This window comes from Poecilia reticulata, chromosome 20 (assembly GCF_904066995.2).
Source record: "Poecilia reticulata chromosome 20, P_reticulata-male-v2, whole genome shotgun sequence".
Lineage (NCBI taxonomy): Eukaryota > Metazoa > Chordata > Actinopteri > Cyprinodontiformes > Poeciliidae > Poecilia > Poecilia reticulata.
Window position 1 is genome coordinate 4,083,856 of NC_088849.1, and position 72,089 is coordinate 4,155,944.

At 38.7% G+C, this 72,089-nt stretch overlaps 1 protein-coding gene and 1 long non-coding RNA gene across 2 annotated transcripts; both read right to left on the bottom strand.

Moving 5' to 3' along the window:
- Positions 1-3,110: 3,110 nt before the first annotated feature.
- Positions 3,111-8,291, bottom strand: LOC103482368 (uncharacterized). Its single transcript, XR_014085438.1, has 3 exons — positions 8,095-8,291; positions 3,330-3,458; positions 3,111-3,243 (listed from the first exon to the last, which is right to left on the bottom strand). It is a non-coding gene; the product is annotated as an uncharacterized LOC103482368 (long non-coding RNA).
- A 37,510-nt stretch (positions 8,292-45,801) lies between these two features.
- Positions 45,802-56,391, bottom strand: LOC103482369 (serine/threonine-protein kinase pim-2-like). Its single transcript, XM_008438494.3, has 9 exons — positions 54,570-56,391; positions 53,219-53,461; positions 52,265-52,372; positions 52,043-52,137; positions 51,256-51,303; positions 50,953-51,162; positions 48,413-48,590; positions 48,142-48,312; positions 45,802-48,034 (listed from the first exon to the last, which is right to left on the bottom strand). The coding sequence occupies exons 1-9, from the start codon at positions 54,622-54,624 to the stop codon at positions 47,943-47,945; spliced, it is 1,200 nt and encodes a 399-aa protein (XP_008436716.1). The 5' UTR covers positions 54,625-56,391; the 3' UTR covers positions 45,802-47,942.
- Positions 56,392-72,089: the final 15,698 nt, after the last annotated feature.

A 72,089-nucleotide genomic window follows, 5' to 3' on the forward strand; every position in this document is an offset into this window, starting at 1 on the left:
ATTGTAGTGTAAAACAGAACTATGTGCCACTGTCATTATAAATCAATTAATCACATGATAAGTTAAAACAATCTCAATAATTTTCATTTGATTGATTTATTGTTTTTCTCTCTCTTTCTATCAAACTTCTGTTTGGTGCTCTGGTCTCAACTTTCCTTTTTTTGAGGACAACTTTGCTTACAGAATCTTCATAATTGATTTTATTTGTTGTTTCTGTTTTGTTTATTTATTTTGAATATGTAAAATATCTTCCAGTTCCAGTGTTTAAATGTTCATAAAAATTTAAAGTTTATTGATACTTGAGAATGTGTTCTTACATTATTATTATTATTATTATTATTATTATTATTATTATTATTATTATTATTATTATTATTATTTATTATTTTTTTTTTTTTTATTATTATTATTATTATTATTGTTATGCCATTACCGTTATGTTACTTGAAAATTGTCTCAAAACAACAATATTCTAATTTTTGGGACAATTTATCATCCAGCAAAAATTTGCAATGGTGACAAGCCTGAGTATCGCCCTTTTAAATATCTGATTTTATCTTGCCGTACCTGCCTTACATGCAGACCCTGGAAAGGTCAAAGGTCATCACCACTACGCAGCCAGCAGATCTTACTCTGGGACTCTGGGAGGAAACCAACTAGTGCAGAAGGAGAACATGCCAACTCCACACAGGAAGTTGCACACTACTCAGATTCAAAGGAACAACAGTTTTCTACTGTGAGTCAGTGGTGAATAATGTTATCCACAGCGAAGCCTTGGGAAACCTTCATGTGTTTGAATTCACCCTGATCAGCCTCAGAATCACAGCGGAGCCACAGCGGAGCCACTGCCCATACAACGAGGCCCTGCTGCGGGTTCGCCTCACCATAATGAAACAGCAAAATTAGCCAGCAGAAAGAAGAAAATACAAAATCAAGCTTTATTATGAGCTGTATTTATGAGGTTAAACAGTAAGCATATGCCAGTGCTCTGAATCCTTCCCCCAGGAAAAATCAAGCAGCTTGTTGCCAACAGTTTCACACCAGGAAGTCAATCCTGAGAGCTGTAATCTAAATTGTTGACTATTTGCGTAGTTTGGAGAATTATCCCAGCTGGCATCAGTGAAGTATTATTTCTGCATAGAAACCTCCAGATATCCTCCCTTCTCTGATCAATACCTACTGTGCATTCAATCATGAGCTCGCATCCATTCCACTCAGGGCACAAAGCAATTACCAAAGACTGCAAGTTATTTGAAATGGGGAAGCACTGTTGTGGCAGCTTGTTGCAAACAGATTCACTTTTAAGCTCAAATTAATGGACCCTCGGCTCGACAGAAATTATATTCGGTTGTGTATTTTCATAACAACCTCCCCTGAGCTGAATCCAAAGACATCTTATTTGGCAAACATCTCTGGCTGCCTGCAGCCATCGGTGACAGGAGGGATGATACAAAGGAGGGAAAGAACAGAGTTAGCAATCACTGCAGTCCTAAGTGAAAGGAAGGGTTGGAATGAGTTCAGCTGGAGACAAAAGGAGGACTGCCATTGTTAGTGGCAAAACTTTTAAAAGGTTGGATTGAAAAAATATCAAGTTAAAGCTGGAAGTTTAACACACAGCCTGCCTGATTCACTTTCAGTTTATGATGAAATTGGTAACGTTTGGCATAACTGATGTTATTTTAATGTTATATTTATTTATCTGACTGCAGGTGTTTGGCTTGCAAGTCTGTTTTGCTAAATTGCTGACTGTTCAATGTGTACGCAGTTGCATGTGTATTTTGTGAAAATATACTTTGAAATATTATTTGATATATACAATGTTGGGCTGATTGTTTGCTTTACTTGGAATATTGTATTTATTGTCATATTATTGGATGCCTGTGGTTGGTGTGGTGCATAGATGTTGCATTGTCCTGCACATCATGTGTAGTGTTGTGTTGTTCAGGTATAGTTGACGTCTGTTGAATCCCCTGACTGAAGCCCCACGGCCTCAGTCAGGGGTTACGCTGCTGCAGAAAACTGAAAGAAAGAGAAACATGAAACCCTGTGGTACACCACAAGTAACCCAACATTTACAGAAACCTCAAACAGGTAAATAAGAAGTCAACAATAAAATCAATTGGAACATTTCTGGTCATGTCTGCTGTAGCAGCTGAATTCAGTTATGCTGTCATTTCTGGCAGCAGATTTAAAACATCACCAGGAAACGTCTCCACTTCCTGTTCCCACTGACAGGCTTCTGCTCACTTTGCTGACAAAATGACCACAAATGGTATCAACATCAAGACAGTCCCACAAGAATTAAAGAGGGTTTTTTCCATAAAGTTTTGCTTACTAATTTAGAAAAGTGCAGAGGTTTTTCATATCACTATTATTATTTTCTTGGAAACTTGCTAAGGAATCCTTCAGGAGTGTGGCACACACATCAGGACTGGAAGTGAGCTGGAATAGAGCGCTAACTGTAGCTCAGCTGTAGCTCAGCATAGACATGTGCCAAGTCACAACTCGGATGATCAGCGCTTGTGAATGGAGGTCACAGGGATACAGCTGCTGGTGTAATGGATGATGACAGAGTTCCAGCCAACTCCGCTGCTAATTTCCTCTGAGAAGGAACAGATGCAGAAAGCATGGATACACAAGAAAGGAAAAATAGCAATTATCAGAACAAAGAACTGTGGCAGCGTGGAGCTGCCAGCCAGGAAACAGGGAAGAAAATGGCTCCATATTATATTATAAAGTTATAACTTTAATGTTCCAACAACATACTGCTCATGTTTGTTCAGAATACTGTTACATTATCGCCAAATACTGTAAATCAAGCTAAAGCACAATTTTCACATTCTTAAAAAAATCCTGTTTTCTATGAAGGTGATTTTTTTAAATTAATTTTCTTGTTAGAACATAAAACATTTAATATTCAGAAACACAAATAAATATTATTTTTTGTCTTTGCTCAACTCTTTATGGGTTCAGATCCATCTGTAGATGTCTCATGCTGCTGTGTGAGATTTCCAGTCTAAACATCAACTACAGCCATCATCACCTCCATGAAGTTAAATGACTGATACATATTCTAAATAACATTCATTAAGTGTGAGAACTCCAGAATATGCAATATCTTAGCCTTCTTGTGACTCAGATTATTTATTGTGTCTTTCAAAATCACCACATCCTCTTCCTCCTTGGAGTTGGAGGTCTTCTTCTACAGCCAGGCCGTCTTACAGAGGCCGTCTCTTCGCTCTGCTGAAGGTTGAAATAATCAGCTACTTAGTTTTTACCCAAATTATCTGAGGTGGAAAAAGAATCCAGTAAAGAAAAACATAAGATACCTGTTATGATTAATAAAATTGTTTCATTTTTAGACAAAACCAAGTTATTGTGGGCAATGGAGCATCGCTGAAAGGCTGCAGGGAGCCGGTAGCTGTAGATAACTGCCCTGACAGCTGGAGAGCAAGAAGCTAAGAGTAAGATGGAAAACAGATCAGTTTGGATCTGAACTGAGATCAGCTTCATGCAGGTCAACAGGGATAGAAGAACTGCTAGCTTACAATTACTTCTCTAACAGGGAGACATTTTTTTCCAGTTTGTAGCCTTGTAAACTCCTCTGGCAGTTCAGGGCATTAAATTAAAGTTATCAGACCTCTGAAGCCTGACCGGAGCCCGCTTTCTACAAGTCAGAGGCATTAGAATAAAATATGTGTCCAGGATGGGAGAAGGACCCGCTGAGGCCAGGCAAAAAACATTCAGCAGCATCTGGTAGTGATGACCTGTGGATTGATACTGAAGGATCATTACTTCTGATACCAGGCAGACGTTACTGTCTTAAAATTGATTCTCAAATCCAAGTATCTGTACTTTCAATACTCCAGTCATTTGAGACAGTGTGTCTAAACAAGAGCATGATAAAAAGTAACAGAATTATTGAGATTTTCCCTAAATGAGACAGGGTGGATGGAAACTATTTTTTCTTCCATCTGGTAAGTGTGTAACACGTCAGGACGTAATGCCAGTGTGACTGAGCGTGAGACCGGTCAGTCACACACTCACACATGGAGCTATTTCAGATTACATTTTATAATAGTTCTTAATAATTAAACAAAGATTTATTTCAGTAGGGATATTACTGACATAATTTTGTAGTTCTTTAGTTTGGTAAAAATGAAGAGCCCACTGCACTGAACCCCAGTGAAAACATCCTGATTATTCCACCAAATATTGATTTCTGAACTCTTCCTGAGTTCAAACATTATGAATATAAATTTGTTTTCTTTGCATTATTCGAGCTCTGAATACATGTCTTTTGTGCTATTTTGACCATTTCTCATATTCTGCAAATGCTACATTTTGCTTGGATTTTCAGAAATTTGTCAGTAGTTGATAGCATAAAAGAACAATGTTCATTTTACTCAAACTATAAAACAAAAAATCAGAGAAACTGATTATTCCAGAGCTGTATTTTGTGTGGTTATTTGGTGTCGTTAAAGTTGTCTAGCTATAGTGAAAGATCCTGTTATCACAATGCACTTGTGAATTTAAAACAAATACATTAGAGTAGAGGCTCTCAACATGAGCAGTACCGCCCCCCAGGGTGTGTTCAGAGGACGGCAGGGGGCGCTGGCAGAAAGTTTTACAAAAGTGGGGCGCTGGGATTCCTTTGGGGGGCGTTTGGTCGAAGGTAAACTTTACACCTTAAATGCACAACAATACCAGTTTAGACTTTGAGTAACTTGGTAAAACTGTATTGTGTTACATTAAATCATGCTTGGCTGCAACGTTATCGATGGCAGCTCTTCTCCTTCTCCTCAGTGTCTGTGAGCCTTTGGCGCAGCTCCGCTTCTGCTACTGGTAGCTTCACCGCATCAGTTCAGCGTTACACCGGCTGATGACTTTGCTGTGATTCACTTTGTCTGGTATTTTTGTACATATGTTTTGGCAGTTCTGTGATCATGTCAATGCAGCAACTTATATTAAAATGTGTTTTATTTCCATTTGAAAGCTGCCCGCTTCCATGGAAGGACAACAGAAAATCGCTCTTATAAACATGTAATTACTAAAATCACGATACCCTCACTTTGTTTCCCTCTGAAAAATGAACCCATCTAAATAGAGAAATCCCTCCATAGGTGATACCACGATAGAGAGCATTCATTTTATAGCGTTAATACCGGTGCTGTAAGTGGCCGGGTATGAAATGGGTGTGATAGAACAACGGTACCACAGCACTTTTAAATTTCAATAATCAGAAGACCGAAATTGTTTCTGTGGTTTTAAAAGGTTTATGTCAGTCTGCCTTTTCCCCGTTTCCCTGCACCTTAGGGCGTTAAAAAAAAAAACGACGCGCACATTGCGCAAAACTCTGAAACAGGAGAAGCAGAGCATAAAACGAAGCAACGAACTAGATGTGAATTATGGTATAAAAACAGAGAATTCGACGCAAAACAGTGAAAAATCAACACATGACGATTAGGCGGCGCAGCAGGTGATGAGTGAAGATTACTGACCGTCAATAAACGATAAAATAAATTTAGCAACAGGAAAGAAACTAAAGTGGACATAGCAATAAACCAAGAGAGGATAATACTAATCAAAGGAAACTAAATGGAAATGAATGAAGAACAAAATGCAAGAATAAACTAAGAAACTAAAGTAAATACGGAGGAATAAACTGGTATGGCAAGACCTTTCGATCAAAACTTAATACAGAGACTGTATGGCAAGAATAAACACACTATTTCCAGATAAAAGATAAAATAATATTGTTGAAATGTCATGGGTTTGTTGAGACCACATCTAGTACTGAAAATAAATATATCTTACATGCCATAACAGTAAATAACTTATCACTTATTTATGTTTTTAATTAGATTTGATATATTTATTTCTTCAATATTATTTTTTATGTCAGTGTTAATGTCATGAGGCTGATGACTCCTTGACACTTGCAATGGACTATTCCCATGGCTTTTTGTTCTCTGGGAAATTATTTTTGATGATAAATACAAAAACAAGCATACAAATCAAAACATCTACAATAGTGATAGTACTATTAATAATAAAATAATGGTCAGTGCAAAATAGCCTACAAATTCTTTGGTGGGGGGCGGTGAGGGACCTGGATAAAGGCTGGGGGGCGCTGGCACAAAAAAGGTTGAGAAACACTGCATTAGAGTGATGTCACATGTTCTTTTTAGGAAACAAAGATTTGAATTACAACCCTTGGTTTTGTATCATGATCATAATGATGGAGCAGCCTATGTTCTACATCACTAATACACACACTGATCCCAGCAAACCCACAGATTTAAACTTTGCTGCAGTCGGTACATTATTATAAACCCATCCCAAAGTTGTTGTTTCTCATTTCTGAGCACCTTCAAAACACACAGTTCAGCCATTTTTGGCTCTGACTCCTACTGCTGGTGTCCCATTATCAATTTTTTTTCTTTTAAAGCCATGCATGGCTCAGTGTGAGGAGCACAGAGTGCTGAAAGCTCCACTCCACATTGCTCAAGGTCTGCCTGAAGCGACTCAGACATCTTCGCAGGCCTCAGTCTTCTCTGTCACCATCAAAATGCATTTTAAAAGTGTTCTGATTGTAAAACCTGAGGGTTTTTAAGATTTATTTCCCCCCTGGTCCAATGTAGCTTCCTGCAATTCAAGTCAGTTCACAACAAATGTTATCTCAGGACACTTTGTAAGCAAAACATGATATTTATACTCATAAATGTACCATAGTCAGTCTAAAACAATTCTATAGATGTACTTAAACTCTTCTAATTTGTTCCTACTTATCAAATAATGCAGTAATAAAGGTGGGGAGGAAAATCCACCTTGAGCAGACAGAAAGGTCAGCAGGTTGAATTGGCTGCTGGATTTCTTTCATACATAACCCTCCATATCTATTGTTTCCACTGTTAAGCTTCCCTCAGTTCTACACAGCCTGTTGTGTGTTTGTAATGGTTGTGATATTGTCACTTCATGCTATTGAGTTGCACTACAGCTAGACCATTAACCTCCTGTGTTCCAGTTTATACAGTTTCCTTAACCACAATACGCTTTATTATATTAGGGCTCGAAAATAACCAGAGTAAACTCAAAATGCAGTTTGCAATTAATTTTTTATTTTTTATTTTTTCTGTGTGAAAAATGAAATCTAAACCAACTTCTAACCCACCATGTGAAAAGTAATTACCCCTTAAGTCTAATCATTTGCTGTGCTGTCCTGGTGGCAACAACTTCAACCAACAGTTTGGAATAACTGACGTGTTGAGTGTGATGAGGAACTTCAGCTCTGGCTGCTTTTACCGTCACACCACGGAGTCAGATTGAAGTCTGGACTTCTACTAGGTCACTCAAAAACCTTCTTTTTATTTGAGTCATTCAGAGCTGGACATGCTAGCGCGCTTTGGATGAGCCTGACCATCGTCTTTCATCTCCCTTCACTGCTCCATCTGAGATTTCTCCCATTGACCTCAATTTCAATTGGCCAGTTGAATTTCATTCTGGCCTATCAGTGAACAGAAGGAGGTGTTGTGGATGATGGCATTGTTTTTTGTGCTCTATTAGGATTACAGTCTGGTTATAGCTTAGTAATGGCCGTCAACAAAGCCGTTCTGTCTGTGTTGGTCACGCTCCCAAGAGGACTTCTTAAGGCATTTTATTTTTGGCAAAGACGCTGTGGCCTTTTCCCTACTGGGTTGTTTGTCCCGCACGCAATTTCTGCTAAGCATAATGCAAATGATAGCGATTGGGTAAAATCACATCCAATTGTTTAAAACCTCAACAGAGACCACGCCTCCAGGAAATAATGGTTTCTCAGTCACTGAGGGTCCAGACCGTCTGGACGAAGTGAAGCGCAAAAGAAAAGGCTGGCCTTTACAAGGCTAGCTTTGGATCGTTATCCCGCTCAAAACACCAGACGCCCCCAGACTTTGATTTTGTGAGATCCATGTCACAAAATCATAGTCGTACAATCTTACTCAAAATATTGTGTTAGAATAACTTTTATATTTGGTCAGCAGTGGTTTGCACCTTGGGATTCTCCCACAGATGCCAATGTTCCCAGGCTTTCATAATGTTGAATCAAACACTGACCTTAGCTGAGGAAAGTGAGGCTTGTGGAGCTTTAAAGTTGTTCTGGGTTCTTCTGTGACGTCCTGGATACTTTGTTTATGCCGTCTTGGAGTCATTGTGGACTAACCTCTGCTAGAGGGTTCACCACTGTTCCTGGAGTCCTAAAGCCTTAAAAATGAATTTGTGGCCATTTTCAGAAAATGACTACAAAGATTATGTTTTTTTTTAAATTAAGAATAGGTAATGATGTGTTGCTTTTTAAAAAATTCTTTTTAGCATATTCTTGTAGTTCTCATATTCTTACAGGTTCTACTGAGGTAGGAGGTTTTTCAGGTAGATTTTCTTTAACAAATATAATTTAAAAGCAGGTTATCTATGTGTGGTTATAATATGACCTGAAAGCTTAAACGCAGAAGAAAATCAACAAAACTAAAGAGGCCTGTAAGGCCTCACAGAACTCTTTCACAGTTCTGTGTTTGAAACAGATCAGATTGGTTTGAGCGGAGGACCTGAACTTCAGGGTTAAGTGTTTGTTCTAACATGTCTGCCTCTGCAGCTTCTTTTCTCCCTTTTGGCAGCGATACGCTGAAAAATAAAAAAAAAACACTGTGAAACTATTAAGATCCACATCCAACTCTTACAGTTTGCCAAGAATTTTTCTTGATATCTCTTCTGCTGCCATGTCAGCTAAGTCAGCTGAGAAACACGGTATTGCTTTAATCATCCCACCGAGAAGAAAACACCTCAAAGTTCACTCCAGGATTGATCTTGTTCTTCATCTGCCAGCGCAGCGAGACACAGAGCTCTCTCGCAGTTCCACCTTGATCTCTTGAATTAGTAATCAAACTTCAGCGCTTCTTTCTGAACTTCATCTTTATTTGTAGCTTTACGTAACTGCACTTTCAAGCTGCATTTTTCTAACAGCAGCACCCCGGTGCCACATTTCTGGTCAAAACGTTCAAATCCAACCATTATTTTTGACATCCTCAGATCAATCAGCCGGTCAGAATTAATATTTTAACAACTAAAATGTGCATTTTCCTTATTTTCACATCAGTCGCCGCTCCGAACTCGTCTTTAACAGTGTACCTTTGACTGGCACTTGGCACACACCTCCTTCCATTACAGCAGGCTTCAGTAATCTGTTTCAGGAGAACTGGGTCTAATTAGCAGCTTGAAAAGTTAGCATGGGGCAGGAGGGGGTTCCTGTAAAATCCGGGCTAGATTTGGTGCTTTGAAGAATCCGAAGGGGTGTGCACTTCTGCTGAGATACTGTTCTGAGAACCAGGATTATGCAAATGTTGTTCCACTACAATAGCATTTCAGCCTATTTCATCAACATTTACTCCACATCAAACACTTTAACTGATCTCTGTCTAAGATTCCTGCACGCCAGAACACACAGCAGCTTTAAATTACTGTTAGTGTCAAATAAACAACAATTTTGACCCGTTTTCCTTCGCTCACTGACAACTGACAAACTGAGGTTCTTTTTTCTACCGTGTTTGCTTGAGGGCAAAGTGGAGCAACATCTGTATACTACATGTGCCTGAAAAGCATGTAGAGTCAGTTCTGGACAACTGAGTTAAAATCTCACAATTTACTATGAAAGAAACACAGGAGCAAAGCATGTGATAGTCTTACAATGATTAGAGAAAGGAATTTACGGACTATTTGAGTTTGATTTTTTTACAACCAGGAATCTGAAAAGCACAATGTTTGATTATTTCACTTCAATTACATCTGCAACTTTTATGTGGTCTTGCTTCAGCAGTTTTATACACCTAAAGTCTTTTTTTTTATCAACTGTTTGAACTGGATTTGCGTTAGAGAAGTGGTGGGGACTCAATTTTTGATCGAGTTAATTACAGGATCTGTGATTAATGAATTTCACTTTAATCAAAAACTACAAAAGCAACAAAAAAAGCAATATTTTCAATTCAAAAACTCATCTTACAAAAATATTGCTGAATGAGTAGACAGATTAGCACAACAACAAATATATTGATTGTTATTCAGGTTCTTCAGTTGTTTCATCCTGAGTCATTCATGGAGTTTCTTTAGAAATCTGGACTGTCAGCCCCGACATTAAAATTGTGGACGTCTGTGCTGCTGCTACATGTTTATCATTGAGAATATTTTAGGTTTGAAAAGCTTCACTGGTTGGCTAACTCCTTTTAGCTTAACTTGAACACAATAGTCTTTCCCTGTGTCCAATCAGATTGGTTTTTAAAACAGAAATGAATGCCCAGTGGGCCGAGAGAAACAGCTTCGTCGTCCATCAATGTTTTTGGTACATGTTGCTAATGCGTCACATTTACCAGAAACACATGAATACAAAGGTACAGCTTTTGAAATTTTTGTATGTAAGCAAACAAAAAGATTAATTGCGTTAAAATGTTTTGTAATTTACGAATGAAAATTAAGATGTTAAAGACCTGACCCCACTAAAGAGACATCTGAGCATATGAATAGAAAAGCATTGTCATATTTCTAGTGATCAAAATTTTGCAAGCTATTCATCATGCTCTAACTATGCAATTCATAACAAAATAAACTCAGATTTTTGTTGTTAAAGTGACAAAACAGGCAAATGTTCAGGTAGTTTTAGTGCAGTTTTAAGACAGCGATTTACGCCTGCTGTATCCGTGTCGTCTATGTTTGGTTTATATTTCATTTCAGGCTGAAAAAGATAAAACTGAAAACAAGGAGTTATAAAAAAATAAATAAATAACAGAGACACACGTCTGAATATAGTGAGACATTTTTTCATAGCGATCTCAATCGTTGGTTGTTTTGTTTTTCCTCGCCTCGTTTGGCGGGCCACCATCTCAGCCGGTCACATGAGATCCAGCTCAGCATCATGCATGTTTAAACACTGGCCTGATGAAATAACAGAGAAATGTGGATTCATGTCATGGTAAAGGTGATCGAGAGTTTTCTCCTCCTCAGACATAAACTGCAAACAATACAAAAAAGGAAAACATGCTTTTTTCTGTTTATTATTTCTAAAGGTACAATTGAACATCAGTCAAGAAATGTGCAACAATTTGAGGTAAAAATTAAATCCAAGTGTCTATTATAGGAGTTTCATCAGTGGTATTAATAGCCGTTGTGAAACCATCAACACGTTACATAATCAGAATCAATTTAAATGGAGCTGATGCTCTGAGTGTTGGCATGAACGCCGCCCAGCTACAAAGAGACAGTCTCTTATTTGTCTTGCTACCGTCTCCTTCATCCCATTGATTAGCATGATTAAGTCTCATCAGCCCAAATCAACAGCCCCCTCCCCCTCTCCCCCCAACCCGGAGCGGGAAGAAGCTCATCAGACATCACTAATCAAGTACAGCTTGATGCCAGTTTTCAGCCAATCACGCGTGGCCTCTGGCGCTGTGAATAAATAAGGCTGATTTGATCAGATGAAGGTTTTAATCAGGCGTCGAATGGCGGCGGTTATTTCAGCAGTGGGGACGGCGGGGTGGTACGGCGGACTGGGGTCAAGAGGAGGACGGGGTGACTCTGTCTGGGGGATGACTGTCTCCGAGCGCGTCCCCGCCCGCATGGTTCCTCCAGTGCGTGCTCTCTGATGAATATTTTATGGAACTATAGAAAGAGCAATGCTGGTGCAAAAAAAAAAAAAAACATAAATAAGAAATACTGCAGAGTTTCACTAGAACGGAGGAGATTTTCCTTCTACAGTAGGAAGGAAAGTGAAGACGACCCAAAACGTGTTTAAAATTGTTGAAACAGTTCAAAAAGACTCAATCATCCTTCATAGTCTTCTCCCACAACCACAAGCTTAAAATGAGCACTTTGCTACTTTAGATGCTGCTTGTGGGAATGCAGCCACTCAGAATGAACTTTCCAGTTTGGACCGAGAGTGTTGCTTATGAAACCCAGTCAGAAACGATTAGCAGGAAGATGCTTGCACCGGCAGCAGAGGGCTTACAGCAGCGGGGCAGATGGAGTGGTGCAGCCACAGACAGCTACTGGAGCATCTGACAGAGGATGATACTTTAACCAGCTTCTCCTGTAACTGATGAAGTTTGATAGGGATGCTCCGATTTACTTACTGCACTTCCAGTACTGATGCAGATCTCTATCAGGTTTAGTATCAGCTGATACCGATCGATCTGATACAGAAAAAAAGCTGAACTGACTTAAAATATATTTTTAAACACAGACATAAATGTACTGAATTACTAATTTAACTCTGCACCAGCACAGCACACTGAAATACACCACTGTTGGTGTTCCCGCTAAATCCTGAATATACCCTATTTGGGTTGCCTTGGAGTTTTTATCAACCTGTGGGGTTTTTCCTGTCTGGGAATGAGAATACGACCTGCTGAATGTGACAGGTAGCCAATCAGAAAGCGCGGTGACGTAAGAACAGAGGAGAATCCCAAACAGCTGACATATCGCACAACTGAGTCCGGTGGATATCAGAGATGATATGTGGAAATGTTTATTATTTCCGTACCAATTGGTCCACGGACCGGGGGTTGGGGACCACTGTCTTAGATCACCTGCTAAGACTCAAAACAAAATACAGCAGACCTCCACCTATTCACGCTTCAGTATTCACAGTTTCACACGTTCACAGATTTTCCTGTGAAACGTAACTTCAGCCGATTCTCTGAAAATTTGTCAGTCTATGATTTTTTTTCAGAATGATCTCAAAAAGAAAATGCAGCTCAGTAAGCTAAAATATCGAGACTCAGTGCTCGTTGTATCCTGTTGGCCGGCGTTTACAGAGCAGCTAAACCAGGAACAGAAAATTTCTTTGGTGCTGAACTGCAGTATACAGTTTGCTCATTATTGCACTGGTGTATTTGATGTTTTGAACCATTCAAATAAGAAGTACTGGATGCTTTTACAGGATGTCTCAATAGTTTGCGGATTTCATCCATTAGCAGGCTGTTATGGTTCATAATTCACGCTCACACCAGGAAATAAGGAAACCACTTACCAACGTAAGAAGGTGGATCAATCCGGTTATAGTAGTGAGATGAACAGATGTTTAGCATAATATTGTACCTCTGGAATGTCTCTGCCCACAACCCCAAGTGTATTCCTGTTGACAACTTGTTGGTGTTTAAGCTCTAATTTTACTGTCCAGAATGGTGGTCAGATATTCAGTCAGAACTACAGCACTGTTACAAAATGCTCCTTTACTTTGAGTTTATAAAGGACATATATGTGGAGGTGCAGATATACTATTGAGTCTTTTTTTTAAACTTTATTGATGTATCACTGTCTTAAAAAAGCAGTGCTTACAAATACACAATTAGCATCAAACATCTACATGTACAATAAGAACTGGAGCTTATTTCACATCAACTAACTTCAATGTTAGATTGTCGCAAACTTGCCTGAATGTTCATATCCCTGTTTGAACAGAAAAATGTCACGAGATTATCATGGCTGGTACTGTATATTATACAGGTAATGTGGAGGATGTGCACTTAAAAAATGTCACTGCATTTCATTCTGGCCCAGGTAAAAGTTTAAGATTCTCATGCTACAGTGGCATATTGAGGTTTCTGTGCTGGGATGTGGTCTCTACAATTTTCCAACCTTTCAATTTCCTTTTGAGGTCACGTTGGAAAAACTCCTGTCAAGGCGTGTGAACAAGATTAGCTTTCGCTGTTGTGGAGAAACACGTAGACCTTCTGTTGTTTTAAAACTGTGTACCATCAAGCTAAAATTGATTTCACAAAGCCCCATGTTCTGATAATATCCCCTAAAGGTTCGATAAAGTTATTTTTCAATACCCTCCATTGGACAGTATAAATGCTACAAAATCAGAGACATTTTACCGTTTGTATTCAGTCTGCGGTGACGATAAATGTTGACACCAAACTCTTGTATTTTATTTGGCAAGAACATGTCCAATCGCTGTCAACAGTACATTGACACACTAGGCCAAGAAAAAGAATCAGTAAAATAACACAAAGGAACTGAACTGAGTAAAGAATAGTTCCTTTATTTTCACCTGCAGCTCTAGCTCGTGCTGGCTGAGAGCTTCTTGCCGTGTCTGTTGGCGTATAAAGCAGTTTGATGATGCTTAAAGTAGCACATTAAAGAAATTATTAAAACACACAGCCTCTCAAAACTGGCGTAGCTTGTGTTTACTATTTTTCTCAGATATTAAAATCCCGCTATTGAATTCACTATTCCTCCTTTCCACACAGCCCTCTGTGTTTATTCCATCTGCTTTGAAAGGCAGAGACCAAAAATATTCTATTATGTCTTCTCTTGTATCTATTTCATGTGCGCTTGGCAGGCGGGGTATGAATACAAATCCAGTCTGACACACTATTTAAGTTTCATGTCGGCACCAGAAGCAATATCGTATCTGTTTTCTCTATTTCTGAGAAGAATTGGAAGAAGAAGGAGGGGGAAAGAAAGTGTTTTATGATTTGGAACCGTGTGTATGTCTAGGACTTGACCCTTCCTAGGTCACAGATATGAGATGCCATCCTTGGTTGGTTGCTTCAGTCTGGACAAGTAATGAGCTAAAGCCAAGCAAAACGAGCTCCTGATATGGAGATGACTCACAGTCCCATTCCTCCATGGGCAGGGGTGAAACTGCAAGCTTGGGTTTAAGAATGCATGTAAAATGTTGAGACATGGTCGCCATTGATCCTGCCTGTCTTAACCACTGATCTTCAACTACAATTTAAATGAACCCACAAACAAGGTCTGACGCTAAAAGCAAAGCACTTACAATCAACCGAAAGACTTATATGTGAAGCCATTTCTACTAGAAAATAGATTTTATGGTATTCCTTTGTACCTTCAGCTCAATAAAATAGTAATGTAACAGCAGCAGAAGCTCGGGGAACCGTTAACTAAAATGGGGAAGAGACCTTGAGCCCCTCAGCACTCACATCGTTACAATACCTGACTCCAGATCACCTTGACTTCCTGTGAGCATGCACCGTTCCAGCTCCATGTGGAAAAGCTCACTCGAAGTTCGAGAGGTCAGGTCTTCTGGTTCTCGATCAACAGAACTAAAACCAAACATGTAGAAGCTTCATTCAGCTTCTATTCACCACGAATCTGGAACAAACAACCAGAAAACAGCAAAACAGCCGAAACACTGAGTTCCTCTAAATGAATGCTAAAAACTCACCTTAGAGTTTAGAGTTGCCTTTGATCAGCAGTACGTTGAACGTTGATCAACTTTTTTGATGCTTGATGGTTTGATGATGATATTTGACCAAATGTTATGTTTGTTGCTAGTTTCATAACTAATGACTGTATGAAGTTTTTATGAGGTAAAGTACTTTGAACTGCCTTGTTGTTTTTATTTTTAGACAATGTGCATTGGGCTCCACCTGCATTATCCCTCCAGTGGGATAATAACTGCGGTTGTACAAAGTCATTAGCTGCTTTCAGAAGTTTCATTTAAGTATCTCCACATTTATGAATAAATGCATTAAATGACTCTTCCTTCACTCTTAGCGGTCATACAAGATTGACGTAACTTACCTCAAGGATTCAAACTATTATATTTTCTTAGTGAACCATATCTTCATCTTGTTTCAAAAGGCAATCCTCTGCCAGGAGTCTTTCAGTTCAACATCCGGTGTTGATTGATCTTATGTGTGTCTTTTCACACTAGCAAGGTGACTAATGCACAAGGATTTGCTAATAGGGCCTACCTCAGTCGTTCCAAGTTCATAAGAAAGAGCCTCCCTCCGCCCATAATGGGCCATTGATATGAGACATTCACAGAAGCAAGCTAAATTAAACGCAATAACTTTTCAATGGTTGCTTTTAGCCCGCAGTGCAGCCCAAGTAAGGACATTGTTATGGTGCATTTACTCAACAAAATGTAGATATGGATGACTTTTGCACGCCGCTGAATTTTTACTTAATCATTTTTAGGTATGGCTCCAGGAAAATTGAAGTAGAAGAAAATGGAAAGGCAGCAGCTTTGAATCAAGGTCCTTTCAGCTGACATGCACAGGCTTTGGGTTGGTTCCGTTTGTATGATACATACGGTGCTTAAAAAAAGTATTCATCACCTTGGATGTTTGAGCAGTTTTAGTGCTGTTACAAATCAGTCACAATCAAAAAATTTTGGCTTTTTTCACAAAAAAGAATTCCCTTTAATGTCAAAGCGAAAAAGATTTATCCACTGATTTCTGTGAAAGGTGAAATGATTTTTGACATGAGCACATCTGCTGGATATGCTGGGAAAAGAAGTCCTGTCAGCAGAGGCCATGATTTGTACACTACCATGATTTTGTGAATTGATCTGTTTGTAAGACATTCGTCCTTAATTGTTCTCTTGTTGCGCTGCAGGAGGGCACCTTCTGCAGCCTTCATTAATTAGAGCAGCAGTGCAGCATTAGGAAAAACATCAGGCTCCAGATAACCTTTGGTCTGCAGATTCAATTATGTAGAGAAAAAAAGCAGCTGGAGATGTTTCTGGACTGAAAAAGAAACTGCAGGACCAAAAAATAAATAAAATATACTGAGTCAGATGATGAGGGAAGGTTGTGAAAACAATTTTATGTCTACATTTTGATCAAGCATTAGCCTGACATTTGTAAGGATTTTGGAGCAGATTTTCTAATCAGACAAAATATGTAAACACTCCAGAAAAAGATCTGTTTCAGAATGAGTTCCTGTCCAGTGACTTAATGTCATGCTGGGAGGTAGTTTACGAACCCACATGCAAGAACACGACCAGACAGGCAGGTAAATGACAATGATATTTATTGAAAGGAAAGGAGGAGAGTTCTGGAACTGCGGACCGGGTCGTCTGACTGTCAACAAGGGAGCACAGGGTTAGAGAGAGCTGTGATGATTTGAAGGAAAACGACTGAGGAGGGCTTACTTGGAAGGAGGATGAAGTAGATGGAGAGGAGTGAGAACGGTAAGTAATCCTGGAACGGTCAGGTGACTTCACCTGAGATGACAGCCTGGAGCTAGGTCTGTCGGAGGTTGTTCTCCGGGAACGGTGAGTAATCCTGGAACGGTCAGGTGACTTCACCTGAGGTGACAGCCTGGAGCTAGGTCTGTCGGAGGTTGTTCTCCGGAAGGGTTCGGGCGCGGGTCTCCTGACCCGTGGCGTCCCGAAGGGGAATCCACCGGAGACGGATCGACAACAGGGAGCAATACGCACACACACTCGGGGTTGGCGACAGCCGGTAACACCGGCTACGTCGAGGGAGGACACAGACGGGAGGATCTCACACGGGGTGGCGTCTAGGCCGGTAACACCGGTAGCGTCGAGGGAGGACACAGAGGGAGATGATCCACGGAGGGAAAGGCACACTCACTCAGAAGCCAGCAACGATGGAACGAACCAGAGCAACGAGGAGGCGGCGGGAGAATCTGACGAGGAAACAACAGAGGTTAGATTCAAACAATACTCAGAGGGCCTAGTTCTGGAACGTAGTGTTACCAATGCGAGCAAACACTCAGGCGGTGAGATGAAGTGGAGCCGCTGCTTATATCCACCGTCAACGCCTCCTCAACAAGCTGCAGGTGTGTGTACGGGTTGACCCAGGCGGCTTCTCAGGGGTGGAGAGGTGGTGCCCTCTGGTGGACACCAGGCGTAATGCCGGTTCCAACCAGGATGGAAGGCTTCCCAAAAACAAACAAAAGACTAACAAACAAAAAACATAACTGGGGAAACACGGATCCTGACACTTAACCTGCTAAACTAAGCAGAAGTTTTGCAAATTCAAATTTTATTGGATATTAGGCAACATATGGCATTAACATGAAGTGGTCAAAAAACAAAACTTTTTGATCCTCTTTGATGGTTTGATGATGCAGTTTTTATGGTAAAGACTGAAGAAGTTATTGGAGAGTAAATTGGGAAAGTCAAATGTTTTTTTCACAAAATCTAATATGGCTAAAAGTTAGATGCAGAAAAGTTGTTTAGAACTTTTATTATTTTTCTATCTTTTGAGTTGCTCACGCAGCTTTTGTTTATCAAATGTGTTTTGGAGGCTCAAGAAAATTATAACTGCTGCTTGCTTCAGTTTGTTCAGAAAGTTCTTCAAATGTTCACTTACAATCATTTCTGGTTCCACTTCCCAAAAAGAGATAATTTAAGTTTCCTTTCTTTAAATCCAGACCTTTACATAAACTACATTATTTATGCCTTTTAGTAACCACATGATGATGCCATGACTTTTTAAATTAACATTTTAGTTAATTAGAGGCACATCTGTGGATGAACACTGAACAAAAATTTAAACTCCCCATGTCAAATGTTTTATGAACATTTGGGTTACGCAATATATAGAGAACCTTAAAATGTATTTTCAGAATTTACTAATCTTCTTATCAGCATTGATAACATTATGGTAGGCCATTTGTAGAGGATTGACAGTCCTTTGAACATGATAGGGGTCAAGTGGAGGAATTTGATTTCAGACTGTCCATAGGTGGTTACAGACAGTCTGTTATGCAGACCAATAATCTCATCAGCTGTGTTTGTCGCTGGTCTTAGCCGATCCTGCAGATGGACGAGCCAGATGTGGTGATCTTTTGCTGGAGTGGCCAGATGGCCGACGAGGATGAGGTCGATTTACAGCAGTGCCAGTCTGTTGGAAACCAACTCTTAAACGTCCTATAGTCCGATAATGTCGTGTTGGGTGTAACTCGATTAACCCACATGCAAGAACACACACAGGAGAATGAAATGAAAAGTTAACAGGTTTATTGCGGAACTGGAGGAAACTGGTTTGAGCGGTAGGCAGCAGCACCGACAGCACGCAGAGGAAAACAACAGGGGAGATGGTGAGTTTTCGGTCGTGGGAAATCTGAGTGATTTTCAGCGGTGAGTAAGATAACTTACTGGTGCTACGCATAGAAGCGAGGCCTTGGGGAAAATCTGTGGTTCTGGGTCTTTCCTTGTTCACAGAAGTGTCTTTCCAAGAAACGCGAGGTTTTGACGGAGACAAAGCAGCAGCGGCTTGAATGAAGCAGGGAAGGCAGCGTTGGAAGATGGACAGGTCAGCTAGGGCTTGAAATAAAGAGCGGGCGGATAGCCAATTGGAACTAGGAAGGAAGATGGTTTTAACTGTCAGAGTTGCTGTGGGGACTTGGGCATCTGGCGGGTAATAATCCGCCAGCGTCACGAGGGGAGCACGAGGAAAGGAGGTCCAGATCCGGATGTTCAGGTAAGTCCTAAAGGAACAGAGATCAGACAGGCGAATTACTTGAAGATCAAAGGCAAAGAAACAGAAACACAAAGATAGCTCAGGGCCTAGAAAGTACCATCTCAAGTTAACAATCTGGCGTCGAAGTATTGGCAAACCATTTCTTAAGCTGCAGGTAACAGGGTAATTGCCGACCGGTGTGTAGATGACGTCAGGGAGTCCGTCCTCCATGCAACCGCCTCCAGGACTCCATCTGGTGGAGAAAAACCCCAAACCTCCACCCAGAACATAAAAATAATGTGTCCATAAAAACTGCAGATAATGGACATTGAGTCATACAGCTACTGCTCTGATGGATGTCCCTGCATATAACATGCCAATGACATGCTCCTGCATAACTTGCGATATCTGAGGCATTATGACTTGTGACCAAATTTGACATTTTGGGGCGGTCTTTTATTGTTCCCAGTCCAAGTTGTCCAGTTGTTGCTCATTTTGTCTGATCACACACTGGACATGCCCCAGCCATGCACTGAGTTAAAAAACTCACTGAGTAATGCTCACTGACAGCAAGTTGGATTAAAAATTATACACAAACCAAATATCGAAATTTCCCAAAACTACAACGGAATACTGCTTCCACATCCATTATGATAAAAAACCTGTTGTAAATATTGGTAGAAAAGAAAAAGACAACAGGAAGAAGTTGGAGAATAGTGGCACGGCATAATTTTTAATGAGTTTATTGTGTTTCTTTTTTAATACTGTAATTTCAAAATTATGTCTTTTCAAAATTAGCATAATATCCATAAAGTTTTGCGCACATTTGTTGTGGAAACACAGCTACTACCCAACTGACAGACAGACCACAGTTTGAGACTGAAGGAACCCAGTGGTCAGCAGCACAGGAGGACTGCAGGGCTCTGTACTCTCACCATTTCTTTTCACTCTGTACAGTTATGATCCAACACAAGTCACATCTAGAAATATTCTGCAATCGTTGGGTCAAAAAGTCATGAACAAAAAGGTCAGTACAGAGAGCTGGTGAAGTGCTTTGTGGCATTCTGTGCCAGCAATTATTTCATCTTTATTGTGAATAAAGGAGATGATTGTAGATTTCAAAAGAAGCAAGGTTTTTATCAAACACTGTTTCCATCATGGGAGAAGAAGTGGAGGAATACAATGTACATTTATGGAAGAAAAAGCGACTACCTCAAACCCTGAGTTAAACCCTATTGCCACAGCTGTGGGTTCTGACCAGGGCCCCCAACCTTCTACATTAGGCCCTCTGTACCACTCTCAGAGCCAGGACTCGATAAACTTCTGCTTCCATTTATCCCTCTTAAATCTTCAACATACTTCTTCATCTTCAATATTTACTGTATCTGCTCTGATTTTCTGTTTGTCCCCTAGAAACACACATCACATATTTTCTGAGTGTCCCTGCTCCCCCTCCGTATCCTTCCTCAGAGAACGATCTCATCCTTTCTTGTAACAAACGATGGCAGGATCTCCTGACATCTGTGCGCTGGCCTCACAAGTACCACAGGAATAGCAGCAGCACAAATTACCATGCGCCGCACAACAAAGAAGGAGTTGGGCTTGTGACGCACAAATTACCCCCATATGGTGCCAAGAGGTAACTATACTATTTGCATTGCTTTCTGATGTCACAGGAAAGCTAAGTGCGTTTGAGGGACACACTATGATTCCAAAGGTTAATGCATGGCAGAAATAGAAACGGGAGTGGGTTTGATAATCACAGGCAGGCAACGAAGCGGTGATCCACCACGTCAGCCTCAACACGCAGCTGTTTGTTTTTGTGTGGGAGATGAGGGAGCCGGCTGCTCAGGAGGCACACGTCTCCGGTGTCATAAGAATGTTCACAAATATTAGCAGGAAGGGCATCTGGAATTTTACACCGAGTGCCAAATGTTTTCTCATGTTACAACTGTTGTTGTTTCAGGATTTTCTGCCATAGACCAACACAAAGTAGAGAATAATTGTGAAATAGGGAGGTGAAACACATCTATTTTTTTTTTTTTTTTTTACAAAAGAATCTGAAAAAATTGGCTTGCATTTGTTTGCAGCAAAAACAGCTTTTGATGCACCTGGAGCCAGTCTGTCTGCAAAACATCTCACACTCAGACTGGAGGTTTGATCATTTTAATTTACAACAGTCACATGTATTAACTATAATAATACAGATTTTTAAAAGTAAAATTGGCCTTTTCACAATAACTGAAAGTAACACAGATTTGACTGTGCCTGGAAAATACATAATGCTGAATATTGAAATTTAGTTTTTAAAGGGAAAAAATTTGCCTTTGGAGGCCAAGCAGTAATATTCATTGAACACCTACAGAAAAAAAAGTGAAAGTGTTCATCTTGTAACGTAATACAGAATGAGCTCAGAGTCCAACAGAAGGAACAAGTGGAGAACAATGAGATGAAGTTTCTAAACTCTGACGAAGACCAGAGGAGGTAAACAGAGCAGGCAGAGGTAACTTGGCCACTGCCTTACTGTTCCGCTTGATTCTCATCTCCTTGAAGTTTTCTCTCTGGGATTTCTCCCATTGAGCTGTTTTCTAAGTCTGTCTGTTGTATCAGAAATGGCAGCACAACAACGGAACAAAGTCATTCAGTCCAATGTTGGCCACACTTCAAAAATATTGAATTAGATGATTGTTGTCATGGCGGCACCATGTTTGGTTGCGGCCACAACGGCTCCTGAAAACATTGGATTCTTAAGGCATGAAGACATTTATACAGGCTAATACAACAGAAAACCTCTGGTATAATAATGGCAAAGTAATATACGATCAACAGTTTAAAACTATGTATATCCCGCATATTACGACAGTGAACAGTGAAAATGGCACAATGTACTTGTACCAGTGAGACCCAGTGGGCGTCGAAGCAGTGAATAACATCAGGTCATGAGAAGAGCGATTGTTGTGCCATAATTCAAACAGAGACATGGCTACACTCCTCTATTTCTGATGATGCTATTAACATTGTGGGTTAAACGTTAGCGACTGGGTAAAAATTAAAACTTTAACCGAGTTCGCACCTCCAGGAAGCAATCATTTCTCGATAGCCGAGGGTCCAAACCCTCTGGACGAAGTGAAGCGTAGAACAACAGGCTGGTTTTCACCAGGCTAAGGCAGAGGAGGATGAGGAAATGGGCAACAGCTGTGCTGAGAAGTAGGCTGACAGGCTGGAGGAAATGGTGACAGGAAAACAGAGAACGAACACAGGGGAACTAAAAAAATGAGAAAAGAATAACCGGGAGCATGACCGGGCAAGAAAGACGAACAATAGAACTGACACAGAGCAGAAAACTAAAACAACAAGGCTTAAGAAGATGCAAAAATAATGATCCAAAACTGAAAACACAAACACCTAAAGATCATGACATACCTTGTTTGCATGACAACGCTGGAACAGCAAAATGCCAAAGTTTTGTCCCATTTTGGCTCCTCATTTATCCGTTAATGGCTGGGTTTCAGATGACGTAGCAGCGACGTCACCCAATGCACATGGAGGGTCAGAAATAAATTCAGCCCATTTATTTCTGTTGATCCAGCATCAAAATGTTTAAAGTCTGAGTCCTTTACAGTTGCTCCAACCATTCAAATAGAGAGAAAGATAAACATTATTTTCATGTTTCAAAGATAGTTGGTCACAAGAGAGTTGATTTTAAAAAACTTAGTGAAAAAAGAGGAGAAAAGTGGATCAACAATCTACAGCTAAAAGCAGGAGGTCCGGAAACTAACAATGCCAGAGTTTGCAGCACCACTTTCTAACAGGAAATTGCATAGTTTAAAATGTATTTTCAGATGTTTTATTGGACATTTACTTAGAAAGACAAGCATTCATATGTAAGGTAATTATTTTTATGCCCTATCTTGGTTGACCTCATAGTGCTAATGTTAGCAGCTAGCTCAGTGCCGAGTCCCGGACAGAAAATATAATGTTTATTCAGTCGGACTTTAATGCTAAAAAAAATAAAAATAAAAAAGCTAAATAAATTAAATATAACCTATCCAGCCATACAGTCACCGTGAGCTGTTACTATTCCCGCACATGCTTCGTGTCCGGACACAAACTCTGTTGGCCAGACACCAACACGGGGTTTCTATAGATCGGAGCAAACAGTTGACCTACATTGGACCTGAATCCAGCTACCTACAGCAACTCAACATTAACTTACGACTAAAATTACTTAAAATAGCACAACTCACCCGGCAGAAACAAGTCCACAGCCATTTAATGCTTTTGTTGATCCTAAATGCTTGACCCAACTTGAAACTAAATGATTGTAATCTCCAGGCTTTTGAAAGCTTTCTTCTGGCTCATCGTATAATATGAGGTCTGCAGCTCCAGGAAATAGTTAGTTTGAAATGCCCAATGAAAAGCCCAAATAAGTAAACGTCCCGGTTTTGTCTGACCATGCTAACCCTCCATCAGCCCCGTCTGCTGATAAAAGCCTCCATTCACACACAGCCTAACATGCTTTTGAAAAGCACTTTGTGCCCCTGCTTCAGGTGATTTTCAGGAAACAATTGAAAGCCAGGTTTGTTTTGTCCAAAGCAGTTAGTTGCCAAAAACTGTACAGAATTTCATAGATTTTAGCCGAGAATTTCTTGTTTTTAACCACAAGTAAACAGGCTGATTTCATAACAGTAGAAAATGTTTTCCTCTTTTCCTGCAGGTAAACATGCGGCATTTGTAGCAATTCTATGACATAAGCTGAAAAGACTGTTTATCAGTTTTCTCAAAGATGGCAGTGGTGTCACTTTGTGTTTTTTTTTTTTGGTTTTCATTGTGAATAAACAATGTTGATGTGCTAAGTAATTCTATTAGGCTGCTGAAGCTCAGCTTCTTTGGAGACAAAGAAGCAAAATATAGTTGCAGACTTTAACTCAGATGTTACAAAAGTTTTCAGAATACCTTAAAAGAACTGATGCATTCAATACAGCACATACCTGACTGCCAACAAGTCAGAGACCTCAGACTTTATGTCAAAGATAGAATATGCTTTATGGATTCCTCACAAACTAAAAAACTTTGAAGTAAACCAGTTATTTTTAGAGATTTGACATAACCAAGAAAGTTATGCCGGAAGGCCCGAAGATGTCCAGTTTCTAAAAATGATAAAGTTAAGAGGAAGAGAAAGTTGGCTATGAAACACGTTTATAAAAGGAGCCTTATCATGATTACAATCAAAAGTGAAAGTGTCTTTGTAATGGCAGCCAAGGGCCAGGCAGGGTACAATCATTTATTAAGACAGAAAATTTTACATTACAGTGGAAAAGACATAACAGCCTTCTGAAATACTATTATAGGAAACAAAAAGTCTCTGAAATGGCTAATGCAAAAATAATTGAGTTTCCAACCTGTTAAAACTGAGACAAGTTTTAGTTGACTGCCTTCAATCTGGGTAGTTTAATTAAATAACTATATTGTACCTAGTTTCCAATAATATCCATTTGATTGCTTGTTAGCTATCTTAGCAAGTTTCCTGGTTCTGGCTTCATTGGAAAGGTTGGGACCGTCCATTGTACAGCTACCATATGCTGCTCTCTCACCTTTCCGTCATATCTGAGACCAGGATCATTCTGAGAAAAAGATTGACCAAAAAAAGTTTCAACAATGCGAGGCGGAACCAACGATCAAAACAATGCACATGCTGGACAATTCACTGGACAATTCAGTGCAGGGACTGGTTCCTGTGTGCAGACCTCAATTTTGATCGGAACCCAGCAACAATTTGACAAGGATGTCATGAGTGAGGCAGGAAATGACACACAGTGGTAAAGTAAAACGCTTCTGCTTTGGGAAAAACACAAACTAAAATGTTTTACTCACATAAAAAGCAGTGTACTGACTCCAGGTAGATCCTCAAAAGTATGCAAAAAAAAAAAAAATGAAAGAGTGGTGATCTTGTTCAAGCAGCAACTGGAGCTTTGTGTTTGCTGACTACTGTACATACTCTCATGTGAATACTCAATCTCATTAAATTCGGTGGTCCATAGATGGAATCGGACCGGAGCGTGAAGAGTTGGATGCAAATGGTGTCTTGGTCTTAAGAATTGGTGATTGGTGACCTTCGCCTGTCACCAATCAATCATATTGGTAAACAGTGATACAACAAAAATTGTATTATTATTTTCTAAAATATCACAAGCGTTGGATCAAAACAGAGCCTTGAGGAACCCCAAAAGTTATTGAGCTGCTTAAGTTATGTTATTTCTCTCTGAGAGAAATAACATAAAATACAAAAACATCCAAATGTTTCTGTATACAAATTAAGAACAGATTTTATGGAGTAAACAGTTAAACTACTCGGTGTTCAAAATGGGATAGAAAATTAGCTTCCAGTAATTTCAGTCAAGTGGTGTTAAAAGACCAGACTGGTGAGGACTTTTGAATGTGAGTGTGTGTGTGTGCGTGTGTGTGTCTATTTGATCTCCGTCCTACAGCACTGACTCTAATTGCACCCAAATCAGTGGAGCTCCAGCCGTTGAAGAGGAGACGCTACAGGCCACCTAAACGCAGCGTCTGCCGGCTCCTTCGTTTGTCGACCCGGGCGTGCGGCTTCCAGGCCGAGCTGCGAGCACATCTGAGCACGCTCTATTATCTCGTCTGTTTCAAGTACCCCTTTGAGTGGGTTTCACTCGTCATGCCACCCGCTCATTTTTGCCATGCATTATGCACTGTTCCACTACATATATTTATTTATGACTGCGTCTTTCAAGATCAAAACGAATGGCAAATAGGCTTCAGCGAGATTAATATTGCAGCAGAAGTGGGAGCCAGCTGAAGTTGTCTACCAGGAAGAGTGTCTGAATGAAAGCGATTGTATCAAAGAAGATTTTGTAGCTGCTTGTCAGCGGCTCCACAGGTTCCAGAGTGGAGGTCGAGGAAGCAGGCAAGGACAGCGAGAAGAAAGCGACCCAGAATTCATTAGAAGTCCTCATTTTTTACTTTTACTTAACTTTCAGTTCTCCCTGTTGGTTGTCTTCTCTCTTTTTCTTGTACCTTCAGGTTGAGCTACATGTGGCCACCGTTATGATTATGCCACACAGTGGAGGAAATAATTAATTGATCCCCTGCTGATATTGTAGGTTTTATCTCTCATAAAGTAGAAAGTCTATTTTCTGTGATAGCTGTGATAGAGCAACAACCAGAAATCTGGAAAAAAAAATAAAAATAACACAATAGAATAGATATTACAAGTTCGTTTCCGAGTCCTTGAAAATAAGTGTTTGATCCCCAGGCAAAATATGACCTGAAATCAGGTTGGTCATTAGGTTTGCATCCAACTGATTCTTAAACCAGACATATTATACAGCAGTTTCAAAACGTAGAATCCTTTAGTTTCCCGGTGTGAGTTAAAAGATTTTACGTATTAAACTTTCCTTTTTGATAAAACCCAATTAGACTGGCTTATGTTGTCCTAATATTTGTCTCCTGTGTGAGCCACTGCCACTATCAACTCTTCTTCTTTAAAACATAGAAAGCACTTCTGGACCAGAGCTTCTGTCTGTCATCTCCAAGCCACATTTGGTCTCATCAGATGACCAGTCAGTGTGGAAAATTCTTCTGGAAGTTTCTTCCTGTTTTAACCAAAGTCATATTTCTCACTGTAAATGAAACTCTGTCACAGCAGTAATAACTTTAGCTGGTTTTTTTTAGCAACTTTTTGCTCCGTTTTGTTCTTACAAACTTCCCTTTAGAAATGCCTGGCAGTTTAGGAATCCTCCACCCAACCAACAAACAAAATATAATAATTATTGGATTGGTTTGAATTTAGTGGCCTAGTTTGAATCAGCCACAAATGAACATGAGCTGCAGCAGATAGTTATGTCTGAGAAACGATGCATAATCCCGCTCAGTCTCCGTTGTGTGCACCTTCCCAATCAGCAAACCAGCAATTGGAATTAATAGAGCCAAACTGTTTCATCCACGGCTCATGTTCTGCTGTCATTAGGCCAGAAAATGTGTGAAATTATAGAAATTTTGAAAACAAATTTCCAACATCCCACCGGAGCACTCTATCAAGATGCCTGTTGTTACTGACAGTACAGGAATCATCACTGAAGTGAGGTCATATACAAAATTTTAAAATGAAATCACAGGGTTACTTGTTAGAAAACTTGTATGTTTTTATGTCAAAAAGGACTAAAATGCTAAATAATGAAACATGAAAGTATTTCATGAAATAAACTATAACTTATAATGCAAAGGCAAAATTTGTTCAGTTACCTTCTTTATGAACTTAGTTTCCCATTGTTAGGTGCCTGGAGCAGCAGCTGCTGTGGTCTTCTACCACTGTTACCCATCTGGTTAGACTTGACATGTTTTACATTCAGAAATGGTTCTGCATATCAGTTAGTTGTAGCATTTGGTCATTGAACATGTTGTTTTTCTATCATCTGGAACAAGTCCGAGCATTTTCCTCTGGACATTAACTCAGTATAAACTCGGATTGTCACATCATTTGCTCATCACAGGCACTTATAACAACAACCATTATAGCTTTTTAAATATTAAAGTTGTCATATGTGTGTTGGTACCTAAAGTTTAAATAATCTTTTTTATAACCTTCCAATACCAAAGAGCTAGTTCCCAGGGCACAATTACTCAATGAGGATCTTTTATAGAGAGCATACAATGAAACAGCCGAAACAAAGGCCTGTCAGCGGCTTCGCCATGTGGGACACTCTGGTTTAGACAAGTTGTTAGAAATTTACAAGCACGCTTCCATTCACAGATTTACATCAGCCTCTTGTAACCTGAAATATCTCTTCATATCCTTGGGTTGTTTACTCCTGCAAGAATCTACAGTGACTTGCAAAACTTTTCTGATCTGCTAAGCCTCTCCATACTTTCTCCCATCGGTTACAAAGTGGCCTTCATGTCGTAGTTTTCACTTTTATAATAGGCAAAAAGAGTGGTGAAAGTAGTTTTAAATTCTTGGGGGTACTATGACAAAAAAAAATTATATATATATATATATATATATATACGCCACTGTACCAACTGCGCACAGTGGTGCAGTTGGTAGAGCTGTTGCCTTGCAGCAAGAAGGTTCTGGGTTCAATTCCTGGCCCCGGTCTTTCTGCATGGAGTTTGCATGTTCTCCCTGTGCATGCGTGGGTTTTCTCCGGGTACTCTGGTTTCCTCCCACAGTCCAAAAAAAACATGACTGTCAGGTTAATTGGCCTCTCTAAATTGTCCCTAGGTGTGAGAGTGTGTGTGCATGGTTGTTTGTCCTGTGTGTCTCTGTGTTGCTCTGCGACAGACTGGCGACCTGTCCAGGGTGACCCCCGCCTCTTGCCCGGAACGTTAGCTGGAGATGGGCACCAGCAACCCTCCCGACCCCATTAAGGGACAAGGGTGAAAGAAAATGGATGGATATATATATATATATTGCTTTGGAGTTTCTGTGCTGATTAAAGTTTTGTGAAGCGATAAAAGCTGGTAGCTCTTGAATTGCTACAAAATAAACCTGTATTTCCTTCAGCCCACTGGGTGCAATGTCGACACCTTGAGATGCCATGAGACTCTGAACATCATGGCATGGAGTGCATCCCAGTTTTCCATGTCTGGCATATAACCATTCATTTTACTTTTAAACTGGTTCTATTGATCCTGTGTCCAGACAGAGGGATAATCAGTAGCTTAGCATCATGACCTGCTTGTTTTGAAGATCCAGCAGCTTCCACTTCTCTTCCTAACATGGCGCCTCCTCACCCTGACTCTCATACTGATAGGAGGAACCACAGAGCTCTGTTAAGTTAAAAGCACATCTTCTGAAGTTGGGATATTTTTCCTCCAACAGGTTCCAGAGGAATCACCTCAAACCAGTTGTTGGACTGGATTTTATTTCACTGTCATTTGTGAATGTTAGAGCCTCATTTTCAACAGTGGAGCTATAAAGATTGAAAAAGGTTATTATTTTGGAGAAAATCTCATCAACATCAATATTTCCACTAAGACACACAAAAAAAATTGTTTGATAAAGGAAAAGCCTCTCAGACTCTGAGCCTGACAGCACCAAACTATTTTCTTATGTTAGACAATTAAATTTCACATAATTATCGCGGTAGAAGCCATTTGTTTGTTAAATACTTAATGAAGTATATTTACCGTATTTGATGTTTGTTGTAAATTATGTATTCTCACAAAGAACGAGGTATTTAGTTCAAGTTTGTCGTTTATTGAACATTCAGAAACTGCAGCAGCTGTGATGAGCCACAGCAAAGTTAAAACAACCTGAACAGGTGATCAACTCTAAGCCACTCGCACCTTTTTACTCCCCGACTCTCTCTGTCGTTTAAGCACACCCGTTGCCATGGCAACCTCCTGCGCTCCACAATCCGACCTGAGATTACGTTAAAAACATAACATTTTGTCGGTTACAATATCAGGTTTGCAGGCTTGATATTTATTTTGCTCTCATTAATAAGAGCTCCCTGAACACAGCGTTGGTTGATTAGTTAATTTTTAACTCCTGCTCTGCCAGTAATGGAAGCGAAACGCACAGAATTACGCAACACCTTATTGAAACAATAATTACTGAGATATTATTGTAGTTGGGTCATTAATATGAACATGTTTTGTTAATTTTTTTGTTCTTTAATAAAATTATGAACATTTTGATAAGGAGCCAGAGGAGGACGTGCTGGTCAGTTTCTCACCTAATGCCGAGATCGACTCAAAACCTTCTGCGATCGACATATTGCACCGCTGCTCTAGCAAAGAACAGTTCAGAAACAATATGAAATGGGAAAAAAACCCAATTTATCAACTGATTAAGCCGTGTTTTAGATTGTTCTTGAAAAACGAATCAGCCACGGCTGATTCGTGGATGCACTCACAGCTGCACAATGAACCCATTCATTTTTTACAGCAGACAGCCGCTCCCCTCTCTTGCAGGTACTGTGTACCCCGCTAAATCTTTTAGGGATACGCAGTATCCCTGCCATACCCCCTTACTTTCACCCCTGGGCAAAAACAAAAAAAGTCTTGTATCATTCCACCTGTTTTTGTCGATCGATCACATGGAATCCTCCAAAAGCTAGTGGATGTAACCTCACAAAACCAATAGGTTACCATTGGCTGTGAAATGATCAAGTGCATCTCGACACACCGTAAATACAGGGTGGCTTTACATTAATTAATCATGAAAAGCAAAGTAAGGATCCTGTGAGGTTAAGGGCTTCTCCTGACTCACCAAACGGGGTAAAAGCTGGGGCATCTCTGTTCCTGTAATTTAGATACTAAACCTCAATCAGTTGGGATTAATGAGGCTGCTTTGTTTCCTCGCTGCGCAGCCTGGCCCCTTGCACCCTGCTGGGATCATGCTACGCCTCCTGGTTTTTGATCCCGCTTTCAAGTGCAACAATAGACAGAAGACCGTGCGATCTACTAGACTCTGCATATTTTGCACACAACATGCAGAGTCTGAAAAAATCGTGCAGGCAGCAGAAATGCATGAAAGCCAAATGATCCTTTTTATCTGCTTGGCAGAACCTCCACTTGACTCCTCGTTATCTATAAATGAAGCCGAAGGAAGCCACATTTGATGCAGCAAGACACGGTAACAAACGGATGAAGGAGCAGCCTAAAGCAAATTCACACATGAAATCGGAAGAAATTGCACAGGGGAAGAAAAGATTTTGTACCAATTAACTTTGGGAGCATAAACTGATCTTTTCACACTTCTTTATTCCACTGCGTTTCCTGCTAAGATCAGGGCTTTTTTGAGAGTGTAAGAGCATCTTTTCTGGTATATCCTCGATCAAAAGGTCATGTACCTTCTATTTACAGAGCATCCGGAAAGTATTCACACAGCTTCACTTTTACACATTTATTAGGTTACAGCCCTATTCCAAATTGCATTGCATTAATCCCGTTCCTGAGAATTTTACAAAAAAATACCTTATTATGAGTGTGGAAACTTTTTTGAATGTCATACGAATTGATTAAAAATAGAAAGTCAAGAAATTATATTTCTTGAAACAAATGGTGCCTTTGTTTGCAGAGTACTCTCATGCCCCACACTGTGTACCTAATATATTTATATAGAAAGGTTATTAATCAAGCACATGTATCTTAAATATCAAAATACTCTAAATCCTGGTTTTAAAAGTGTGTTACATCACAAATGTGCATGAATCTTACACGATTATATCTTGTAAGAGCATAATTTTACAATTTGTGTTTCCGTCAAATAAGAAAGTATTTTAAAAAATCAAACGTAAATGAACTTGTTCAAGAGATAAGTCATTAAAAATCATGGCAGTGACGAATGTTACATTATTCATCATGGCTGATAGATGATAGCCTTCGTTTATCATCTATCAGCCAATCAGAGGAGACGTTGGCATCTTATTTAGGCGTTGGAGCAACAATGTCTGCCTACTTGGGAGCGGCTACTTAAGAGGCGTTTTGGGGAAATTGTATTTGGTGATTTTACAGAAGAGTTATGGATTCAACACGTTGGAATGACAAACGAGTTTTTATGAACTGTGATGTTGTGAGAGCTCTGCTGGAGCCAGCTGCACATTGTCTGAAAAAACCCAAAAACAAACCATCATCCTGCTGCCACTTCCTGCCATTTTCACTAGTAGTAACATTCAGCGGTTGATCATGTGACTCATGATGCAAAAAAATTTTTCAATTCCAGTTTGTATTTTGATATGACTGAAAAGCCACCTTTTCCTGTTGCAAAAACTTTTTATCACAAAGCATGTTTCCATTGATATATTTTTGTACTTTCAATTTTCGCAATTTTACGGTCAATGGAAACGCAGCTGCTGTTTGGGTCTGAACTTCTTTTAGACTATTGTTCACTAAAATAAACATAATTCAATTAGCAGGTTTTTAAATTTAATTTTGTGGCGCTGACAGATCTCACCCATTGACCGCTGGATATAGGCACCAGCACCCTCCCCCAACTGCATTTGGGACAAAGGAGTATGATGGATGGATGGATGGATGGATGGATGGATGGATGGATGGATGGATGGATGGATGGATGGATGGATGGATGGATGGATGGATGGATGGATGGATGGATGGATGGATGGATGGATGGATGGATGGAAATGCCATCCTCAGTAGCAGTGTCTTGTTATAACGAGAAATGTTCTCATTTAAATGAGATGTAAATATACGCTACTCTGTCGGACTACAACTTGTTTAATAACGCACAAAATGGCTCGATACGATCCTCCTTCTTCTCACCTGGTTTCCTCTAGGCCACATCTAAAAATCACAATAGCTATTGCTGTTCTAGTATTTGAAACATAATAAATGTTGATTTTATGAGATAGAAGTCTTGTAGCAACATTTTAACAAGTTCTGTATCTTGTTATCAGAAGATAGTGCTTCTAAATTTATTTCCAAGATCTGACAGTTAAACGCTTCTGTAGTTTTCACGCCTGGTGTTTCGAAAATATATATATATTAAAAAAATGTTTATTAAAATAAATGTTTTATGATTTGCTAAAACAAAATTTAAGGCTTTTGACAATTAATTCATTTTAGCAGTCTAACAGCAAAAGTTGAACAATATGTAAATGAGAGATTGCAGATTCAGTTGTTAAAGTACAGTTAAAGTAAACCCAGAGAACTCAAACAAAACAAGCAGTAAGATGGCAGGAGGGTTATGTATGGGGTCTTTATGCTGATTCCTAAAAAAAAAGGAAATAAAATTGTATACAAACTGGTATTTAACAATAAGCTCCAACATATTGCCTCTGGGCAATAGGAAAAACGCTGATTTGAAATGTGACAGAGGACAACTTCAGTTACCGTCCCATCACCGTCAGCTCCACTGCAGGAGAATCCAGAAAGAAAAGTAGACAAGATAGTTTCCTCTCCACTTGCCGTTCGTTCTCCCACTGGCAGACTGAGACAGACGGGCTCTGATACTGACAGCAGCCCTGGGACAACATGGCTGTCACTCTGTAGGTGCTACCGTTGTGGCTCTGACACAGTTTTAATGGATGGAGCATTGATAACACATTGCTACTGGTGTGTGTGTGTGTGTGTGTGCATGCTTTTGAATTTCTCACCTCATAAGGGCTATTTCTCTGATAAATACTACATTGTGAGGACCCACTTTGGGGCCCAAAGTCTTGAGTAGAGACCTTAATATTAACACAAGTTAATGTCCTTGTGGTTATGTTGGATATTTATCTTTCCTCTGCAACACTGATTACTGATTTGGGACACCTGTGGTACTGCTAAGACCTTTAGTCCTTTAGGGAACATTCACACCAACCCTGTTTAGTCTATGTTTATCAAATTCTAATTCATTTGCCTAGAAAGTCCTGTTCATTTGGGGAGGAGTGAATCTATAATGGAACTGCGGACCAAAAAGTGAACTCTGGTACGTCTAAAAACCTCAGTCTCGGTTTGGTTGTGAACTCTGGTGCGGTTCAAATGCATATGTGACACTATGAAAGAGAACAAGGCATGAAAATTGTAACCCCATTTTATTTTTATGCTAAAGGTTACTTACAGCGAGAAACTAGCATTGGAGTTTATTGTACTTAGCAATGTATGGGTTTTGCCATCGGAGGGCGCTCAGCGCCGTATGCAACAGTGGTTGTTGCTCTGGCAGGATGAAGAAGTCTGCCATTGCTGAGAAGCTTACAGCTTACAGCAGATATTAGGAGCAGCAACTATAACCTCTGTGCTTTTTATTCACAGTTTAAACTAAATAAATATGCTACACCAGAAGTGACCCGCCCATCATTTTCTGCTGTGTAACACATACGTGAGCGCCAATCGGCCTAGACACCACTGCAAAAACAGGAAGCAGACTACAGAACAAGGCATTCTGGGTAAATACAACTACCGTAAATAAACATGGTAGTCTAGCGCTAGAGAAAAAGGACTCTCTACTGCTAGAGAGTCCATTATAAATGAATAATGGTTCAAAAATACCTTTAGTCTTTGGCTAAGACAAAAGGTTTCTCTTTTGTCTTAGCCAAAGAAAAAAGAGAAACCTGTGAGATAAATCTGATACTTCATGTAGAAGGAAGTTGCGCTCAGTGTCTTCTTCTGAGGTTCTCATGTTGTTTCCTTTCGTGGTACCTGGTGCAGCACCGCCAATGGCGAGTGGTGGAACAGGTTAACAGGTTGCTCAAAGTGTTTGGCTTGTTTCACACAGTGATAAATATTACATTGTGAAAGAGAAACACAGCAACTGAAAATGAAACAAATGATTACATTTGTATCCCACATCAAACTGAATTTTCCAGATTATCACGTGTGAAAGCATCCTTACACTTCATGTTGGTTAATTTAGCTAAAGACTGTTTTACTTCTGCAGAAGGTAAGCGCTACAAACTTACTAATCTCCTTCAGGACGCAGCCAATCAGCGCCAAGGAAAGTAAATGGTGCCGCTAGATTAGCTGCTTTAAAACACCAGCCAATAGCGTGTCGAGTAGCATTATGCCTAGGTATATCAGCTCCCCAAGCTACACTTTCTGTTGGATAATTTAGGGGAAAAAAATCTAGATAAAGGCACATTTTCTGTGAATTATTATGGAGATTCCACAGAAAAATCTGCATAATAATCTCCTGACTCCATTCATTACCAATAAAAACTTGGTTAGGTTTTGGAAAACATCATAGCTGAAGTAAAAATAAATCATCTGAGCTAATAATCCGATTGCTCAAGCTTTACAAAACACATTACATGCACAAAGTGGTGGACAGCGACAGAAACCTGGCATGTGCACATGGTAGTAATATCTAAGCACTCTATTAAATCTATTGTATTACTGAAGGCAACAGGATGTGCTGATCTACCATTTGTCTTGGAAGCGGGTTTAAATAAATAATTTAAGTCCCATAAATCATATGTAGGGCAGTGTGGATTGGATGACTGCAGCGACTAAAGCAGCGATAGGCAGAAATGATGACGAGCCACAGCTTCACCCATCACAGTCAGGGAGAGCAGCACAGACAAGCATTTTAAATGATCAATAAATGCATTGTGCAACTTGTCGTCCCTTCTTTCATCATTATTCTGCTGAATGTTTTATCGAAGCAGTTGCCTATAGGAGCTCTGGTTCAACTTCTCAGCTGTATGAAAGGAAGAGAAAAGTCATGGTGAGGGTAATGTGAAAATAATCCATGAGACAAATCCCTTGGAAAGGTTTTGGAGCAACCGTATTTACTCAGGCAGTGTTTTTAAATTCCACATTAAATATGAAAAATACTGTTGAGTGACATTTGAATTGTTTACTCTTAATTTAGAAAGACATCATCCCAGAAAAACAGACATATTCTATCTCTTCAGTCCTCATGAAATATGAATGAAAACTTTTGAGTGACATTTATAGAAATTGAATCCGTAGGAGTAAAATCACCCTTGGACAACAAACAATTTAGCTTTAAAAGGACTATCAGTATGGTGATTGATATATTGGCCATATTGACCAGGTTTTGTTAGGTTCCAGGTTTCGTAAGCCGGGTCAGACCAGCATTCAGCACCAGTTTGGGGCTTTAAAGGCACATTCACTCATTCATTTGTGAAACTATTTAAAAGGCAAGTAATTCATCTATTATGCTGTCTATTTCTGTGTTTATTCTTAGTTATGGCAGGACTTTCTTCATTATGAAATTATATTTTATCATTAATCTTATGGTACCTTTCATTTTGTCACATGTGAACTACACACTTCAACATAGATGGTGTGCACAAGTTTAATTTTGGGAGATTCATCTTTATATTGAATTAGTTTCTCTCAGGCGATCCAAAATGTTAAACATTATCAAACAATCAGACACAAATCTGAATCAGCACCACATACAGAACAGGCATATGAAGACTTTTATGGGTGAAAAGATTGGAATAGTAAGAACAATAAACAAACAACCTGAACTTTATAAATAAAAAAAATCCTGACATTTCAAAGAGTGAATGACCAATAATACATTGAAAAAATGTTTTTTGAACCAACTTAAACAACTAGTTTTATTAGTTTTGCTCAAAGTGAAATTGTAATTTGATTTTCAAAGAAAATACAAAATAATAAAATTAGCTGTAACCACATTTGGAGTCTTTTTTTTAAAGTTGGTTTAAAGAAGCATTTTTTTCAGTGCAGTGTCCACAAAGTATTGACCAGGGGACAAAATGCATTGTCATTCTTGGTGAACACAGAAATAAAATCAGAACAATCTATCTTGTTTCCACTCCACAGATAAATACTGTTTTGTTTGTTGTTAGAATGTGACCTGATGCAAAAAAGGTCCAAGGGGTCAAAAGATTCTTTCAAGGCGCTGCATGCATGTAATAAAATTGTTCAATATTGTAAACAGCTTGTAGTAATTCAGATGTACACATTATTCTCTAGCCTTGTCAGAAAGGAGAAGAACTGGATCGAAGAGAAATAATTCATTTTCAGCAACCTTTGTACGCTTTGCACCATATGTCATGTAATCGACTTTCGAGAGATGTTTCACCCAGATCCAATTTATTGGGCCAACAGACGAATGGATGGCCATCATTGCCTTTTCAAGAGTAATGACACTAGAGCGTCTGCAAATCAATTCAAAGAGAAGTGCCCTGTAATGTCCAACCACTCCTTCGGTGCTTACAAACAAACTAAAGTAATAAATTGACGCGTTTAATCAAAATCCTATTATGTCTCTGGTAGCAGTTTTTATTAATGGCTCATTTTAATGTGGACATAATCAGTCACACTGCATGTGGCCATCATTATGTTCTGTGAATGAAAGCTGAGTTGGAACCATGGTACTAGATGTGACACCGCATCAGCGGTTCAAATATATTCCTCAAATGTACCTGTTTATAATTAACTTTGTAATTTTGTTAAAGGTAATGCACCCTTGTTGTCAGAGCTGCAATTTAAATTAACTTCTAATCACTAGCTCCTCTCACAGTACACGCACACACACACGCTCCCACACACACGCACACACACACACCCACACACCCACACACACACACACACACACACACACACACACACACACACACACACACACACACACACACACACACACACACACACACAGAGTTCAGTTTAGCTATTTGTCAAGTAACTGACAGTGTGTGGTTGTGTAATTACACAGTTCTTAAAATATCCTATTATAGGTGGCAATTCTGGTACATCACTAAAGTGGAATACCTGATACAGAGCAAAAAATAACCCTGGAGACGTCCTCCTTACACAAACTGCTAGTAATTCCAAAGCCCTTCTTGGTATTTTATAGCCCAGTACAATAAGTAAGCAGGTTTTTACAAGAGGCAAGCATATGTTCAACATCACATTAAGAATATTTTCTATCCTCTGTCCTCTTGTACAGAGGACAGAAGACCTTCCCCTCTACCCCTTCCCCTTTGACACTTGTTGTTCATGACATATTACTGAATCAACTGGAGAGTTGGGTCAGATTCTCCGGTCCAGTACTCAACTGGTTTCAATCTTTCATAAAGATCAGGGATTTCTTTGTTTCAATAGGAAACTTTTCATCAGTCACTGAACAGATGCTTAGAACAGGTAAATTTGTGGATGTGTCACAACTTTCTCCAGCACAACAGAAACAAAACTGAAGTTATTATCTTTGGTCTTAGAGAGGAACGATCTAGAGTCAATACAGAGCTTCAGTTATTACAGCTAGAAGTTAGAGATCAGGCCTGCAATCTGGGTGTAGTGCTGAACGCTGACCTGAACCTTCAGAGTCAAATAAAGACAGTTACAAAGTCGGCCTTCTATCACCAGAAGAACATCTCCAGGATTAAAGGACTAATGTCTCAGCGAGATCTAGAGGAACTCATCCATGGATTTATCTTTAGTCACATTGATTACTGTGACAGTGTCTTCACAGGTCTGACTAAAAAAACTATCAAACAGATGCAGCTGATCCAGAATGCCGCTGCTCGCGCTGTCACTAAAACCAGGAGGATAAAGCACATCACACCAGTTTTAAAGTCCCTACACTGGCTCCCTGTAGCTCAGAGAATAGACTTTAAAATACTGTTGTTGGCTTATAAATCACTGAATCTTAGCACCACAATACATTAAAGATCTGTTGTTTTATCAACCTTCCAGACCTCTCAGGTCTTCTGGTTCTGCTCTGCATCAGAGGATGTGTTCTATGACTTTGTATTTTTGTGTTTTTATGATGTAAAGAACTTTGAAATGCCTTGATGCTGAAAGATGCTACACAAATAAAATTTGATTGATTAATTGACTGAAATATTGGAAATAAAGAAGTCAGTAGATATTTGCTCCTGCTGAGACAGATTCCACTGTACATATGTGTGCATACTGAGGAATATTTAGTGTTTGAACCATTAAAATAAGCATTTGTAGAGGGTCTCAAATATTCACGGTATTACTGGAGGTCAAATGTAATGGAGCGAAGGTTTGTCTGAAGCGTGAAATGAAACAAAGCTGGACTTTAGACTTAAGAAATCTGTCTGAGTCTGTGGTCAGCAATGCCTGGCCTGTGGTCAGAGTCTCCATAGTAACCAATGTATTGTTAGCTGTACTGGTCAGTCCTTCGTTGTAAATGCATGGTATAGTACAAGCTTAAATTTGGATGTTAGCATCTCTATGTTTAGAGATCTTCTCAAAACCAAAAGACAGCAGTCTGGTTTCCAGATGCATATGTTGCTAAAGTAAATACTGCATCAAATGGACCTTAGAAAAAAAGACATGTAGTTTCAAGTGTGTCACTTAAAGGGGCAACACACTTGAGTGGTGTATGACGCTTGATAAAAACATTCCTACTATTTTCTAATAAGCGTCCCAGGCTGGCAGCATTCAGACAGCAGCTGACCCTCTGAGGCGCTGTGCCCAGACATCCCTTTTGAACCTATTCTCCTCAAATGACACCGGGCCGCCGAATGCAACAAAACACAGCTCCACTTCGGATGCGTGTTCCTCTCAAGACGTGCTCTTGGCTTAAAGGGAACATTAGCTGGACTAATGGCCATGCTGCTCAGTCCCGTCCTTTGGGATGCCTTGTACTATGCACCCTTTTGGTCAGCAGGCTGTGACCTCAGTGCTCACTCCAGAACAACCCATCTTCTGTTACCAAGACAACAACAAAGGTTACAGTATCTAGATCTACACAAAGAAAAGAAATACTGTGCTGTACCCCATGGAGTCAAAAAATAACAGGATTTTTCTGGAGTAAAATATCCTAGAACATTAGAAAAACTATATTCCCAAGGCAAGATAATAATAGGAACAAAAAATTAACTTTAATTAAAAAAAACAATAATCTATTCATTGTCTATTCTGACCTACAGGGTTGCAAAGGAGCCTCTGTCTATCTTCAGCTGTCACTGAGGCAACCAGATTGCTGATATTATAGGGCAACAAGTTCTGCCAACTGTCTCAAATGCTTCAGGTTTTTCTTTTACTGTGAATTTACTCTGAATTTTTACTGATATTTTGACTAGTTTATGAAGACAAACGTTTTAGTGACCTCCCTTATTCTTTATACACCTTGCAGGTCACCTGGTTCAAAGTTTTCTAAAGTCAGATGTGAACTATAATGTCCACAACTTCAGGGTGTATTTGTTAAAGTATGTTGGTGAGTGTGTCAGGTGGTCTAATGATTTTTTGTTTCGTTTTGCTGCTAAAGCTGATTTTCCTGCCTGTGGTTAACAAATAGCCTGCTGCCAGTTGGAATATATCTGAGAACTAAAAATTAACTGTATTCAGTTGTAATAAATCACCCTCTTGCCTTGGTATCATTGAACTTCAGAGAAATGTTGTTACTTCTTTTAGTGCTTGAAAGGCAGCAACCAAACACACAAGTTGGCCATTGGGAATAATAAAGTTTACTTAATGTGGCATTACAGTACACCCAAACCACTTCTACTGACCTCTTTGACTCTTTAGACAAGCCACTTTAAAGAGTCTCAAGTAGTCAGGCTCTTCACCAAAACACCTGAAGGCCTCTGGATTTCTGATCTGCTGGTTTAATGTCTCATTCGTTCAATCATCATCATCATCATCATCATCATCATCATCATCATCATCATCATCATCATCATCATCATCATCATCATCATCATCATCATCATCATCCACAGCTCATGACCAAAGGTGAGGGTCTGAACATAGCTCCATCCTAAGATCAACTTCACCCTGACAGACCAGAGTGGGATCTTTATGGCACCAGTACACCTATCGTTCCTCTCATAAAAAGCCAGTCAGAGGTGGCAGCGCAGCCTGTTTCAGTTTAAGATCAGAGAAAAAACTCAGGAGACTGTTTCAAGCTTTGCTGCAAAGCTGTTTGGTTGCCTGGAGGTTGTCCAGACTTTCTGAAATCAATGAGGCCACACGCTGCTGGGATGGGGTGTGTTCAGGGACTGACAGTGGAAAGAGCTAATGGAGTCTAACTCTCAATGAATATGACTGAATACCATCAGTGCACCATTCCCCATAGTGTACGCCAGAAGTTCACAGGTTATTTTATGTTTATTTGCTTCATTCACTCTTCTTCTTTGCCACATCCTGATATTTATACGTTCCACATCTATTGAGACCAACTTTTTGGCTGCAAAGGAATACTGATTTTATTGGTGGGGGGTACAATTTATAAACAAAGACTAAACAGATTTAAGATCCAAGGAGGTTAAGTTAATACAAATGTGTGTTGCTTTTTGAGTAGCAAAGCTTCACTGCTATTGCTGGTTAGTGGGAACAGTAGATTGACCTTATTGGTAATGGTAAATATTTGTGGGCATAGATTTTTGAAGAATCCTTCACATTTTTCAGACCAAGACAGAGTAGCTTATGGTAGTTAAAATGCTTTATCCTTCCCATAAAGAAAAAAAGTGACTTTTCTTAGAACAATGTACTCATCAAAGTCAGTCTGAGGGAGAAACGTCGACAATTGGCTAGAAATAAAACAAATTTAACAATGGTTAAATTACAAATTAATAAAAAGTTTAAGCACTCCAAAACCTTCTTTGACTTCAGGTTCTTGTCCAGCGTGGGCATCTACAGCAGTGAAAAATTAGAAAATGTGAATTTTTGGACACATAATTAGTCGCTAAATACTGCATTACAAACTCCTCCTCTATAAAAAGGTTGGTTATGCAGCCACTGACATAACTGAATCACACTGAATTAAAGACTTTATGTAGAAGAAAACTGCTAAGCGTTTGCAGAACAAAAGGACAAAGGCTGTAGAAGCAGCGGTGTGCTCCTCTGTCATTTTTCTCCTTAGTCAATGCTGTGCAGGATGGAGGGTGGGGTGGGAATGACTTTAAAGGCATGAACGGCTGCAAGCTTCAGGAGCTTTGCTAGACTCTGATCAAGGCTCCTGATCAGAGTCAAGCTGAATAAGTAAGAGACTGCCAGCTATACCTTGGAGATGGAGTATAGCTGTCATCGCTGTGGAGAATAAGTAAAGACACTGAGAGGAAAGTCATGCAGAGCCAGAGACTTGAAAGTACTTTAAAAATGTAGAATATATTGGCCTTATTATCTTCTAAATATGAAAAGTTTAAATTTAACATATCATTTCACATCTTGCATCTCAGAGTAGAGGTCATCTAAAGTTTATCTTGCTTGGTGTGACGATTCCCTACAATTTAACAGTTAGCGTCACACCGCTCTGAGGTTCTGCTTCCTGTGTTTTAATTCCGCCCTTTTCATCAGGAAACATCAATGCTGTGTCAGAAACCGAGCTGGCAGTCACCCTGAGCCAGACAAGAGCTGCTACACAACACAAGAGCTGCATTAGCATTGCAGCAAATGTTTCCTCCTTGTCTAATTTACAAATGCAAGCTCGTTGATTGAGCAAACATTGAAAAGTGCACCGTTAAGACTGGGACAGACAGTAGATTAGATACAGCAAATTAAAGATGCAGCTTGTGGGGGGGAAACAGTTGAGCTTGTTACGCTTCTCTTCAGTTCTACATCATAAACTGGAGGCAGTGGAATAAGTTTCCATCAGTGATGCATAACACACACTTCCTATGCATGCGTGTAAAAAATTAGGACACCCAATTAAGTATTTAGGTCTTATGAAATAAATGCTCACATGTTAAAGTCTTGTTCTTATTTAACTCTGTAGAATAAAGTATTTTAATTGGGTAAACAAAAGAAACAGTTAGATTCTAAGTGGAAAAAGTTAGGTGACACCACACTGCCTTATGGGTAGTGTGCTGGGATGATGATTTACTGGACAGTGGCTGCTTTCAAACTCTTTTGAGTCAGAATGGGCACTATAGAAAACAAATGATTAGAACATGTTGATAAGCCGCAAAATCTTATGATAAGCAGAAAGATCTATGCATTGGAGTTCTAGGCTCTTACTCAACATACATTTCATTTTCCTCCCTTTCTTACAACTTTAGGAAAAAACTGCGTAGCTGGGATGAGATGTTTATTGACTACAATGGTAGTAACAGTATTTGTACAAATGAAAATATACCATTTAAATTATGTTTGTTGAACACATTTTTTATAAAAAAATAATTTTTTGTATCTTCAAACAGATTGGCTCAAAACATTGCAATAGACATGGATGCTGAAATTAAAGCTGGGGATGTGAAACCATGAAAGAGCACCAAGTGTCAAATGTGGCTGAACTTTGAACTTTACGAATGTCCAAAGAGGCCTTCAGAGGATGTTTTGCTCCTACAGGGAAACTTTTCCTCCAGGTGACGCTAGTGCTAAGGAAGTTACCAAAACTTCAACCCAGATGTCAAAGTTCATTCAACTGAAAGTTTACAAAACAACCAACTAAATTAGCTTCAGAATGTATTCTTAAAAAGTAGCTTAGGGGGAGGTAGGTGCACTAAATGTTTTCAAAGTTAACAAAAAATGCTATTTTTCTTCTGCTGTTAGTATATTAGTGGAAATAAGCCAACCACTGACAGATATTTAACGCAGAAGGAATTCTCAGTGTGGTGGTTGGAGTGTAAGGAAATGATGAAGAAGCTTCACAACAGAGAAGACCCACATGAATGCCTAAGAGAAGTTTGGAGTTGTCAGTTTTCTCAACATGCATGTGATATTTGCACAGCATGCAGAAGGGCTCGAACCAACATCCAAACCAAGTCCTACTTGCTGCAAGACATCAGTCCTGTGAAAGAGTTCCACATTTACTCAACTTCTATATACAGTATATAACAAAGTGCTGCAGTTCAGAAAAATATTGAAAATAAAGTCTAGGTTAGCCAAATATCATTGTGGCATATATAAAATTGGACACATTGGACAATAAACTAATTTGTACAAAAAACATTCCATGGGTCATATTGTCATAAGACAAATATGAATCATCTGGTTAGTTAATTTAGTTAATTTAATTATTTTAGATAAATATATTTTATGTTCATTTTAAATCATATTTTAAGAAATATACATTTGAAAATATATAACAGCAATACAAAAATATGGGAATACTTTAGCTAATTTTAGTTAATTCCGTTGGATTATTTTCCATCTACTCATATATTGTTATTTTTCTTCTTTTGTACAGTTCATGAAATGACATACTGTAGCTCAGTTAAAGACTCCAAAGATCCTGATTACATTCCAATAAAAATATGGAGAGTGAGGAATCAGTTGGGTCTGGTCACGGAGACGGATGCGATTCCTGATTGTTGTAGCTTTAATAATCTGGAGCCAGAACATTTTTCGTGGTTTTAAAGAATAACATAATAATACCTGCTAGTGATTTTTTTTCCTGAGGACTTAAAAATATTAAGTGAAGTAGAATAAAACACATGTTCCTGTCAAAATGTTTCTCTAAATGTATGTTTTAAAAGTGTTAAAAGTCTAACAATTAACAGCTATTTTAAAAGTAACTGGTCTCACTATGTTGCCTGTTCTGGTTGCCTTGAAGGCCAGGGCTGCTGAATGACCCAGCAGCTCCCACACTTTCACTTAAGAGGAAATGAAATCAAAAAGGGAATCCGTGTTACAGGGTCTATAAAGGATACTTGAAGTTGTCTCACAAACAAGTTTTCTATTGCTTATTTGCAGCTACAGCTAAAGCTAAAATATAAAGTAAGCATGGAAACCTGTAGTAAATTTGACAAACTTTTCATGTCAAGTTCTCAGCATATTTGCAAAAAAAGCAACATACAAGTATGTCTGTGTTACTGTGGCAACAGTGTCCTCATTTTTATTTCAATTATATTTTTACTCCTCTCTTCTACATTGCTGACTTTCTCTCCCTTTTGGTTCTCACAGTTCATAACCCTTTGCCAGATTATCCATTTTCATATCAACCTAAAGGAAAAAAAGACCCTCTCTAACAGAAGTCATGCAGCTGTTAATAATATTATAATATACTATTACTGTTCACAGTTCTTGAATTTACATAGGAAAGTGTGTGGGAGTGTATTCCTACGTAAACGCTGATGAACAATACTGTAATAGTAGATTTAAAAAGAAACTATAGTGGTCGGACAAAGCTTCGTCTAAAACTGAGGAAATATTTGCTGACAGGTTCGAGTTTTATCAGGATTTACAATATGGTCTTTGTTGCAAGGGCTTGTCACAAAGCTTAGAAAGATCTAAAAACACAAAAACGTGCAAATTAAAAGTAACCTAAAACAATATTTCCAGAATCAGTTTTAAAAATAGTTGAAAATGGCTAAACTGATGACCTCAATAATTTGGACACCTTGTTTACTAAAAATCCAGGAGGCAAATGATCTGCCTCAAAGTTTCCTTGAAGCTGCCTTATGAAACTTTTATAGCAGCCTGAGCTACTATTGACATCTGAAGAAATGAATCGCTCCTAATCAAAAACGACCAACCAGAACCAACCAGGCGGGGTGAGGTCAAACCCTGAGGTCAGAACCTCAGACCTCAGGGTCTGAGCGTTGTCAGTCACCCTTATGTACTCGCTGCTAAATGTGCTAAACAACTTACTGTTAAAGAAAAACTGTTTATCTGCTATGCTAACTAGTCTGAGCATTCACAACAGGCAGCGCAACACTAACAGCGCTAATATCTTGTCCTGGCTCTGATTGGTTGTCTCTCATTAGCACTGGGAGCGCTGGGAGAAGGCAAAGGAACTCCTATTTCTCACACATCTATCTCATACAAACTGTCACAACATATAGTGAGATTTGCATAAAATATTTTCTATGGAAGTTACATACTGCAGCTTTAAATACACTGTAATAAATACTATTCTTACTATTAGAGTGGAATAAAAACACAATAGTATTTATTACACTGTAATAAATTGTAGTCAATTGCCTCGTGCTACTATTCAGTGCACTGTGCTCCAGCTGGAAAGTTATTTATGTTGCATTAGATGCTCTTTGATAACTCCTACGTGTAGGCTACTTTTAGCTCTGACAGGAGACAGAGTACCAAAATGACAGAAACGGTCAAAAATATAGGACCATTTTAAACCAAACGGAAAAAACAACACAGATGAATGCAAGCACTGGACATTAGCAGATAGCATTCCACAGTAGTCCTCCATTTTTAATAGAAAGTACCCCTGAAGTCACTCAAGCCCAGCCGCCTGTTTAAATTCCAGCAGCTTAGCAACACAAAAAAGTATACAATAACACCAATAACACATAACAATAAGTTTATTCTACGTTAATTTTCTCTGCCAGTTCACAGCTTCCAACAGGTCGTGAAACCATGTCACTAGTGGAGTAAAGTAAGCTGTTGGGGCGGCTGCTTCACTGGGGCAAGATTGTATGCACATCCTTTCCTTGACGTAGATACAAATCTCGTCTTCAGTCTCTAATTCTTTAAAATTTTCTTCTGCTCAAAATGCTCTCTGGTAGTTCTTCCACCAGACATCATTCAAACCAGATGAATTAGCAAACATGTTCATAATTCTCAGGTTCTCTCACTGAATCAAGATAATTGAATCGCTCTTAGTGAGACCCCCTCCTCTGAAGCCAGTTTGCCATGGAAGACCCCAACAACAGTCAAAGCTCCAAACAACTTAAACCTCAGGATCATAGGGGTACTCAAACCCCTCCACCACATTAAGGTGGCGATTCTGCGAAGGGGAGGAAACCAGCAGATTGCATCAAAACTTTATATCAATGCAATCCCCCAACCTGAGCAAGCACGGGGCGACAGTGGAGAGGAAACACTCCCCTTTGAAAGGAAGAGGCCTCTAGCAGAACCAGGCTCAGGATGGGCGGACGTCTGCCTCAACCGGCTGGGGTTGGAGAGGACAGGAAAGTGGACAAGACAAACATACACACACTCGCACACACATCTGGGTTAGGGAAGATCTGGAAAAAACACAGAGAAAACAACTTTGATTAGGGAGATGAACTATGGACACATTAGAAACAAAACAAATTACATTTTTACATTATAAATTTTTGTATTAGTACAAATTTACATACACATTTATAGACAGAGACACAAGAAAATATATACATCCATGTAAAAACTCAAACTTGCTTAATATACTAATATATACATAAAAAAATATGTATGTGTTTATCCATGTGTGAATGTGTCTGCTTGCATTGTGAACGGAGGTCAAGGTCTGGTGGTAAGAATTCCTAATGAACCTAATCAGATGTCTCTAGGACTGTGGGAGTAAACCTCAGTACCCAGGGAAAAACTGAACTAACTTCACCTAACCTAGCATGGATGCTTTTAGGAAGTAGAAAATAAACCGGAGCACCCGGAGAAAACCGACAAATCTCCAATAAACTGTATAGCTGTTGTCTTGTCTAGAGGAGAAAACTGGAGCATCCAAAGAAAAACAAACAACAAAAAACAATAATTCTAAAATGGATGTTTTCTAGAGTAGGGGACAGAACTGAAGGACCCAGAGAATACCCACAAATATTGATGTTTTTCATAAAGTGCCTCAAGATGACCTTTGTTTTGAATTGGCACTATGTAAAATAACTAATTGAACTGAATCTTTATCTATTTCATCCATTTTCTTCCGCTTATCTGTGGTCAGGTCATGGGGGTAGCAGTCTAAGTAAGAAGGTCCAGACTTCAATCTCCTCTCCCCCCTTGAGCTCGCTCCTCTGGAGGAATCCCAGAGGAGCGTTCCCAGGACATCCGCAAACCATAGACCCTCAAGCACATCCTTGGTCTTCTCCTGGGCCTCCTCCCAATGGAAGGTGCCTGGAACACCTCACCAGGAGGCATCCAGCGCACATGCTGACTAAATGCCCAAGCCACCTCAACTGGCTCCTCTCAACATGGAAAGGCAGCAGCTCAACTCTGAGTCCATTCTGGATGACTGAGCTTCAATCTCTAAGGGAGAACCCAGACACCCTGCGAAGGAAACTCATTTTGGCCGCTTGTATACACCTCTCAACCTAACACCAGTTCAGGATCCTTCCCCACTAGAGAAGTGACATTCCATGACTTTAGAGCCAGTTTCTATAGCTGAGAATCAGACCGTCGAGGTCCCCCACCTTCAGCCACCACCTACACTGCATTGCACCCGACCGTTTTGAATCTTTAATGAACCTAAAATGGATGTTGTTTTGAGTAGCAGAGGAACTGCAGCATCCAAAGAAAATTAATTGCCAAATTAACCGACTTGTGTCATTTAACCCTAACCCCAATCCTTTATAGTTTAATAGTGCCCTACAGCTCAGCCTAAACTAGATTAAACTACTAACAAAAAAAGTTAAGGTTGCAATGGTGTGTGTGTGCGGGCATGCGTGCGTGTGTGTGTGTGTGTGTGCGTGTGCATGTGCATGTGTGTATAGTCTACGAAAGCCACGGGTGACACAGCAGCTCCTCCAAGGTGGGACGGTCCTCGGGGTCACCTATCAGACACTTTGACAGAAAATCCATGCAGTCTGGAAGGTTAGAGGTTAAACGGCAACAATGAACAGAGCCAAAGGAACAAAACAGAACGACAAAGAACATATGTACTGTAAGATATATGGACAAGTGTTTGTCTTACCGTCAGAAAGCCAATGCCAGATTGTCAAGTTGTTTGAGATGTAGGTGTTAATGTTGAACCGCGTCATGTGGAGCATCTCAAACAGAACAACCCCCAGCTGCCACACTGTTGTAGGTCCAGCCCTGTAGGTACTGTTAACCATCCAGTCCAGTGGGATGTGACCAGGAGTACCTTGAAGATGTGCAAGAGTAAGACCATAAATATAAAAACGAGTTTTTTTAAAACAGCATTAATAAATGAGAATGGAGTGAGTTCTACGGTTCAGTCATACCACAGAGTATTTCATGTTGTTTCCCGTCATCAAAGCAGCTTAAGCCGAAATCTATGAGATAGATTTGTTTGTCTTCTGTGCTGCTGTCAATCAGGACATTGTCCACTTTTAGGTCTCTGTGGAAGATGTTTGCATTCTGAAGGTAAACAGCAGCTTCCACCAGCTGTTTTATTATGACCTAAGGTGCGAAGATAATGTGACATTTCACAGTGCTTTATTCACATCATAAAAACACAAAAACGCAAAGTCATGCAACATAGAATCAACTATTGAAACATTACATTAAGTCAAGTGGCATAGTTCAATTCTTAATTGATTATGCGTCAAAGGCAACTCAAAAACAGGTGGGTTTTTATTCTAAATTTAAAGGCACTTAGTGTTTCAGCAGTTTTGTGGAAGTTCTGGACCTCTCTTACATTGAATTAGTGAGGTACCCCAAGATTGAGCTTTGGGGTACACCACATATGACTTCTGTCCGCTTCGATGAGAAGTTTCCTATTGAAACATAGAAATCTCTGATCTCTATGTAAGATTCAAACCAGTTGAGTACTGGACCAGAGAGTCTGGCCCAACTCTCTAGTCGTTTTAGTAATATGTCATGATCAAAGTGTCAAAAACTGCACTGAGATGTGACCAGATATCAGTGCACTTCTTCCACAATCCATGTTTATATGGACGTTATTGAACACTTTGACTAGGCCAGTATAAGTGCTGTGGTGGGCTCGGAAACCAGACTCAAACACATCAAAGCGGTTTGTTATCAATAGGAAACTATTCAATTGTTTACAAACAGCTTTTTCATTAACTTTGTTGATGAACAAGAGGTTGGAGATCAGCCTGTAATTTTGCAGTAGTGATTTGTCCAATTGTTTTATCATGGTTTGATTAACTGCTATTTTTAACCCTTGTGTGTGTGAGGACTCAGGCAAACGTAGAGAACTGTGGCAAATGATACAAGTTTTACGTGTGTGGGGTCGGTTGACCCCATTTGACACAAGGGTTAAAGCCTGGGGAAAACTCCTGATGGAAGCGATGAGTAGGCCTGTCACGATAACAAATATTGATGGACGATTAATTGTCTAAAAAATTATTGCGATAAATGATTATTTAATTTAATTATTTTGCATACTGATTTAATACTGATTTGACACTGATTTAATGGAAATGACTAATAATCCATGCGATTTCCTGTCATAGACAGATACATTTTATTTCCATAAAAACACATAACACTGGAACTGATAAACTAAACAAACAAAACAACCGAAAACAAAAATGAAATGGATTCTCAGTCTCCATTAACAAGAAACGTACTTGTATAAAAACTAAACATAAAGCCAAAGTGGAAATAAATACTGCATTTAACCAAAAAAGTGCAGATTATGAAGTCTATATACTATATTGCTCTTCAGAAATCACTAGATTTAAATAGAGAAGACGGGCACATCCGACTACCTAATGCAGTAATTCACACCACACGATTTTGCCCCTAATTTCCCCTTATGACAATCTTAGATCCGATCTAAGATTGTCGCTGGTGATTTCGTAACCGATTATCCTGCAGTGTGGGGTGGGTTACTGTAGATCGTCGTGGCCGCTCCGATCTAAATCTGGCGGTTTCCCCGACTGGGAGCTTAACGCTGAATGTGACAGGTAGCCAATCAGAAAGCGCGGATTCTCCTCAGTGGTTTCTGAGGGGAAATAACGAGGGGAATCCTAAACAGCTGACACGGCGCAACATGAAGTCCAGTGGACATTGGAGATGATATGTGGAAACAACATTAATGTTTATTCAACATTTCGTGCAAAGAATATAGAAATTACAAGGAGAGGAGTTGGAGCCAAATTGCTACCGCAGTTGATGAACCTGGTAAGTTTTCAACTGTTCTTCGTTAACGTGACATAAATAGGTTATGATGATTTTCATCAGTCAGGACTTTACGCTGACTCTAGCCACATGCATCACAGGTAGATTCTAGTAAAGCATTGATTAATGCCTGATTTTTAAATTAGTTAACTGGACTTGTAGCCATTATTTTGTGCCCATGTGGCTGGACACCACACAGCATGATGAACCTGATCTAACCGTTATACCTAACATTTCTGTTGGCTAATGTCGGCCCATTTCCAAAACTCAGGTTTTGGAAGGTAATTTGTGTGGTGTGCGCTGGACATTACACTAAGAAAATGAGGTGGAGAGCACCGGAGGTGAGCCTTTTTTCATTCAGTGTCATCAACAGAAAAAAAAAATGGCAGGAAGAGACGATAAAGACGATAATTAAAATTAGGTCGATAGGTTTAATTTATCGTGTGATTAATTGATTTATCGTTTATCGCGACAGGCCTAGCGATGAGTTTACTATTTAAATCAAATTATTTTTACTGAGACACATTTCTTTTAAAGAAATGTGTAGATAGGATATGAGGACAGCAGGAACTTGAGCTTAACTGATTCATAATTTCTTCTAGAGTTTTATAATTTAGTTGAAATTGGGTCATTTTTCCTGCATTTTTACTATGTTTGGGTATAGCACTGGTACCTTGGCCTCACTCTCTTCTATGAAATTTCCACGCTCATTAAGATAGAGCAAGAGGTCCTCTGCGAACATGGGCCTCTCCATGACTAAAATCAGCTCCTGATCCAGATCATACCAGTCCAACAGGGACAAGATGGCTGAATGCGGCACTGTTTCACTTGCAAGTTTTAACATGATGACCAACTCCATGGCCAGCTCGCTGCCGTTCTCATCCTGAAACATCCAAACAAACAGGAGAAACCCACAATGCATCTGGAATCCACTAAAAAAAAAAAAAAAATGTGCTATATTCTGCTGCTCACTTACCTTATGTTTGATGACTACTTTGTCTTTTGGTATGTGTTTGATAGCCACCTATAAGATAGCAACAATACTTTGGTTAGCATGTTAGGAAGGTAATTTTCCAACTGTGTATATATATATATATATATATATATATATATATATATATATATATATATATATATATATATATATAATCAATTAATCACACGATAAATTAAACCTATCGACCTAATTTTAATTATCGTCTTTATCGTCTCTTCCTGCCGTTTTTTTTTTTTTTCTGTTGATGACACTGAATGAAAAAAGGCTCACCTCCGGTGCTCTCCACCTCATTTTCTTAGTATCAGTCAAACTTTCCCTACCGGAAGTCAGTAGGAGTCAGATTTTGTTGAGAAGAGTTAAAATCCTCAGATTGTTGGAAGACTAACAGATAGTCAGATTGAATCTCTCTTTTAGTTGATTTTAGCTCAAAACAATTCAAACTGAAACATTTTCTGAGTGTTTATGAAAAAGCTCAAAACATGTTTCTGAGCGTTTTCAAGTTTAACAGTTGATTGTAAAATGTTCTGCTTAATTTCCGACCAACATCTTCAACGTACAGTCTGATACAGACATCGTAAAGCTGAGAACACTGCCACAAACTCTGTCTGAGGCTTGTACAACGTCTGGCACCGCCTACTGATTACTACATGTAAGAGAACTACATCTGATTTTAACTTTGTATGTAGATAATAAAAAAATCTAAAAATTACTGTGTGGCTTTCTAAATTTAATTCTGTGTGTTTGTGTCAGAGATGGTAATACTTACAGGTAATTTACCCTCTATCCGATATCCAGCAAAGACAGACCCGAAGCCTCCGTCTCCCAACAGATGCAGCTCAACGTATTTCTGCAGTAATGCAGCTAACCACATGAAGACATTTGAAATTCAAAAAGCATCAGAATTGAAGCTTGGATCTAATGATCACATCTTATTTCTATCCCATAATAAATGGTTATGCTACAAATCTATTACTACATAAACTCCAACCTCTTTGGGAATCCTCTCGTTCTTCTTCCATCACCATCTTCATCCTCCTCCTGGTTGGTGGTTCCTCCAAGTCCTCCATCTTCCTTTTCGGATTCCTCTTTCTGATCCCTGTAATGTCAAACATGTTATGTTTGATATACGAGTTTCTCAGACCTGTACATTTTCAGTGTGTTTCCTATCCCAGAAAAACCTGATGTATATAACCAAATGTGTACAGTTTACAAATGAACCAACATGGATCAGTAATTTCTCCTAAAACAGACCTTCAATTAAAGCTATGCTATGCAATTTTTGGCCCATTTTGAGAAGATTGTCCATCCTTTGGAGAATTTTTGGGACCGGGTCTTGTTTCAGTTACACAAGGTAACGGAGTAAAGTTTGAGACCCATGGTTCGAAAGTCTCTGTATACTATGTGGCTGTCAAATGGTTTGACTCCCGGCTCGTCTCTTTTGTTGTAATCAGAAGATTCAACAAGTAATCCACATCAAAAATGAAATATTCTGATAAGTATTTCATAGTTCAGGCTTTACAGGGTTAAATCTCAAGTCCTCTTCTGTAAAGTACCAGATTTAGCTGGCACTTTAGCAGTGGGAATAACCCATAGAAACAACATGAATATATTATCATTCAGTTGCCTTAAGAAAAAAACATCCTGATGCAAAGATTCGATTTAGTGGCTTATAAATATTTTTACAGAGTATTTTCTGTCCCTAATTTCAGTGGAATTTATAGGAATTTAAGTGATGCAACCTTGTGATAACACATAAAATACAAATGTCATTTGGTAGTGTAATGTAAAAATGTGAGATTTATGAATACTTTTGCAAAGTATTTTTTCTTCTTTGTGCTGTTTCCCTCCCTTTAACTTTAATATGCTATTGTTAAGCAGCAGCTTAATAATCATGCTGAGGTTCTGAGTGCAAACTGACAATAGTTTCACCAAAGCAGCCAACCTGCACTGACGTCCGTTGAGCAGCAAGACTCTTTGTTCTGGTCCTGCTCCAGTTCCATTTTCTTCCTCTTGGCCTTCGGTGAAGGTTCCTCTGCTTCTTCTTTCATTTTTCTCTCCACCATGCTCCTCGTCCTCATCTGTTCCTGGCAGCTTGAAGACGATCCGGCCATGTCAGAGACCCTCCGCCTTTTTCTGGGGGTCTCAATTTCAGATATTTTCCTTTTCTTTGGCCTGCTGCTGTTCTCTAAAGCGACATATAGGGAAAATTGTATTATTATTTTTTGCAATTTATCAAATATTAAGTATTTCTAGATAGGAGTGGGCACTTATATCATTTATAGTGACATATTTCTTATAATAAGAATTCCGATTTTTCACTGTCATGATAAATTTTAATTAATGTTTAATTCTGTGTGCAGTTTAGCATTAAAAAGCACACGTCTTTATGCGACTGGTGCCCTAAAGAAGCGCAATACAAGTGGGATGGTTTTTAAAGAGCAGTGTTTTTGGGTCTATAATTGCTGTGACACATTGGCTGTGTTCATATTACATAAGTGCAGAAAACTCTAAATTTCACACTTGTGGTATTTACGTTGAATAGGAAACACAAATCATGTGTGAATAAGTTTAATACAAAAGTCATAAAAAAACATGCAGTGCCATTATCCTAAAACTACTTCCTGCCACCGTCTTATTTGTAGTTTGCGCCAGTGGCAACATCCTGCCACTGGCGCAGGATGTTGCCAGTGGCAGGATGTTGCCAATGGCAACATCCTGCCACATGACTTGCATCACACGAGTCATGTGACTCGTGTGATGCAAAAAAAGTGTTTCTATTGTAGTGTTGCAAAATAAATGACATGGGAGTTTTTTCTAAACTGATGTGTTTCCATGAAGCAAATGTACTTTCAAAATGTCAAATTGCACAATTATATGGTCAATGGAGACATTGCTAATGTCACAGTCATACAGTTACCTAAAAAGTAAGAAAATACATATTATTGCCACTTTTATCGTTATTGCAATAGTACAGCACAATGTTGTGTTAAAACAATAAGTCCACATCACCCTCCCCTATTTCTACATCACCTCAGAGGCTGATATCTGATCATAGACTTTATTACACAAACTGTTCAACTTTTAACCCATGTTCATCAAAACACATGCTTCTGGGTGAAACTATCACAGATCTCAAAGTTCCCAACAACAGACAAGTCAGTAACAGAAATTCTTAATGATAAAAACTCTAAATCTCTAAATTATACTAATCAGTACCTAAAATGAACAAACTTTTAAATCTATACTCATCTTTATCAAGATATGCGCCATATGTTGATAATGAACTCTTTTACCTTGTTGTCTTATGAGGGCTGGCATTTTTTCATTCCTTTTAGGTTCTTTGAACATCTTTTTTTAGATTTCAGCATCGATTACTTCACCTACAAGTGTTGGCAGTTTTATCTCTTGTAGTTTTGTCTCACTCTGTCAGAGATTTCTGACAAACTGAACTCAAATAGAATGTTGGGTTCACAACAACCAGTGACATCAAAAATAACATTCCAAAATGTGGTCATAAATGTCAGAATGGAGGTGATGTTGCTTAGCAGCCCTCTGACTTAGGTCTAACCTGCAGAACACAGAAAAATCCCCACAATCAAACTTTTTTAGAGCAATGAATCCCTACAGAGCCCTCTGGGGGACATAGGGATTTCTTTTTCTTTTGTGTCCCCTCGCAAAACTTTTGCGTTCCCTCGCAATACTGTACTGATCAGTTCTTGCAGCATAATTGAATACTGTAAGCCTTTCTTACAGTGGCCGCCGTACTTTCTGCTCTAATATAAGGTTATGTAAGGTTTTTCCATATTAATGTCTCGTTGTGAAATATCTGAAGTTTTCTATGTTTTTCTTTAGGGTAGAAATACACCTCAAACCTATGATATAAACAGAAACTTCCCATTAGTAGGAAAGAAATAAAAATACATCTAAACTATTTGGACTATTTCTAAGTTATTATCGCAGGGTAATGAGTCATCTGGCAGTTTTGATTGTGTCTCTATTGTGCTGGTAGTCTGAAGGGTTAAAGGGCCGTTTTCATGTGCAGTTCCATCTCAACCTTACAGACATAAACATGTAGTGAATAAATCGAGTTTCAATCTGTTTTTTTTTGCAGCAGAATTAATAATAACATTTTCAATCTGAAAGAGTCATATGAAAGCAATAAGTAATTATTGATAATGCAAGATTATTTATTTTTCCTTTTCAATTAGTATGGTTACATACAAGATCAGTTCTTTACTAAAGATGATCCATAGCTAAGGAATTGTGCTGTGCCTTTAAGAGGAGCTCTTTCTTTCTTCTTCGTGGGTTTTTTTTAGGAGGGCCCGAGGCGGGTTCTGTTCTGTTAACGTACGAGAGGGTCCAAAAAGTTTCCAGAATTACGCTGCTGCACGCGCAGTTTTCGTAGTACACGATTCTGCCGCTAGTTATTTGTTCCACCACGCCTTCTCAATCAGTGTGCCAAGCGGCGTTGGTGTGGAAGGTTTCATCTACCCGCAGTGAATTTTCTTGTAAGAGCTGTTTTGTCCAGCCGTCGTTTTTCTTCATGGAGAAGTTTTATGAGCAGCGCGCGGCTGTAGCTTTGCTTCCTGCTCGGGGAAAAAAAGCATCGGAAACCGTTCAAATGTTGAAGACCGCTTACAAGGATGACGTTATGTGTCAAGCTCAAGTTTACTCGTGGTTCACCCGCTTTAAAAATGGTGAAATGTCAATTGATGATCAACGGCTTTTATTCGGCTTCACAGCGCGGCTGTGAAGTTTTGCTTCCTGCTTCTCGTAAGGTTGAATAAAAGTCTGGACAGCTACGCTATTCCCTCTCAGTATTCATTTTGTTGCTATCCATCTTCCTAGCTGGGTGGTAGTTACTATGTTTATTTGATTAACTGTGACTTGGTTACAGTGAATACTTGGGACACTGTACTTTTTACTTTTAGTAATAGTAGTAGTAATAGTAATTATGAACTATTGCTACTTATAATTGGGTAGATTGATTTTTCATAAAGAAATAGACTTCAGTGATTCTTAGACGTCTGCAACATGAGTTGGTACTTTACATGAAGTACAATGACACTTCATGCCTGCAATTTTCGTTTTTTAAGATCCTCGGAGTTCTTTGCCTTGAGGTGCCATGTTGAAACTTTCAGTGACAAGTATGAGACGGTGTGAGAGCTGTACTAGAAAACTGAACACACACCGGCTCCCTATGCACACCTTTGACCTAGTAACACTAACTAGTCACATGACATTTTGGAGGGAAAATGACAAGCAGTGCTCAATTCGGACATTAGTCTCTTAGGGGTGTACTCACATTTGTTGCTGGTTGTTTAGAAATTAATGTCTGTATATTGACTTATTTTGAGGGAAGAATAAATTTCCAGTTATATAAGCTGCACAAAGACTACTTTTCATTGTGTCAAAGTGTCATTTTGTCAGTGTTGTCCCATGAAAAGATATGTATCTGCAGAAATGTGAGGGGTGTACTCACTTGTGAAACATTGAATATGGGTACTTTATTTGAAAGTTATACACTTGTTTATGTATTTATATGAAATAAAATTGCAATTGGCCCACTTTATAGCAATCCTAACAGTACAATTTGACATTTGGGCAAGTTTAAAGCTTGAACAGCTTTAACACATGACATAAACAGCACATTAAATCATATTTAAGACAGAATGAAAAGGACAGATTTGGTGGACAGACAATCTTTCTCTGATATTTGCTCGTTGTAGCTGTCCTGTCAGTCTAATGGAAATGGACAAAACAGATACAGAGAAATAGAGGCAGAGAAAAATGAAGACAGGGAGAGACAGAGAGGGAGAGAATGTTTTAGCAAAGAATACATAGAGAGAACTGACTGTGCGTAAATGTGTAATTTTACCATTTTAGAAGTTCCATTGGTAGTCCATGAACTTGCAGAGGAGAGTGGAGACATGTGGGTTCACTGCTGTCTTCTTTTTTTGCTCAAGTCGTCCTGTATTTTTTTTTATGTCACTTTGAAGCTTGCAGCTTTTGTTCCCCTTTCTGGGTTAAGGCCTATGAATCGCCTAAAAACAGATGGGATACTTTTCAAAACGACCCTTCTGTTGATTAAGAAATGTAGATTAGATGCTGGTGAACTATCAAGTAATGTTTAGCAAAGGCATTAATAAAATAGTTCTCTCGTTTGGAAAAAAAACTCCAGCATGTTGTGTAATCTTCTGTTTTTACACAAAATGGTAAGATTACATTAAAACACAGAAGCTGACAAAAAGCACTTCTTCTGTTCAGCCTGGAATAAGCAATTTCACCCTTGATGCCGTCTCCTAAAAAAATAACAGCATTCAGTGATATTTTTCATTTTAACTTAATGCTTAGGTAAGCAAGTAAATGTGGAGTCTCCCAGTTCTCACCAGCAACTAAGAGAAACTTACCCCACCACATGTGGATGCAAGTAGTAGCAAACTTGTTCAAGTGCCAACAGATAGATTAGATATATTTTATTTTCTAGTTCTGGGGTGCCCCACCCCTTTCTGATACCACCCTGGGCAACTGCCCATGAAGCCCATGTTATAAACTGCCACTGTACAGGTCCTGTGGCCTGTGGCATGGGCGGTCACTACCTGCCCAGAGTCAGACATACCAACCCCTCCTGGACTGAAAGTGTTTTTTTTTTTTCTTTCTTTCTAACTCCGGAGTAAGGTAAGGTAATTTTATTTGTAGCACATTTTCAGCAACAAGTAATTTCAAAGTGGCCAACTCTCTATTATTCCTATTTCTATTTGATACAGTAGTGGCTCCCGCACTTATCTGTGTCCTCTGTCTCCTGCACATTTTTCTGCCGCCACAACTGCTTAATCCATTGTTAACATGTCGTAGCATGTTTTTCCGAGCCGCCTTTAAACGCAACGTCTCGCACCGTTTTATCTCCGATGCAGCAGCGACTTGCTGGCGCAGTGGAGACACTAGTGTGTGTTAGAAACATGGCAGCAAACCAGCAAAAGGCAAATGAATGCACAGTGTTTTTCCTCCAAGCTAACAGAGTGAGTCGAGTAATGCTGTTGGATGCAGGTAATGTTAGCTAAATGATGATTAGCTAGTGCGAATATATCACCGTAAGCTTCTTAAAAAGAATATGCTATATTGTTAATGTCTGTGTTCAAAAGTGGGTAATACTGGTTACATTTACTTGAGTAAGTTTTTTGGGGAAAAGGGTACTTATGATAATAGTTTTTCTGCACTGTATTTTTTTTCTTTTACTTGAGTAATGTTATTTCTATTCTTGAGTAGATTGATTTTGCATTTAAAGAAATGGACTTCAGAGATTGGAAACATTAGATTTCTGCAATGCATGAACTAATGTTTGTGCAAATTTCAGCATTATTTCTCAACATTTTACGCATGTCACTGTTGTAGAGCCACATCTGACTTTTTTGGTGGGCCGCACATTTCTAAATTGGTCCCTACACCAGTTTTTAGTGTGGAAGCTGCACACTTTATGCCTGAGGCTCCAGTGGATTCCATCATGTTTCATTGTAATCTAACCAAGTTTAGCCAGCTGAGCTCTGTAAACTTACCTTGCCTCTCGCTTCTTCTCCACAAGTATGCGGAGAAGCTTTGTTCTGACACAAAACACAAGTCAACACGTTTTTTTAGGGTTTTTATAATTAATTCATTTTGTCTCATAATGAATTGGCCACTACAACATAAAACAAAAATGATAACTGTCAAACAATCCACCAGTAAATATATCTAAAGAAATGTTGCAGATTGACTCATTCTGGGTTTCATTTAGGTAAATTACACCAGAATACAAAAATCATCTTCCTACCACTTCTCGTCGTCTTCATCCTTTTTACCAGAAGTAACATGCGGCTGTTGATCACGTGTTTCGTGTGACATGAGAAAAATGTTTCAATATGGCTGTAAAACCACATCCTAGCGCAAAAAGTTTTTATAATATGTGCGCAATCATACAGTTAATAGAAACCAAATCACAGGCAATGCTAGCAAATACTGAGGAAGTGTATGTAAACTTATGATTTTGAAAATATTAGTTAATATATCTCTCACATATTCTTTGTGTCTTTACTGAGGCATTTGGTGAATAGAAATCCATCCATTTTCTTACACCCTTGTCCCTTAGTGGGGTCAGGAGGGTTGCTTGTGCCCATCTCCAGCTATTTGTTCCGGGCGAGAGGCGGGGTCACCCTGGACAGGTCGCCAGTCTGTCATAAGCGAATATAAGTAACTTTGGTAATTCTGAGTGACTAAATCAAAGAAAAGTTTAGCCTAAAAAAAGGTGCACGTGTCTGTTTTCAACTGTATATATGATTTACCAATTTGATGAAGAAATTGTGTGGCAATTTATTTTGTTGGAAACATTTCAGTCATGATTTTCTGTTTTCTGTATTTGTTTTGTTGACATTTTAATTGCTTGCAATGAAAGAAAAAGACATTTGCCTAAAATATATATAAAAAAATCTTATCACTGAAAGCTTTTTTAGTTTATTGTAAAGTGATGATGAGCGTCCATTACTGAAAGCTTCAGACTGAGACCATTTATTCCAGATCATGTCAGTAATTTCCAGTGTGAGCTGACAGATTAATGTGTGCCTCTAATCAATATTGTCATCCAACAGTGTTTGGATGTGTGATCCCATTAAGGGGCTTTTCTTTCACTTGATTAAATCGCTGCACCTTCAGGACACTGAGGACGCCGCTGCTTCCACCACACCACTAAAGAACAACTCAGTTGACGCTCCATAATCAGGCTTTCAGGAGCCTCCATTCCATTTTGTGAAAGGGAACAGAAATACACAAACACTGTAAAAACTAGCCATTTAGAAAATACTCTCCAGAACAGGTGGTTCTATCTACTTATAAGGAGAATTTGAAATGCAATGGATTTCACTAGATTTTATTTAGGGGCATCAAATAAATATAAAATGCACATACGTCAATTTTTTTGTCTGCAAAAAATCTTAAAAACCACATATCATTTTTTCTTCTAATGTCATTATGCAATATCTTGTGTTGGTTGAGGAAATAAGATCCCAGATGAGGTGAGATTTACAACACGTTGTAATGCTTAATACCAAGCTCAGTATTTCTGACAAGAGCCAATAAATGAAGACTCTTGTCTCTCGTTTGAGGGTTTACTTGCTGCAGCGTTGTCTGACGTAAAACCATGAAGGGAAGCTATTTGAAAGGTTTGTATATTAATAAGCTATTCTGTCTCTCCATGAAGGTTTTTATCTGCTGAATTATTACTAAGCAACACTGATTTGTTTTGAATCATATCTTTATTCCTCCTAGCATTCTTACACTTTAATTTTTCATAGTGTAGTTTTGTATATTAATCAGATTTTTTTTTTTTATCGATTCACATTACTTTTGTTGCCGTTTTCCTTTCTGGAATCAGAATCAGTGATTTTATTTTTTATTTTTTTTGTGACTACACGTGATGCCTGAGCAGTCCCTTTCTCTGTTACTGAGACTACAGCTCCCAGCATCCCCAGGGTGAGCGTGGCCTTCAAGCTCTGCTGCTCCACCTTTTCTGGTTAGGAAATCTCATCTTATTTCCTTCATGAGCCTCATCTGCTGCCTTCCCATTGCACCGTTATTGCAAAGTAATCAGCCATGGAGAGTTTAATCACAAAGTCATGGCTGAGGCAGCCGGGATCTCCAGAGAGACTATAGAAGTGTTGTTAACTCTGGGTAAGTTCTCATGTTTGTCCTGTTTGAATCTTCATTCATCATCTGCCTGTTATTACTTTGGACAATACAATTGTATATAATTTTATCTTCACAAGGACTTTGCATTGATTTCCATAGATTTTCCATTCGTTTTTATAGCCTATCCCATGACCTTTTCTCTAAACCAGGGATGTCCAAAGTGTGTCCCAGGGGCCATTTGTGGCCCTCTGGATGACTTTGTTTGGCCCCTCTGTCCACAATTCAACAATGTAGTGAGTTTGATTAATTCATAATTTTTTACAGACAAAAAAACTCCTTTTAAAATATTAATTTATGTACAAGACAAAGTATTTTTCTTTAACATTAAACAAACAAAAAAAAACAACGGAGGACAAAAGTTTTACAAAAATACGTACCTGTCATTTAAAACATCAGCTGTGCAAGATCCTGTTCATATTACAATTATTTACAGATTCCTTTTATACAAAAATGTGACTACATTTTAATATTGTCTATTTAATTCAAATTTAATTAAGTATTAAACACTTCAACATCAAACAAGAACAAAGATCATTAACAAACAAACCATCTTATGAAGAAAGATCAACACTGCGTGATTTGTGTTTATTTTTCATTATTATTATTTTATTTTTTGTTGTACTTCGCATGTTTAGATTGTGTTGGTATTTGTTAATTTTCCCCTTTAACAATCCAAACACACTGAACTGAAGTCTCTGCTGACACCTGTATTGGCGGCCAATTATTGCCCTCTGCTTCCTTAGACAACCACCTTCAGCATACATAAAGGTTTTATATATTTAAGATAAAATAAAGGAGAGAGTAGTTTACGTTGTGTTCTGTTTGAATTCCCTCCAAAACCAATTGATGTCACTTCCTATAAATGGCTTTTCTTAAATTGTAGTCTTTTTGAAGGCAAAAGGTTGACGTTCTAACAGGGTGACAAGTTGCAACTGGGGATATGCAAAAAATATCAAATAAGAAAAATAGTTACATCAGATTCAATTGCATAATAAAATGTTTACCCCTGTCAATCATTTAAGAAAAATAATTATTGTATAGTTGAAACTTGTTGAAGTCTATTATGCTGCACTGCGGGCACAATGAAATTGAGCATGTGTCACCAAAAAGGTGTGCAAAGTCCACAATAATATTTTTAATGCATTTCAATGCATTTACATTTCAATGCATTCAATCTAAAATGTTTAGATATACATTTTAGATATAAATGTATATCTAAAATCATTATTTTTACATCAACATATTTTACAGTTTTTATTTAACATAGCATTTTGATTCCATTCAGTTATTTAAAAAAAAGAAGAAAAAAAAACCTTCGTCAAAGTGACTTCAGTGATGAGGATGGGTGGACCCCGGTGCCAGCGTCCTGTGAGCCGAGCCTGGGGTCAACGGCGTAGGGTTCCTCAGCGGACAGAACGAGCACCTACGTTCTCCTTCGGGACAAAGAGTCAGTTTCCTTCTCCTAACCCAGACACTTAAGATTGGCTTTCTTCCAACATTGAACAGCAGAATGAGAGAGAACTCTTTGCTTGAGTACCAAGGAGATACACCCGTCTCGTTATTTTGCAGTTGTGCAGTGCTGAAAGATTTCCATCCTGTCCGTGCAGAGTTAAGAGTTCTCTGCATTTTCATGCCAACAGTGTTGACAAGTGACAACCAGGTGATGGGTCATACAATGTCACCAGGCATGGAGGGGTCCCAAACAAATGTATCAGATAATCTGAAGTCCCCTGGGTCCCAAAGACGTGTAAGGGTTCCTGGCTGGACGTCCAATCTGTCACTCTTAAGCACCATGTGGACAAGAGCGTACGCAGTTTACATGCAGTTGCTTTGGACAGCACAACGGGGCCAGGATGAATGGGGTCTATTAAGATCTCACAGATGACTTACAGAAAAAAGATAAAAGGCCTTTTCTTCAGCTTCACTAGTTGATGTCAGTAAGAATGAACATGTCTGCTACACCACATTGAGTTCCAGCATGTATGCTCACTGATGCTACAACAATTTAAAAATGTATTTATATCACTTTCTCAACTAAATTCGACCGTCCCTGATCAAATAGTAAATTAAATTTGCAGAGACTACCAGTAAATCCACCCTGTAATCTTTTTAAGGCTCTATTTTGCCCAGCTGCTGCCTCCAATATGTGTCAAGTATAAAATTCAGATGGTTCGGACTGATAAGATAATTAACAGAAAACAACTTGTCGAGCACAGCTTTGTACTCTTAATGGAAGACCCCAGAGCAGCTTGACATTGATGTGAAGCAGATACCAGCTAAGTTAGATTTTCATCTACAGTGATAAACTCTTTCATTGGTGCATTCACTGTTAGAGAAAGAGAGGAGATAACTTTGGTTTTAGTCAATGAAGCATGTTCTAGAAACCATCACACCATCCACAATCCACAAGTGTGTTCTGTAGTGTTGTGCCTAAAGTATTAAGCTTTTTAAGATACGTTTTCTTAATATTTTAGGTGTGCTCTACTAGAAAAATAAAAAAATCCACTAATAATTTGGAGTTGTGTTCCATTCAAGGATTCACCTAAATGCAAACCTTGCTTATAAGTGAAAATTTGCTCCCATTGGGTACGGAAAGTTATTCATACCTTGTTTAACTATTCACTCTTTGTTTCATTGCAGCCATTTATTGAAATAAAAAAAGTTTATAGAATTTCCCATGAATGTACACTCAGCATCCCGTCTCGACAGAAAAACAGACATGTTGACATTTTTGCAAATGTATTGAAAAAGAAAAACTGAAATGGTCATAAGTATTCAGACCCTTTGCTGGGACACTCATTTAACTCACATGCTGTATATTTCTTCTGATCCTCATTGAGATGGTACTACTCCTTCATTGGACTCCAGCTGTGTTTAACCAAACTGATTTGATTTGATTAGGGAAGGCACACACCTGTCGCAGCTCAAAACAACTTCTCTGTGCAGCTCTCTGAGAAACGAATGAAAGATAAAGTTAAGGTAAAACTCTGGCCCACCTGTAGAGAGCTTGAAGACCTAGTTACCACAACTACTTTGAAAGATCCCAATGAAACCTGACTCAAAAATGAAAGTAAAGACTGGCGATGAGCATGCAGCGTGACATCAGTCCCTGTAATCGCCGATTGTTGAAGACATTGCCTTTTTGGAAATCCATTTGGATCAGTCATGCTTACCTTGAAGTACACTTGCAATTCTATATTATATAAGTCAGTCTAGATAAACTGTACAGTAAAACAGAATATCAAATATGCTTAAAGAAATCTCCTAGAAATCACAACTGTGCTAGCAGATGGACCCATGAAGAGACAACTGTAATAGGAGTGCTCATTACTAACACTTGATAAGTTACCATATGCGCTCAGTAAACAGACCGTAATTATAGCTGCATCAGAAAATGTCATGAAACCCTATGACTCAGCCATTAATTGGCTGGTTTAGGGGCTGCTGTGGAAACTTCAGATGGAGTCTTTTGGTTCTGAGTCCCTCACAACTTTTAGTGCCTGTGTTTTAGGGCAACCAAATGTTTAAACTGCAGAGGCAAAGGTGAGCATCACATAGAGAAAAGCACAGTGCTGTTTTGTTTACATTTTTCAAATAAAGTTATTTAAGGTGAATGTCTTTATTCTGCTAGTTTAGAGCTTGGAAAGTTTTTGAAATCGATTCTTTTATCTTAGAAAAAATGCTTGTCAGTAGGCTTTCTTTCCAGCCAGAAACATATCTAGTTTGCTTTGGAACTGCTTCTCCCTACAAAGGTAGATGATGGGTTTACATTAGTGTTGTACGGTGGAAATGAAACCATCAAAAAGGAACCCGAATCTGATTAACCACTAAAATGGGTTAAAAACTTGCTCGAGTAATTGTTTTTAAATGGTAAATTGCTTTATCAAGTCCAGAAGACTCCAAAGCACTTTACATTTAGTCACAGAATAATGGGGGGAAACTTCTGGATAGTAGCCACAGCTGCCCATTAGTAGCCAAGGCGGATGATGTGTTTATCCCAAAAACACAGCAGCTGAAACAGAGCAGGGTATTTGAACCACCAACCCACCATCTGTGATAGAATTTAAGCAATGTGACTTTTTGCTTTGTTCACTTTTGAATCTTTTAAGTTATTTTGCACACATATGTCTGATTTAGCAAGATTACCTTTTAACAATTATAATTCAGTAACAGGTTCCAAACAGAGGAACCATAAAGGCTGCCAGTCTGTAGAACCAACAACTTTCCAGCCTCACTGACCTCCCAGAGGACACTGAACAACAACCTCTCCTCTCCAGGTGAGAGATGGCAGAGAGCTAATGGAACCCTGGTCAGCAGAACTAGGAGTTAGTTCTGTTAAAATAAGAGTATCTATGTCTTAACAGCAGGAACTAACTCTTGTCCTGTTCTGATTATTGTTTCCTGGTATTTGAAAGAACAAAGGAGTGCTGTCAATTACTTTAATGGAGCGCTGCTAAATGTGCTAATGGTGGAAAAACAACTTCCTGTTCCAGGAAAACCCTTAATCTGCCATCATTGGTGGCTATGCTAACTAACCTAGCATTCATGGCTGGCTCTGGTGTGAGAAAGAAGCCGTAGTATAGCAGAGAAAGTGGAGGTTGATTGACATCACTAAGACCCTCCTCCTGGCTCTGATTGGCTGGTTCTAACTGAGATTTGTATTTCTGCAAATGGAGGAGGCAAAAGAGTTCAGATTTTTCAGATTTTCTCTTGCACTATAGTGATACTTAAACACATTTTGTTCATAAAAGTTACATACTGCCTCTTTAATTTAACTCTTTAATCACCAATTGATACATGCCACATCATGCCTTGTTCAAATCTGCCATCCAGTATTTCTTAGATTTCATGTTTGTCTATATATGGTATCTTGCAACAATTTCAACATCATTCAAATTCCAACTGATGTGTCAATATTGTGATTCTGAGAATAAAAATATTGTTCAAAGAAATTGCTCTTACCTTGCTGTAAAGTATGCAATTAAGGCTAACAAAGAGAATGTACCGCTCCAGATTGATTTTTGATCAACTTTAGTGTGCTGAAAACAATATGTTTTATTCATAAGACTGATAGGAATTTTTAATACATGAAGAATTGCTGTATGTATTGGCCTCCAGGGCTTGGGAGTTTCTATCATTCTCTACAGATATTGAGTTTGGCCTTGAGAAGCAGAAAAACATCAGCAGAAAATAAGTTTTTTTTTTTTAAAGGACAGAAAATGAGGCTGTGCTGCTCAGACACAGCACAGCAGTCACAGGCAGAATGTTGTTGGATGGATCAAGAAGTAACATTTATTCCTCAAACTGAACTGACCAAAGGTCTTCAGAGGGACAAAAGTGTTATTTTTCACAAACATTGCAACTTGATTGTAGTTTCATCCATCCATTGTAACCATTGTATCTAAATGTCGATGCTGTCGAGACCAGACTGAGTATTGGTATTGGATCAATACTAGTGTTATGAGTTTCTTTTCCATATGTTTCGCAAATCATTCCAACTTCCTTGCATAGTTCATGCAGCCCATAAGCAGGAATTAAAATGTCTGATGTCAAGAACTTACATTTTTAATTTGACAGCAGGATTTCATAATGTTTGCACTCAAAACGTTTCAAATACAATCAGTGTAATTCCCCCATGAGCAAAGTTTTATTATCCAGTCCGGTAGCTGGAATAGAATCTCACTCGAACTCAAAATTATGCAGTTATATATTAAAATATATATCTCAAACATGAAAAATGTATATGGCTGAATATTAACTATTGAAGGAATGAGTGTTAATTTTTAGATTATATACAGGACACAGTTAAAGTCTAAGTTATCCTAATAATTGTGTGAATGAGAAATGAGTTATTTCTATACTGTACATTTTCTATTGCAGTTACTTAATAAAAGAAAACACTTATCATAATCAACTAATGGAAAATGAGTCACCAAATTATTCAGTGATAATAAAGTTAAAAAAATAATAAAAATCGGTCTTTGTATCTACAATACTAGCTCTGTATTTACATGATATTGGATCAACACCAGTATTACCAGTATCCCAGTTCCCTGATAACAGTTTACCTAACAGTCATGCTATCTTCTCATAACCACTAACTGTTCTGTGACAACTTTTATTGAATTATTGTTTTAATGGATAAAGATAAGCTGGTAAAACTTATCTGTATTTTAACGTATTTTGCAGCCTACAGTAGCTAATCTAACAGTTCTTGTGCTTATTTCAGTATGTTACCGTTACATTTGTCTTATGAAGTGTATATTTATTTTCAAATTAAAAAAATAATTGAACCCAAGTCCTTTAATAAAAAAATCTGGTAGCCATTTCTGGACCTTTTTTCTCAACAGTACTGTGATCTCCATGGATACCGGTCACATGATTTTACATCCCGCCGCTTTTCTCATAAACTTATATAGACATATCGGTAAAAGTGATGCACCAGTGCTTTGAATAACTGTTTGCCCAGCTTTCTTCTCTTTACTCTTTTTAAAGTCATTTAATGTCCATGTCCTTCTTTTTTGGTACTATTTTTGTTGTATTGTTTGTATAGTTCAATAAATAAATCTAAAAAAAAAATCTTTGAAAACTAATTTAAGACAATACAATAAAATATTTAATCAGAAGAAAATAAAGTCATTAATAGATTCAAATTCTTTCAACAAAAACCAAGTGAACATGTCAAAAGAACTTGGGAATCCAAAAATCTGGTGATTTATAATGGCCTTTCTTTCATTGACACATTGTCTGAAGATTCACATCAAGAAGTGAGGTTATACCTTTTTCCACATTCAATAGCCATTTAAAAATAACTGGTAGCTTTCTGCCTCATCTCTGGCTTTGTGTAAAATGGTTGATGTTAAATATTTTAATGTTTCTACGGGAAATCTATGTGAATGTCTGAATGTGAGCTTAGTGACGTGGTGAACAATGGTCCTACCAGAGGAAACGTTCCTCCATGACAGGAGGCTCCCGCTCTGTCACGCTGCTGAGGCCTTGAGAGTAAGTGGATGTCATAAAATGCTGATTGCTAGATAGGAAAGAACCATCTTAGTGCTGAGATGAAATGACACATTATGTAAATGCGGTCTCCTTATTTCACTCAAGCTGGTGTCACGGAGGACAAACATGAGTAATATAAATAAAGTAAGCCGATGCATGATTCAGGACAGGGAAAACTGAATGGCATGTTTGGGATTTCATATTTACCAGAATAATGACTTTTTCTCTCCTCCGCTGGTGAACCTTGATGTTTATGTGTTTCGATGCATTTGTGCAAAGGTTGAGTCTCAAATTGTAAATCCTAACATGAAGCGGAAAAATCTTTTATCTCTGCTGAGCCAAGAGGGTTAGTTATTTGACTTCTGCAGATGTGGACATTATCTGATTAATTCAGTAAATCTGTTTTCTCCTGTGAAATGGAAACTCTATTGGCTGCTGACTGTTGTGCTGTCCAAACAGATCAGCTGTTGTCTTTTAGAAAAGTCAAAGAAAAATACATATATATATATATATATATATATATATATATATATATATATATATATGTTATGCCCCCCTCCCAAGAAAATTTTTTAAGTGAAATTTTCCTGGAGCTGACCAACTTTAGCTTGATTGGGTCTGACTACTGCCCAGCTGGTTGGAAGCTGAGAATATCCAATCTTTTTCAGATCAGCGAACACACCATTTAAAATAACAATAGTAGCATTGACGACAACACTCTTTGGTGTGAATGCTGTTACAAAGTAAAAAAGACTTGATCATTTTCAATATCTATAAGGTTTTAAAATCTATTTAAAATGGCATGTATTTTTCAGGCACATAGTGTTACTTTGTTACACAATCAAGAAACTGTTACCTTAAAATGTCATGAAATGATGTACACTTTAATATGACAAAACGAATTTGGCCTAATTTTGCACCTTGAAACTGGGCCTCTGTCTCTTTAAGACTCTTCTGAAACTCCGCCCTCAGGAAGTCATCACAACATGGCTCCTCTATTAACCATTTATCAACGTTTTGCCAACATTGCACTGAGAAGTAGCTCGTATAATGTGATGTGCCGTTCCACCGGGTATTTACTAAATGCTGCTGGCTAGTCTGAAGGAGCTGAGTGGGGGAGTTACAGGTTGCAAGAGAGGGCTGCTCTGAGATGCTGAAACTCTGTAGTTTGTATACTGCATCTCTGAGGAGGAGCTTTGTCCTTGAAGGCGGAGCTGGGCCCATCCAGATGTTTTGCACAGCTGAATGGTTGCTACGGGAGATTGACAAAACGATGACGTCTTAGCTCCATCTCATATCCGACATGTGCATCATTCTCACTAATACCAAACATGGCACCGTTCTGTGTGTGTGATTCTCTGGTATTGTTAAAGTGCCACTCATTGGCCCAGCATACCTACCACATAATTTTTTGTGATGAGGTAGGTATGGCACATGCTGTTGTGTGGACATTTTATGTTAATTATTTACTAAAATATACTGCCAGTCTTCCCCCAGCTCATACCAGGGTACCCAATCTGTTCACATGATTCTTCATGATGTTTCCCTTTACCAACACTGACATATTACATTAGATATACATGTTTCCAATGTAAAATATTATTTGCTGGGCCACAGAGTGGACCACTGCTGACTCATGTTCTGTACTGAACCTCTGACTGATAACCTATTCTATTTCTTATCTCATAAATCCAAACAGATACACAGTGTTGTGGTGCATGGCTCCCACTGAGATCTTCTTTCTAGGTAATGGATTGAATTAAGTAATCAAGTAATACGTATGAGACAGTTTTTTATTACATCAAACAGTTTTTATAAGGCATTAAACCTGAATCAGTCACACCACCAGTGGGTCATATAAAAAGTAGACTGTGCTTAATGTATCATTTATTTTAGCCTTGAAGTTGGAATATTCACTTCTTGCTTCATTTGACCAATTTTATCTGTTATGATGGTTGATAATTATGTACCAACATTAAGCATTTTTAAGGTTTATTTCATACAGTTCTACAGGATCATTTCCAATTTTCTTTCTAATACCAAGTGAAAGGAAAGCTGCAGTCATGTTCAGAAGCAGAGTGCAGCGTGTTCAAGCTCAGACCTCTCACACTGTCAATGAAAAGAAGTCAAATCTGGTGCTTCTCTTCACCCCAGACACCTGAGCTGCATTGAATATTGCTCTTTTTTTCCCCTCTGTTGTATCTTACTGCACAGAAAGTTTCTCTTTCTGTACCTTATGGCAGAAAGTGAAGCATGCCACCATGATCTACTGTGTATAGTGCTGGCAGAAAGAACAGGCAGAAGCAAAAATCAAAAGAAGCTTATTTCACCGTCTCCTGTTAATTAAACTTACTTAAAAGGAAGGTATTGACTTTTTCTTCAAAGATTGAAAAAGTATTTTTGAGTTGAATTGAACTAGAAAATATATACACACACATTGCAGTTCAGAAAATCTTTGACATCAAATCCCATGGAAAGCAAATTGAAGCCGTTAGTTTCAGTTCCTGCATAATGCTGAACCCTTTCTTCTGCATCTAATTTAGTTCAAGTCTGAATATTGTGTGTTTCACACATTTCAATTGGTCCTAATTTATAAAAAGTACTGAAGAAGACATTTTTGTGTTTTTACAGTTTTAATAAATCTAAATTTAAATATGTTCAAAGTAGAATAATTCACTTTAGGCTTGACTTTCTGAATTACTCAACATTTTTAAAAATAGAACAATCGCAATTTAATATTCTTCAATATATACTTCATTACAAGAACCTGCTCTGGACTCCCATACCCAGTGGACCCAAAGACCACTGGGTACAGACACCAGACTCCCCCAAGAGACTCTTAGCGACTCCCTGTTATACTCTTCCCCCGACCCCCAGCACACACAGCGTTCGTCGTTTTTTTTTCTTCTTTTTTTCATTCATCCATCCCTCCCAAAAAAATTATATTTTACATTTGATGTAATAATATAATCCAGGGGTTTGGGAACCTCTGGATTATATTATTTACAGGAAATTGTATTAAGCAGGTATAGAATGTCTGAAGGTCTGCTTCTACATGGCTTGTAAACTATGAAGTCCCAGAATGGAAGGTATTGTTGCATCCATCAACCCATTATTCTCCATGTCCTAATGTGTTCCACTGATGGTTTGCTCATAAACAGAAAAGCATTTCTACTTCATAGCTCATCTTTTTGAACAATGTGAACACATACAGTGAACAATGTGAACACATCCACATACATCTAAAGGGTATGTAACAGGATCTGCTGCCATGAGATCTGACAAAGTACACTGTTAAAAAAAATTAGCATTTAAGATAACCCAGCAGTTTTTACACCATTAATGCAGCAGGGAAAAATAATGAATGCAACATTTAAAAATGCTTTGTACTACAAGAAACTACTGCTGTAATCATTAGCGAGGTTCAAGTTAGAATCCTGTATAATTCCACACTGCAAGACATTCCATGGAAACATGAAACCAAAATTGATTTTCTGCTTTTTCTCGATGCCAAATCTGTGTGGATGCGCAGAATAACTTGCATAAAACTTTAGTGGATGGTCTCCATGTGGACAGGGCCAATAAGGACAAACATAGGTCGATGACATGTGACAAACTGCAGATCAAGATCCTTTTTTAAAATCAATAAGATTACATTGTTATATATTGAACCTGGTAATGTGCTAGTCAGTTTGCAATTATTAAACATATGCATCAGAGGTGCGAACCTTACAAAACTCTGCCCCAAAAACATCCATCCCAGGTGCTTCATTATTATCACTATTATGTTGAATGGCTGCCGTGACCTCATCTGGTGGAAAGCCTGCATCCAAATCTGCAACTGTCACATCATCTAATTTAGGAAGATTACATTTTTCCAAAAAGTCCTCAATTACCGCCAGCCTGGCTGAAATTTTAGAGCTTTAGAGATTACAATAGAAATCCATAATGCACCGATTTATTTGTTGGGGTCAATGATTGTCCTTTTTTGTCATTCATCGACAGTGTTGTTTGTGATGCTTCTCTAAGCAATCTTGCCAGCAATTTGTGAGACTTATCACCCATTTCAAAAACGTTTTGCTGTCCTTCGGAGGCAG

Bases quoted from the DNA above. Each gene is read 5' to 3' on its own strand.
- LOC103482369 (XM_008438494.3), bottom strand. From the start codon at position 54,624: ATGTTCAAAGAACCTAAAAGGAATGAAAAAATGCCAGCCCTCATAAGA. The intron at 53,462-54,569 runs GTAAAAGAGTTC...ATGTCGCTTTAG, and splicing joins AGCCCTCATAAGACAACAAG to AGAACAGCAGCAGGCCAAAG. The intron at 52,138-52,264 runs GTTGGAGTTTAT...TCATGTGGTTAG, and splicing joins ACGAGAGGATTCCCAAAGAG to CTGCATTACTGCAGAAATAC.